General features: G+C 31.5%; 2 protein-coding genes across 2 annotated transcripts; one reads left to right on the top strand and one right to left on the bottom strand.

Annotated features, from left to right (window-relative positions):
• Positions 1-14054: 14054 nt before the first annotated feature.
• Positions 14055-27185, bottom strand: LOC139497943 (large ribosomal subunit protein uL10-like). Its single transcript, XM_071286195.1, has 10 exons — positions 27135-27185; positions 23609-23704; positions 22516-22615; positions 21466-21541; positions 20641-20728; positions 17757-17903; positions 17259-17367; positions 16785-16861; positions 15134-15274; positions 14055-14294 (listed from the first exon to the last, which is right to left on the bottom strand). Exons 2-10 carry the CDS (start codon positions 23660-23662, stop codon positions 14139-14141), a joined length of 948 nt encoding a protein of 315 aa, XP_071142296.1. The 5' UTR covers positions 23663-23704; positions 27135-27185; the 3' UTR covers positions 14055-14138.
• A 35-nt stretch (positions 27186-27220) lies between these two features.
• On the top strand, positions 27221-46948 carry LOC139497942 (probable hydrolase PNKD). Its single transcript, XM_071286193.1, has 10 exons — positions 27221-27330; positions 28062-28183; positions 28738-28844; positions 29903-29961; positions 32167-32259; positions 32788-32951; positions 34741-34827; positions 36222-36289; positions 39457-39504; positions 39986-46948. The coding sequence occupies exons 1-10, from the start codon at positions 27260-27262 to the stop codon at positions 40166-40168; spliced, it is 1002 nt and encodes a 333-aa protein (XP_071142294.1). The 5' UTR covers positions 27221-27259; the 3' UTR covers positions 40169-46948.
• Positions 46949-72089: the final 25141 nt, after the last annotated feature.

The following is a 72089-nucleotide window of genomic DNA, read 5'->3' as shown; positions in this document are numbered from 1 at the left end:
TAGAGGGGACACCTCCTAGTATATTTCGATCTTGTACCATGATCCTTTTAGATCTGTATCTGTAGGAGAACTTTTTGGATACAAATACCGGATTTAATACAACGGTAGAGAGAGAGCCGTCGATGTATTGACGATGCCCGAGAGTAGTTTCATAACGGCTGTCAACGCTCAGTGTACGCACTACGCTTCTTTAATGTGGTTCTATTCGAATACTGTTTAGGCAGCAACCATTTGATTTTCTGGGGGGGGGGGGGGGGGGGGGGGGGAGTTTGTTTCCAGTTTTTGGAGAAAAAATAATTTTTTTTGATTCTGAGAAAAAAAATTGTTTGTTTCACCCTCAGCTGCCACTATATGTAATGCTGAAATTGAAAGAAAAAAATTGTTTTCGACTTGTCATGAAAAAAAATAGATTGTTTTTAAATAGAAAAAAAATTTGTACAGAAAAAAAAACCATAGCCCCCCCCCCCCCCCCCCCCCCCCCAGAAAATCAAATGGTTGCTGCCTTATACGAAAAATGAGTTAGAATATTGTTGTATTTTACTCGCTGAGATCTCGAAACACTTCGTGTAGTTTTTTATCTGCATGTTTGTTTACAACATTTCTTGACTGATAATTGTCAAATCGGGCCCTTGACAGCAATTTAGTGTTCTTTTTGGACGAGCTTTTTTTGTTAAATTGTCTGGTTCTATAGCACTACGACCACCTCGTACAGAAATATTCTGACTTGAGCGTCTTGTCTGTATGTCCTGTAGTTTCAGTTTTGTGAGCGTGTTTGAGACGCAACCAACTTCTCTGGATTTGTACTCTCCTTTTATAAATCTCACAGCTTGTCGCTGTATTCTTTCAAGCTTATTGATGATTGTAGATGTGAACTGGTCCCATACTATTGACGATATGATATCCCATTATTGACCTGACCATTATAGTATATGCGGTTTTCTCGCATTCCGGTTGACAATATCTCAATTTGTAGGGCCTCGATTAGTTTTTCTAGTTCCTTTAGATTTTATTACACAATAGTGCATATTCAACACAGTTTTGATATATAGTATACATTAACTAAGTGGCTCATTTAAAAAAAAAATTTCATTCAGTTTGTTTTACAAAAAAACTTATTAAAAAAAGATATCATTAAACATTTTTTATAGATATAGGAAGATGTGGTATGAGCGCCAATGAGACAACTCTCCATCCAAATAACAATTTATAAAAGTAACCCATTATAGGTCAAGATACGGCCTTCAACACGGAGCCTTGGCTCACACCGAACAACAAGCTATAAAGGGCCCCAAAATTACTTGTGTAAAACCATTCAAACGGGAAAACCAACAGTCTTATCTATATTAAAAAAAAAACAAGAAACGAGAAACACGATTAAATTACATAAACAAACGACAACTACTGTACATCAGATTCCTGATTTATGTTCATTACTCAGGAGCCAAATAAATAAAGACTGTTCGCCCATTTGTTTCTTGTATTAAAACATATCATAAGATAATTACATTCTTTTCTGAAATTTTAATATTGAGATTATAATATTAATGAATGATGGTTGTCAAACCATTTCTGCCATTTACATTATACATTGAGTCCTAATTTGCGGGCCCAGGACAATATTAGTATTTTCCCAACACCGTCTTATATTTCATGTTTTTAGTCTTGTTTTGACCCGGTTAAATATTAAGTAGAAATTTCTTGCCAAGTGACAGTAATATATTTGCGAAGTTGATAAGGAAGCCCGTCCCAGCGACACATCTATATACCTTAATAAAGGAAGTGACACACCTCATTGCAGGTTTGGTGACCAGTACAGTAAACAAACATGTTTATATACGAGGTTACCTCAATATAAAACCGAGTCCCTTTTATACATGCCATATAAAACAAACAATGTATTTATCTATTTGTTATCTTTTATATGTATGCGCTGTACATACTCCTTTGGTATGTATTCAATATGGCGGTGCTCCTACTTACAGGAGGCTTATACACAGAAGAAGAAGCCGAGCGCCATCTGTCGTCATAATGATCGTTAGCATAATACAACGCAATCGTAACTACTCGGCCATTCTCGCTACGCAGTACAATAGTTATTTCTTCGTGCAACCAGAAAGGCCGAGTTGTTCCGATTGAATACAACGACGACATTTAACACTTCGACATTTCACACCTCGACAATTCACGAATCGACAAGTCACATGTTACAAGTTAGAAAACATCAATATACAAAAAGACAATTTACCAATAAAGAATTTTGAAATCTACAAGTTACAAATTGACAAGTAACAAATGAAGAATGTTGAATTTTGATACAAAGATACAAGTTACAAATCGACAATTTACGAATGAAGCATTATGAAATTGCACAGTTACAAGTAACAAACTGACAATTTACCGATTAAGAATGTTGAAACTACAAAGGTGCAAGTTACAAATTGACAATTTACGAATTAAGCATTATGAATTTCACAGTAACAAGTTACAAATTAACAATTTACAAATTAACAATTTAGAAATTGCACAGTTACAAGTTACGAATTGACAAGTTACGAATTAAGAATTTTGACCCCGTTGGCTTTCCATAAAAAATTACTATTGTTTTTCTATTGACTATAAACATTCCATTGTTCAAAAGAAATAAACCGATTTACTTTTTCGTTTAAATTTTGGAGAGAAAAAATTGCAAATGTAAAAAATGCTGACCCAAAAACAATAGAGTTGGTTGCCATATTATGCGAGACAAACGTTAACTTTATTGCCTTGAATTCCGTCGTCATTCACATTGCTAAAAAAAATGTACCAAATCTTCTTACTTGCTAAAAGCTGAAGCTTGTTTATGTTCAAAATATATTATCCTTATTTTTACCAATATTAAAATTAAATGTTCCTAACTGTAACGAAACTGAATAATATACCTCAACTACTCAACATTAATATAACAGGAGTTAGTATATATATGATTGCGACTGAGACAGCTATATCCAACACGTACCAAAACGACGCGGATGTGAGCAGCTATGTCACTGTACGGTCTTCAACAATGGGGAAAACGTGCACTATGTATAGTTGTAAGTAGTAAAGAGGAGACACATATTAAACAATATAACAATGTAAAAATCAGTTTTGAATTCGACATGATAAAACAAAACAAGCAACAAATAAATTTCATAAAGTATTGATCAAAACTTATGTAAATTACTGAAAGCTAGTTCAAAGAGAATCACAACTACAAAATACAGTTTTCAGCTTTATACCTCACTTTATACACGTCCAACAGATTATTCTACAGTCAGACAAACAGAGAAAGCATGACCTGTTTAATGCAAAACACGTATTAGTATCGACAAGATTTAGAGGTTTCTGATTAACATTATCATTTATTATTTTAAAGCGGCATAGTTCATAGGATTATGATGTCATCGAATCCCACATTTATCTTGAGCACTTTAATCACACTGCAATTCTTCTATATCTTGATAAGATAACAAAAGGAAGTTCATTTAAATTTGAACGTGATTTGTAAGTTCCAACGTTCTTTTAATATCGCCTAGCTGTCTCTCTCAAGAAGACAATAATTTGTCATCAAACGGATGATATCTGCTTACAAGAGTGGTCTCGGTCATGGTGCTTATATAGGAATTTGTCGTTTGGAAAATTGTTATCTGCTGCTTCTCCACTATTTTGTGGTTTTTCGTGAGGGTGAGGCAACACTGACTGGCCTCTCGGAATTAACGTTCCTATAGTTGTAATCCTAGCTGTTTAATGGTACACTGGAGCATCCAAGTTTAAAACCGACTAAGGCATGGACCATTTAACTTTTTTTGGCGGGAGGGGGAGTCTGGTCTTTTCATGAGGACCGGGATTTTTTTTCGAACGCTACGCGGGACAGATTATTGTTCAATGTAGAAAACTTATTTGGGATTTTTTTTTTATTGGAAAAATGTGGGCAACTTGGATTATTTTTTTTAATCCAAGTGCTGGACAGATAATTTGTTTTACCTAAATCAGGGCCAGGATATGTTTTCCCCTCCCCCAAATAAAGTCAAATGGTCCGTGTCTAATCGTGTCTGTCTAGTATAACATATATAGTTCATAATCAAATATTATATATTGTGTTTAAATTCCTAAACCAAAGCTTGTTAGGGAGCTACCATTTGATTTTTATGGGGGGGGGGGGGGGGGGGAGCTAGGATGAAATTTAAAAAGAAATAGGCAGGACAGGAATTTTGAGTAAAAAAAAAGGCAGGATGAGACACTTGCAAAAAAAAAAAGTCAGGAAGACAATTTAGGTAAAAAGAAAGTCAGGATAAACTAAAAAAAAAAAAATGCAGGACCAAATAGAGTGAAAAATGAAAAGGCAGGACAGAGATTACAACTAAAAAAAAAAAATGCAGGACAAAATTTTTCATCCTAGCCCCCCCATAAAAATCAAATGGTAGCTCCCTTAACGATTAGGCTGAATTTCACAGTTTTTTCCCCCAATTTTAAAACAAATTGTATCAAACTAGACTATACTATTTATAAATATAATCGGCTTTGTATTCAATTTGATTTAAATTTTATTCCTATTTCGTTTCGTTTCTTTTCTTTTCGTTGGTTCCTATTTCGTTTCGTTTCGTTTCTATTTCGTTTCGCACTTTACAGGCACCCAGTAAAAGCTGTTTCAAGCTTGTCCGTCGGGACAAGTTCAATTATTCTGCAGAAAATAAATTTAATCCAACTTTGATGAACAAAGTAATTATAAACAAAAAACAAGAAAAGAAATATCAATTTGACATGTTTCTGTATTCTGTGTTTATTCAAATGCAAAACCGTTTTATTCTCGACTCCTAGGAGTCGAGATTAAGAATTGAACGATGGACACTAAGGGCGTGAATTTTTCTTGCTACCTGATTGGAAGATATCACGAGACGTGAATAATTAAAATTTATTGATTGGTTAGGACAATCCAAACCAAGTAAATGTCCTTCAATCCCGTAGAGTATCGGATTTGTCGTCTCTATTTTAGCAATTAGATTTTACACAGGTAACTTTTATCTATAAATAGACGAATCTTCTGGAGTAAACAACAACGTTAAACGATACTACAAGTTCATAACGTGTGTGGTAAAATTTGTTGATTGATGCACGTGGCTATTCTAGTAAATAATTAATCTACAAAGCGAGAGCTCTTTCCATTTTCATCAGCTAAGAGTCGAATTTAGCACTTTTTGAAAGGCTATCGCTTGTTCAACATGTTTACTTGAAATCTATAATTTTTAACTGGTTCTTTGTTAAGTACGTTTTAAAGGGTTACACTAATGACTGGACCGAATGACAGGACCGAATGACAGGACCAAATGAAAAATGCTAATAACTTTTTCATTTCTCAAAGGATTGATCTCAAATTTGAAATATAATAAGATTTCATCATTTGATAAATAGATTTAAAAAAAAAATTTAAAAATTTTGTAAGAAACTTTAGAAAACGTGACATGACCAACTCTGATAATGACAGGACCAACATCGAGAATGACAGGACCAAATAAAAATGCTAATAACTTTTTTGTTTTTCAAAGGAATTATTTCAGATTTGAAATATAAAATGGTATGTCATATTTTTAAACCAAAATGTTGTAAAAAATATAGATTTATTTTCAAAAACTTTCGAAAACGTGACATGACCATCGCTGATTGACAGGACCAACCTCGACAATGACTGGACCAGATAAAATTGCTAATTTCTCTTTTATTTCTCAAAATATTTTTCTGAAATTTGATATATAATAAGATTTCATCATTTGATAAATAGATTTAAGAAAAAAAAATTAAAAAAATTGTAAGAAACTTTAGAAAACGTGACATGACCAACTCTGATAATGACATGACCAACATCGACAATGACAGGACCAAAGTAAAATGCTAATAACTTTTTTTATTTTTCAAAGGAATTCTCACAGATTTGAAATATAAAATAATATGTCATATTTTGAAAAATAAATGTTATAAAAAATATAGAAAGTTTAAACGTGACATAACCATCGCTGACTGACAGGACCAACCTCGACAATGACAGGACCAGATGAAATTGCTAATTACTTTTTATTTCTAAAAAATATTTTTCTGAAATTTGAGATATAGTCAGATTTAACCATTTTATACATAAAAATAGGAATGATATAGGAAAAAAAATACTAAAAGCTTGCTGTAATGTGACCTGACCAACACTAACAATGACAGGACAAACCTTGACAAGGACAGGACCAAATAAAAATGCTATTCACTTTTTAATTTTGAAAAGGAATTATGTCAGATTTAAAATAAAATGTGATCTCATCTTTTAAAATATCAATTAAAGAAAAGTTATTGCGAAAACGTGAAATGACCATAGTCCCTACTATAGAAATCCTGGTTGAAATTAATAATAATAATTAAAACACACACATTAAGATTGAATGATTTATAAGCTTTTAGAAAATAAGGGAAAAAGCTAACTTTATTTATCTTTGGTGTAAATATTTATCATATTAATTGATATTTCACACATGCTATATCTTAACTCTTTAACTATGTATTTGGGTTGAGAATAAAGATCATTCATTCATTCATTCATTCAGATTATTTTGTATATTAATTACCGGACATAATCTGACACGTCTGAAAACAATTATAAGGTAACAAACAAAAGGTGTGACATAAGCCATAAATAAGTTGATAAATCCAATAAAGATTGTGATGACAGTAATTAAAATCACATAATAGTTCAAGTCGTTGTTTTATTCAATATTTTTAGAACATTAAATAATTATTTCCATGTATGCTTGAGTATATGCAGGGTATATCTTGATAGTTTCCCCCCTCATAATAAATAAACAAATAAACATTTCTTGAAGTATGCCCGACCCTTGCATGCATGATTTCTTGGTAGTTTCAAATATTTTCATAAAATATACTGAATCAAACATTTTCACGGACTACTTTAAAAGGTTTGATAACTTTTCAAAGTGGCTTAAATTGGGCTTCATGATGTCAAGAAATATTATGATGACAATTCAATAAATCTGAATTTATCTATAGTTTAATGAACAATCTCTTAAACTATAAAATGATTATATGTAATTACATATAAATATTTCAAGATCTCTTTCTTAAATATAGTGATCATTCGTGTCTTTTTGTCCTGTGACTCTGCATGTCCTGTGACTCTCTGCCAACATACGTTTAGCATGTTTAGTAGCTAGGTCAAGAATTTTAACCACCATAGAATATATTTTCCTGAATTTATAAGATATATCTTACTAATTATGGATCAGAATTGAACAATTTCAGTAAAATCATTGGCCAGATCATAGCCGATGTTGGTCAGGTCACACAACCGCAAGCTTTCAATACGTTTTTTTTTCTATATTTTTCTTATATGATGTGCAAAATGGTCTTAATTGTCATTATTTCAAATTTCAGAGGAATATTCTGACAAATGTTATGCATAATTAGCATTTTTATTTGGTCCTGTCATTAATTGTCGAGGATTGTCCTGTTATTGACAACGTTAACCAGGTCACATTTCAGCAAGCTTTTTATACCTTTTCTTATATTTATGTATAAAATGGTATAATCTTCACATATTTTAATTTTCAGAGAAATATTCTGCGAAATAAAAGAATAATTAGCAATTTCATTTGTTCAGGTCTTTGTCGAGGTTGGTCATGTCAGTCAGCGATGGGATCATGTCACGATTTTGAAAGTTTTTGAAAATAAATTATTATTTTTTATAACATAAATGTTTCAAAATGTGACATATCATTTTATGATTCAAATCTGAGATAATTCTTTTGAAAAATAAAAAAGTTATTAGCATTTTTATTTGGTCCTGTTATTGTCGAAGTTGGTCCTGTCATTATCAGAGTTGGTCATGTCACGTTTTCTAAAGTTTCTTATATATTTTTTGTGTATTTTTTTTTTAATTTATTTGATAAATGATGAAATCTTAATTATTATATTTAAAATTTTAGAAAAATATTTTGAGAAATAAAAGAGAAATTAGCAATTTCATCTGGTCCGGTCATTGTCGATGTTGGTCCTGTCAATCAGCGATGGTCATGTCACGTTTTCGAAAGTTTTTGAAAATAAATCTATAATTTTTATAACATTTTGGTTTCAAAATATGACATACCATTTTATATTTCAAATCTGAAATAATTCCTTTGAAAAACAAAAAAGTTATTAGCAATTTGATTTGGTCCTGTCATTCTCGATGTTGGTCCTGTCATTATCAGAGTTGGTCAGGTCACGTTTTCTAAAGTTTCTTACAAAATTTTTAAATTTTTTTTTTAAATCTATTTATCAAATGATGAAATCTTATTATATTTCAAATTTGAGATCAATCCTTTGAGAAATGAAAAAGTTATTAGCATTTTTCATTTGGTCCTGTCATTCGGTCCTGTCATTCGGTCCAGTCATTAGTGTAACCCTTACACTAATGACTGGACCGAATGACAGGACCAAATGAAAAATGCTAATAACTTTTTCATTTCTCAAGGGATTGATCTCAAATTTGAAATATAATAAGATTTTATCATTTGATAAATAGATTTAAGAAAAAAATTAAAAAAATTTGTAAGAAACTTTAGAAAACGTGACCTGACCAACTCTGACAATGACAGGACCAACATCGAGAATGACAGGACCAAATACAAAAGCTAATAACTTTTTTTATTTTTCAAAGGAATTATTTCAGATTTGAAATATGAATTGATATGTCATATTTTGAAACCAAAATGTTATAAAAAATATAGACTTATTTTCAAAAACTTTCGAAAACGTGACATGACCATCGCTGATTGACATGACCAACCTCGACAATGACAGGACCAGATGAAATTGCTAATTTCTCTTTTATTTCTCATAATATTTTTCTGAAATTTGAAATATAATAAGATTTTATCATTTGATAAATAGATTTAAGAAAAAAAATTAAAAAATTTGTACAAAACTTTAGAAAACGTCACATGACCAACTCTGATAATGACAGAACCAACATCGAGAATGACAGGACCAAATACAAATGCTAATAACTTTTTTATTGTTCAAAGGAATTACTTCAGATTTGAAATATAAAATGAAATGTCATATTTTGAAACCAAAAATATAGATTTATTTTCAAAAACTTTCGAAAACATGACATGACCATCGCTGACTGACATGACCAACCTCAACAATGACAGGACCAGATGAAATTGCTAATTTCTCTTTTATTCCTCAAAATATTTCCTGAAATTATATTACATGTAATAAAAGATCTAAGAAAAGAATAATTGTAAGAAACTTTAGAAAATGTGACATGACCAACTCTGATAATGACAGAACCAAATAAAAATGTTAATAACTTTTTTTTATTTTTCAAAGAAATTCTCTCAGATTTGAAATATAAAATGATATGTAATATATTGAAACATTCTGTTATAAAAATATAGTTTTTTTTCAAACACTTTCTTAAGTTCAAACGTGACATGACCATCGCTGACAGACAGGACCAGATGAAATTGCTAATAACTTTTTATTTCTTACAAAATATTTTTTCTGAAATTTGAGATAAAATTATATTTAATACATGAAGATAGGAATAAAATAGAAAAAAAATATTAAAAGCTTGCTGTAATGTGACCTAGAGCTTGTGAAACTTAGTAGATTTATTAAATCTATTTCTGTGAAATTCTATCCTCCAAGTTAGTACAACTATATATTTCATGATTATTCTTTGGAGTAAATATTTATCATATTAATTGATTTTTCACACAAGCTATATCTTATATATGTTATATACATCATAGTAATATCTTCTCTGTAACTATGTATTTGGTTTATGGGAATAAAGATCATTCATTCAGAATATTTTGTATATTAATTAATGGTCATAATCTGACACGTCAGAAAACAATTAAAAGGTAAAAAAACAAAAGGTGTGACATAAGCCATAAATAAGTTGATAAATCCAATAAAGATTGTGATGACAGTAATTGAAATCACATAATAGTTCATGTCGTTGTTTTATTAACAGTTTCATAACCGTAAATAATTATTTCCATGTATGCTTGAGTATATGCAGGGTATATCTTCAACTTATAGTCCCCCTCAAAATAAACAAATAAACATTTCTTGAAGTTTGCCCGACCCTTGCATGCACGATTTCTTGGTAGTTTTAAATATTTTCATAAAATATACTGAATCAAACATTTTCACGAACTACTTAAAATGTTTGATACCTTTCCAAAGCGGCTTAAATCGGGCTTCATGATGACAAGAATTATGATGATAATTCAATAAATCTTAATTTATCTATAGTTTATTATGAACTAGATTATATGTAATAGCATATATAAATATTTCAAGATCTCTTTCTTAAATATACTGATCATTCGTGTCTTTTTGTCCTGTGACCCTCTGTCCGCCAACATACGTTTAGTAGCTAGGTCAAGATTTTAACCACCATAAAATATTTTTCCTGAATTTACTGAAATATAAAATGATATGTAATATATTGAAACATTCTGTTATAAAAAAAATTACTAATTATGGATCAGAATTGAACAATTTCAGTAAAATAAGTCGGAAAGAAATTATGATTTTTTCATCGGCCAGATCATAGCCGATGTTGGTCAGGTCACACAACCGCAAGCTTTGAATGCTTTTTTTCTATATTTATTTTTCTTATATATGATGTGTGTAATGGTCTAAATTGTCATTAATATTTCAAATTTGAGAGGAATATTCTGACAAATGTCATGCATAATTAGCATTTTTTTTTTTGGTCCTGTCATTAATTGTCTAGGATTGTCCTGTCATTGACAACATTGACCAGGTCACATTACAGCAAGCTTTTCATACCTTTTTCTTATATTTATGTATAAAATGGAATAATATTAATTCACATATTTTAAATTTCAGAGAAATTTTATGAGAAATAAGAGTAATTAGCAATTTCATTTGTTCCGGTCATTGTTGAGGTTGGTCATGTCAGTCAGCAATGGTATGTCACGTTTTTGAAAGTTTTTAAAATTTTTTTATATTTTTCATAACATTTAGGTTTCAAAACATGACATATCATTTTATGTTTCAAATTCTGAGATAATTCTTTTGAAAAATAAAAAAGTTATTAGCATTTGTATTTGGTCCTGTCATTGTCAAAGTTGGTCCTGTCATTATCAGAGTTGGTCATGTCACATTTTCTAAAGTTTCTTACAATTTTTTTTAATTTGTTTTCTTAAATCTATTTATCAAATGATGAAATCTTATTATATTTCAAATCTCAGAAAAATAATATGAGAAATAAAAGAGAAATTAGCAATTTCATCTGGTCCTGTCATTGTCGAGGTTGGTCATGTCAATCAGCGATGGTCATGTCACGTTTTCGAAAGTTTTTGAAAATAAGTCTATATTTTTTATAACATTTTGGTTTCAAAATATGACATATCAATTCATATTTCAAATCTGAGGTAATTCCTTTGAAAAATAAAAAAGTTATTAACATTTGTGTTTGGTCCTGTCATTCTCGATGTTGGTCCTGTCATTATCAGAGTTGGTCAGGTCACGTTTTCTAAAGTTTCTTACAAATTTTTTTAATTTTTTTTCTTAAATCTATTTATCAAATGATGAAATCTTATTATATTTCAAATCTCAGAAAAATATTATGAGAAATAAAAGAGAAATTAGCAATTTCATCTGGTCCTGTCATTGTCGAGGTTGGTCATGTCAATCAGCGATGGTCATGTCACGTTTTCGAAAGTTTTTGAAAATAAGTCTATATTTTTTATAACATTTTGGTTTCAAAATATGACATATCAATTCATATTTCAAATCTGAGGTAATTCCTTTGAAAAATAAAAAAGTTATTAACATTTGTGTTTGGTCCTGTCATTCTCGATGTTGGTCCTGTCATTATCAGAGTTGGTCAGGTCACGTTTTCTAAAGTTTCTTACAAATTTTTTTTATTTTTTTTCTTAAATCTATTTATCAAATGATACAATCTTATTATATTTCAAATTTGAGATCAATCCCTTGAGAAATGAAAAAGTTATTAGCATTTTTCATTTGGTCCTGTCATTCGGTCCAGTCATTAGTGTAACCCCGTTTTAAAAGGTAAATGGTATACTATTCTCGGAAACCAGTCTTACTGATCTGAATCAATGATGCGCTTTGTAGATGAGGTAACTCAACAGGACAGTTCGTCATCTCGACAGGTTTAGCTCCAAGTTTAGTAGACAGTTTGGCACCGTAGGAGACATATTTAGTACACAAGATAGACATTTCGGAACCAAGACAAATCAGTACCTGATTTTGCTACCTTCTGTTCCTCATAATAAATACCATACCGGTAATTTTTTCACAACATTTTTTTGTTTTATTATTTACCATAAATATTAACAAAATTATATTTGATCATAAGTAGAAAAAAACAATACTTGCAATATGGTGACCTACAGTAAGTTTCTGTGTCATTTGGTCTCTTGCAGAGAGTTGTCTCATTGGCAATCTTACTTTATCTTTTTTCAACTTAAAAATTCCAACGAGTGTACAGGCCTATCAGATGGTGCCTAATGTGCAGAGTCTGATGAGACTAGCATTGATGAAAACTAGAACCTAAGTCCTGCGACATGACTAGATTCAGTTGTACTTGACTCATATTTTTGAAAAGTAAATTCTTTTCTATTGTTTAAATTCGTTTTGTTCCTTTAATCAACTTAAGATGTAAAAAGATTATTTTTAATAAAAAAAAATTTGGACAAGTAACAATTTCATTCGCACAAGTAAGTTATCGTATGTACTTGTCCTATTGGACAAGTTGAAAAAAAGTTATTGTAGAGGCCTGATGAAATCAAACAAAGTTTAATTTTGGCCCATTTTGGCACCTAATTCGTTGAGACCAAAACTCCCGAAATCAATCCCAACCTTCCTTTTAAGGTTATAAACCTTGTGTTTAAATTCAAGATTTTTATTTACTTATACTAATGTTTTTGTGCGAAAACCAAGAAAAATGCTAATTTGGGACCTTTTTTTGGCCCCCAATTCCTAAACTGTTGGGACCAAAACTCCCACAATCAATCCCAACCTTCCTTTAGTGGTCATTAACCTTATGTTAAAATTTCGTAGATTTCTGTTTAGTTATACTCAAGTTATTGCGAGAAAACAGAGAAAATTGCTTATTTGGACCATTAATTCCTAAACTGTTTGGACCTCAACTCCCAACCTTCCTGTGTGGTCATAAACCTTGTGTTTAAATTTCATAGATTTCTATTTACTTACACTAAAGTTATTGTGTGAAAACCAAGAAAAATGCTTATTTGGGACCTTTTTTTGGCCCCCCAATTCCTAAACTGTTGGAACCAAAACTCCCACAATGAATCCCAACCTTCCTTTATTGGTCATAAACCTTATGTTAAAATTTCGTAGATTTCTGTTTACTTATACTAAAGTTATTGTGAGAAAACCAAGAAAAATGCTTATTTGGGTGCTTTTTGGCCCCTTATTCCTAAACTGTTGGAACCAAAACTCCCAAAATCTATCCCAACCTTCCTTTTATGGTCATTAACCTTGTGTTTAAATTTCATAGATTTCTATATTTACTTATACTAAAGTTATAGTGCGAAAACCAAATGTCTTCGGACGACGACGACGCCAACGTCATACCAATATACGACCAAAATTTTTTCTCAATTTTTGCGGTCTAATAAAAAGGTATGAATCATATATACACCACATATTGTCAATCTGCTTGTAGTATTTGATAAACTGACAAAACCATGAAAACTTGATGTTGTCCCAAGGATCCACAAGATCAGGGTGATACAAAACCTACCAGACAGATATACCATACCTTACACCAAATACAGATGATATTTCCTGGATAATATCTAAGCACCCAACTGTAAAATCTACTGAACCATCAACATGAGGTCATATCTGATAATCCTGACAGTCATTTTTTTTTGCGGTCCTATAAAAAGGGACTGGACCATGAAAAACTCAACCACGATCGCTGATCCCTGAAATCATTAAAACAGCTAAGGGAAAGCAAATTGCTATTATTTTTTATTTCATGAAAAGCACTGTTGTAACTTCTTTCGCATTTTGACTGTCTTAGAAAGTAAATTCCTAGACATTTAGTCAAAGAGTCCAAATCCCATGTCGTCATCAGATTCTTCTTCTGGCTCTGGCTTTTTCTCTTCCTTCTTGCCACCACCAGCGGCTGGGGCGGCGGCAGCAGCAGGTGTAGCTGCAGCAGCAAACTTAGATGGATCAGCCAGATACTCCTTAGTCTGAAGAAAGAAAAGAAAAAAATTGTTAATTTCTTAAAGACAACAATTCTGTTTTAGATTGATCCATTGGTGTTCAACCTCACATTTATCGTTAAGAAATATGTTGTTGTGACAAGTTTTTAACCCTTGGAGGAAGTGGTAGTGCCTAATGAACTTCTGACCATTTGTAGGAAAACTTAGTCCTAGTTATTAAGATTAGGTCAAACATTTTCATTTATAATATATAAATATTCATTTTTTTTCCAAGATTCTCCCCACTGCTGGAATTTCAATGAATATGAAATTACATCTGATTTAATACTATTATGTGACTGTACCTCACTGAGGTATATTTGTTGACATTATTTCTGTAATGGACAATTGACAAGTGTTGTCCTGATAAAGAAGGAAAAATGACTTGTACATAAAGCTTTTGAGAATATGTTCTTCAAGAAGATACACCAGTGGCATGAATATAAATTTTACTGGTAGCCCAAACCAGGAACATCATTATAAAATTTCAAAGCAAATATTCACAGTTACATTAATTAATCTCCTTGTAGTTTTTACTGGTTATAATTATTATGTAAATTAGGGCCAAATAAAAATATATTCATGTTTCCCATTTCCCTACCAACCTGATATTTTAATCTTAAGAAATACCTGAAAGTTTTTCGGTCATTTTTCAATAAGCACTGTTATAAAATCAGAATTTCTCTCCCATAGATTCAATGTAAAAAAATTATTGTAAAATAAAAAGAATTCTCTACCTGCCTACCATAATATTTTCAAAGATGTTATAGGAAACACACATATTATTTTATTTGTCCTAGGCTATTAAGATACTTGGATAACTTTACCTTCTCTGCTTGTTTGAATGTAAAGTCAGTTCCTACAGCAATGGCCAAGAGTCTCTTGAATCCATTGACCATAGAATGAGGAGCTGAAGCTACAGTTGGGTAACCAATCATCAGAGATAAGGCAGCAATATTCCTTACTCCCTGTAAAATAAAATCTATATTTTATCCAATCATCAGAGATAAGGCAGCAATATTCCTTACTCCCTGTAAAATAAAATCTATATTTTATCCAATCATCAGAGATAAGGCAGCAATATTCCTTACTCCCTGTAAAATAAAATCTATATTTTAACCAATGACCAGAGATATGGCAGCAATATTACATCTTAAGACCAGATAACGCAGCAATATTCCTTACTCCCTGTAAAATAAAATACATTTAACCAATCATCAGAGATAACGCAGCAATATTCCTTACTCCCTGTAAAATAAAATCTATATTTTATCCAATCATCAGAGATAAAGCAGCAATATTCCTAACTCCCTGTAAAATAAAATCTATATTTTACCAATCATCAGAGATAACACAGCAATATTCCTTACTCCCTGTAAAATAAAATCTATATTTTATCCAATCATCAGAGATAAGGCAGCAATATTCCTTACTCCCTGTAATATAAAATCTATATTTTATCCAATCATCAGAGATAAGGTAGCAATATTCTCTACTCACTGCAAAATAAAACATATATTGTATTTAACGACAAGAGATAAATCAGCAATATTCCTTACTCGCTGCAAAATAAAATCTATATTTTAACCAATGACAAGAGATAAGGCAGCAATATTCCTTACTCCCTGTAAAATAAAATCTATATTTTAACCAATGACCAGAGATATGGCAGCAATATTACATCTAAAGACCAGATAAAGCAGCAATATTCCTTACTCCCTGTAAAATAAAATCTATATTTAACCAATGACCAGATATAAGGCAGCAATATTCCTTACTTTCTGTAAAATAAAATGTGTAGTGTGGTACCTCCAGGTTAGGTGGTGCTGAAGCTTACACTATATTTTAGTTAGTACAGCAGCCAGGGGTCGAAATTAGCGCTAGTCCGGTAGTCCGGGACTAGTAAAATTTGCGTCGGACCAGTAGATTTTGTGAGCTGGTAGTCCGGCAGACCAGTAGAAATTTGTCGATGAAAATCACTGATTACATCGCAATCTCTGTTTGTTTACAAAACAATTTACCTTTGAAATCAATTACACAGTACTGGGGGATATTACAATTGATAAAGTTAATTAATATCTTGGGTGAGCGTCCTTCACAACAATACAAAATGTGGAAATTTCTTTGTTACTGTCTAACTTATGTAAACGAAAGCATCAAAATAAAATTAAACATCTGTCATTTATATTGGTGTTTGTCAAATTAATGTCATTTTTGCAGGACCAGTAGATTTGGAGCCTGACCAGTAGAGTTTTCAGTCCACTGATCTGGCTGGCTAGTACACAAAAAAGCTTAAATTCGATCCCTGACAGCAGCAAATAAAAATTTAGTTTAAATAAAAGACTGATAAAGTTTGACCACTCGTCAATGCTATATCTTTTTCTATGAATATTGATTAGATGTACCATTGATCTTAAAAATTGTGTTGTATCTTGTTGATTCCCCAACAAGTCTTCAGCAATAAATTATTACACATACCAGCATGAATCTTTCACGAAGATCTTCATCTTTAATGTCCAAAATTGCTGGTTCAAAAATTGTACCATTGTCATACACTACAAAAAAATTTAATCTCATTATAACAGAATGTTTAAAATATTATACCAAAAACAACAAAAAAAATATTATACCATAAAAAAAAAAAAAAAATTATATCTAATAAAACTGCTGACCATATGTGAAGAATCAACATTTCAAAATGTTGGTATGCTATGTTTGTATATGTTGATCTTGTGTGTTTTATTCTTGTTTGGGGTTGCTATCTCATTTTCAATTCAATATTCACGTTTACATGTTTTTATTCTAACAAGATTTCCAAGTGCTTCTAGTGGAATTTTGTTCAAGTTAGAGAAAATCTATCGGATGAAATAAATAACATATATCTGCTTTCCTTGTAGTTCTGATATTTGTATGTAAATTTATAAATTGAATAAGAAAACTAATTATACTTACCATTTTGAATCCCCAATCCATAATAGAAAGGAGAGATTTTCAACATGTTGAGTAAGGTGGATTCGGAAAGTCCGACTTTGTCTCCTTCTTTGATCAAGTTCACTTCATTCTACAACATTCAAAAATAATAACATTACACATATAATTCATTATTATAATTGGCTAACATCAATCTGGCGTCATTCTGAAATAAACCTTCATTTCACAAACAATGAAACTTTTATGACACAAGCTTCGACAATAAAGTGCACAGGTTATTTATAGAAAAACTTGATAGAAATCGTGTTTTTATGGTCCTAGCAAAATAATGTAATCATAAGTATTGAATGCTTATTTTTGTAATTTTAATGTGTTTAGAAGTGTTGAGTGTGTCCACATTTTTAGAATCTACTAAGTCATGGCTATTCCCATTAATCTTCAAATAAGACTTCCAACAACATTAGTCAGGATTTAATATTTAGAGTATAAATGCTTCCCGTGGAAGATAATGTAACTTACCAGAATTTCAATGGTTCCTCTGGTAATCTTGGTTGGAATCTGTAAAGCTTGGAAGAAAGAAGTCTTTTCTGGTCCCAACTGTGTAGCCTGTGCTGGGATCTTTACCTCACAGGGAGCAACAGCTCCTGCCTTAGCTGGGGCTTTTACCTAAAATTAAATAGTCCCTCCATATTAATCTACATATATATCTTAACTCTGCAAATATAATGACCTATATTGATTTCAAATTTGTTAAGCGACACAAATCTTGGTTGCATCAGCAAGACTATGGGCTGGTCTTGCATGCGACTTTAATAGTTTTATTCCCAATTGTAGTCATGTCGTTTAAAAGTCTGTCATTTGCCTTTCAGAACTTCTTAGAGGATAAACATCATAACTCAGACAGAAAATGTTCATCATTAATGGCATATGGCAACAAAGATCAAATAAAAAACCCTCCAAAATCATATTTCTGTGCATGTAAAAACTTTTGTTTTAAATATAACCTTCATCTGGGTCGTGTTCAATATGGTAACTTCTATCAATATCTATGTAGAAACTAGGCTAGCTTCACGTTCAGTAGTCATAATCTATGTAGCACTATGTAGCCGTAACGATATTGAACGTAACCTAGGTAAGCTTGATACCAAAAAAAGTTTTGAAATAAAAAATGTACAGCAGTGAACACGTGATTACAAACAGGCTTTAACATAACAGCTAAAATGTTCTCAAGTTATCTTTGACAGAGCATATTGCAACATCAGTAACGATTTTTTCTATTTTAATGAACTGGAAATTTAGTCCGACACCTATGTTATTTATAACAAAACAATATTAAAAGCATTAGCTACTGGAGAGAAGATAACCTTTAAAAGAGGCTGCTATTTATCATTTGAAAATCTTCCATTTGCCTTTCAGAACTTCTTAGAGGATAAAGTTATTAATACATCATAAGTCAGATACTACTGTTCATCATTAAAGGCATGTGGCAAGCAATATTTTCACTAACAAGACATTTTTACATTAAAACATGATGGCTTCCAACTCTGATTGACAAGAAATATAAAATATTTTGGACTCTACCAAAATATTTTTAAATTTAAGAATAATGCTCTCAAAGACTGATAACTGTTAGGTTTGAAAGATCAGCAAAATTATACATATAGATGCATGGTTTTACCCCGTTCTTCATTTCTTTAAAAAAAACAAAACAATGTAGACTTTTTTGAGGTGTTAAGTAATATGTTTTTGGAAAGTTTGCAACTTGCCTTTCAGAACTTCTTAGAGGATTCAGTAATGAAAACATCATAAGTCAGACAATCACTGTTCATCATTAATGGCATTGTGAAAATATGATATATCATGATACTTTAGTTATTTTTGCATCAGAGAATTTTGGGCAAGTGTATAACTGGCCATTATTAGAACATTATAACACATCCATTTTTAGTCAGAAAGCCCACAATTAATCTGACAACAACCCTTTGAAATGTCTGTGGGCAGACCAAGTCACCAATTGCAATTTTTGAATATCCACATCCATTCCAATAGATTAATTTGTTTTCTACCAGATATAAAATGGCTATATACTTAAATGTTATTTTGTGACCATAATCCCATTAGAAAGCAAAAACTCAGCTGATACGATTTCATAATTTCCAACATGTAGAAAGGCAGAAAGTATTCCGATTATCTAATATTGATCTTGGTTTTTAAAGAAATTTTGAATCTGGCAAAATAACAGGGATTCCCCTCCCTTATCATTGTTAGGCCGAGAAAAAAAAGATCGATGTTTCCGGTAACCCGACCGACCCTGTTTTTTAGCCCCGACCCTAACTTTTTTATTGGATCTTCAAAAAAAATTAAAAAAAATTGTATCAACCGACCCCGTTTTTGACACAGGCTTCTGATAGATGACATAATATTTTTCTCTCTTGCTTCTACTTGCATAGAAAGCCAGTAAAACATTTTATTAATGTCAAAAGGTATTCCAAATAGGTTAAAATCCAAGAAATTTGCACCGCAGGTGCTTCAAAAACATTGCAAATGGCATACTTTTGGTTTTTGAAACTAATTACGGATCCGGACTTGGAAAAACCATGATAATTTTCCGGATCTCATTTACGATGTCAAAAAAAAAAAAATTAAAAAAAAAAAATGATTTCCGACCTACCGACCCTATTTTTCAAAATGATGTTACCGGAAACACTTATCTTTTTTTTTTAGGCCTTATTCAAGAAAATCTGCTGCTTAACTAGTAACCCAATAGCAGGTTATAGAGTACGATAGTATCTCACTCAGACATCCCTATTGGGAGAGTTATTGTTCTAGGCATAATGTCAGTGTCAGTGGGTTCAACCATTGCTGGTTCTAACACTGTTGTACATTACACTCGCAACATGTTATGTCTTCATCATAGTGAGGATGTTAGAGAAGGGAGATCAATCCAGAATGATATATTGTCAGTTAAACAGTCTTTTTTTTTTAATCAGTTGTTTCCAAAAGTAAAAAGATACCAAAGGCAAACCATTTGTTTTTACACGATGCCTTAACCAAAAAAACATAAAGGAGGCAATCCATCACCAGTATATATGATCTTTGTTGGAACTCGTGTACATTTTAAAATGAAACAGACTTTGAGAATCAAAGAAGTAAAAGAAGCAAGATTGATATTTAAAAGAGTCAGATGTTTGAAGACAGAATTCAACGGTTTTAGTAAACCCTCATACAGGCACCATAATTTAATGTAAATTCATTCTTCTGTTGTTTTTTCACCCTGTTTTTACATGCAAATTTATTTTATCACCATAAAATCACAAAATGATCACATGCAAATTAATAAGTTAAGAATTTTCTCCATACTTTGCTTTATTTAAATATGAGTAATTGTGGTAAGTTTACAAACCTTGTTGGCCAGTAAGATGTCTCTCACTTCAATCAAATCACCTTTCAAGAAAACAATTCCTACATTCTGTTTGATACAGGGAAGTAATCTGAAAGAAGTACGATACATTTTATAATCAAAGTAATGCAAAGTCTTATCTAATACTGTAAACTTTCAACTTTAGAGTCAGACCCTTTTGAGTTCTGGTTACCGGTACCATCTTGGTTGATTTCTGAAAAAAATCTTTCATGTTCAGTCTTGCGCAAGAAACAACATATCAATAAATTGGACTAATGGACTACCTTTTCCCCCATTCTTTATCAAAAATGTTATAATGTGAATTACAGAAGAAAAATCAATATACCAATGAACGCAAATTGTTTTAACTTTTTTTCTCCAAACAGTTGCATCTACACATTACCCTGTTCCTGTTCAATTGAATGACAGACCTTGCCATATGTATTGTAAGTCACATGATTTCATACAAAGTTGTATATCCAAGTACCAGAAAAAAATATGGTTATACTGACTTCATCCTCTTTTTATATGTAACACTTGCCTCACATTAGCCTTCGCTTTCCGTCTATTAAACTTCAACTTTCTTGGGTTCAAACTTGCGAGGACTTACTTCTTTAAACAAAAACAAATATCATAATGCATCTTAAAGTTCTGTATTCAAATGTGATTAAATTTTTACTTAACTTTATCTATCTGATTGGATAATAAATTTTCCTTAAAAAAAACCTCTTGGACATCAAGTTTTTAATTAAACCTCTCATCATATATTCATTTATTGAAAAGTCAACAAAATAATGTTTTTTCTTCTTCAAATGCAAATAAAGTTACCTTTCTAAGTCTGGGTTCTTTTCAAGATGAGCTCTGATGGCTTTCCTCATCATGGTGTTCTTACCCATAAGTACAACTGAAAAAAGAAAATTAAATGATGTATGTTGACATCTTATTGGTTAATCTACTGAACACATAGTGCAACAGAAATATACCTTTGGTTTCATATCAATGAGATCCAAGTATTTATTCTTTTTATCTTCTGACCTAATTTCTTGCAAAACATTTTTCAAGACTTATAGTTCAAAATCTACCATGCATTCTTATTTTAACTAATCAATTAAGGAATTAATTTCATAATTATTATTATTATTACACTGGTTGCAACGAATTACATCGATTTCCTAGTGAAATAAAAACCGATGATTTCACATGTGAAATAAACATGGTTATTTCACTCCTCTGACATCAATAACAATAGGTGTTGTCGTCCAGACGTCGGATCAAAACAAATTGTGAAATTGAATGCGTAGCAAAAGATATACTTCCTTACATTTTCTACTTTAATTTCATAAAAAAAAGCCATTTACCAATGTGATAAAAAATAACTAAAGAATTCAAATATCGAAAAAATATTCTACTCGTGAGTGACCAAAAAACCACTGATAATTAACTCATGTGCATTCGTGAATTAGTGAGTTGTTCTGTCACTCGTTTAATATTTTTCTCTATTTGAATACTTCGATTAGTTATTCTATAATTATTTTTTATTATCCCACTCAGACATCCCTAATGGGAGAGTTGTTGTTCTTAGTGTAATGTCAGTGTCAGTGGGTTCAACCATTGCTGGTTCCAACACTGTGTACACTACACTTGCAACATGTTATATCTTCATCATAGTGGGAAGATTCAAGGATGATCAGATCTCTTGCAGGGGTTTTATCAACTTTGACTGGTTATGAGGCCCTTTCCCTCTTAAATGAATTGGTCCAACTTTGACAGACTATGCAGGGTTTTTATAATCTGTAACAGAATATAAAGCCATCGCATGGTCCGTGTTATTCTATCTTTGCTGGCTTCCCTCTTATATGAAATGATTCAGTAACCTACCTCCTTTTCCTCGGAGAGCTGCACGGATCAACTGCATCTGTTTGGAGCCGACATTATCTGCATTGACGATAAAGCATTTTGGATATTCATCCAAAAGTTGCTGAAAAATAACAGAAGAAATGTTACTAAGCAGAACTCAAACTAAAGTCAACTTTATTCTTTACATAATCAGATAAACACATTGTAAGCATTACTAAAGTCAACTTTATTCTTTACATAATCAGATAAACACATTGTAAGCATTACTTTTTTCTTTACATAATCAGATAAACACATTGTAAGCATTACTTTTTTTTTTACATAATCAGATAAACACATTGTAAGCATTACTTTTTTTATATAAGTATCTGGCATGTCTGGAAATAAATTGGAAACATGAACATTGTAGGTCAAATCAAATAAAATAAACTTAAAGTGTGTTCCATTTGAAATATTAAAAATCTGTAGAGAATAAAATTATGATATTAATCATGCACGGTGACATGTTTTAAGGCAGCGTTTTTTTGTCTTTATCCCTTCTGTATGAAAATTTAAACCTACATATTTCAAATACTCCGCCCTTGGATTCATTATTATTCGTTGGTCCTTGGATACCAATTTTTGTGGGAACAGGTTATTGTTCAGCATTACAAATTTTCTATTGGGTTATATGCAGACTTTGGCAAATCCATGAAGTCACATTTCCATAAAAAACGTTAGTTTTCTGCAAGTTGATACCCTCAAAAATAAATGATGAAATCTCCTTGTAATTTGTTAAGTATGTATATGTTAATCATGCTCAGAACTGTTAAAAGATAGGACATTAATTGATCACCTGGAAGTAATTGGGACGGAATCTTGACGACTCAACATCAACAATTATTCTATCAGAACGGACGTTATTTCATCACAGCATGGAAAACTAATACAGAACTAGTTACGGACTCCTTCTCAAGTCTAGACCAGAGAAATTAGGTTACACTTGAACCTTGCGACTACAGATTCAACTGAATAAGATCCAGATTTTACATCAGCTCCCTTTGCAGCCTTGTATTCACTGCTCTGGACTTCAATTGGGATACCAGGTGTGATTACTGTACAAATTTATACTTACTGCTATTTTCAAAAAGTAGTTGGACTTCCATGTTGATCTATCTTCCTTGACCATCTTGTGGTTCAGGGATTGTACCGATTACAGTTTAAAGACGGACTAAAAAGAGAAGTAATCATAGACTATAGCTATAGTTTAAAAGGATTGCCATGATATCTATCCAACCATACATGTATTTACTAGTTGTACATTGCAATGGCCAATGAAGGACAACAGTTGCATTTATATGTTTTGTAGATTGTTTTTAAGTGCACAGATTGTTTTCCAAAGCTTACTGCATTGCTTAATGAGTAAATGTGTGGTACTAGTTTAGTAGTTACATCCTGAAATAAAATAGCGTTGGTACACTTGGCATTTTTTATATCTTCAATATCTAAAAAAACGTAATCATTGGTAATGTGTTTTTCCTACAGTGTTGGTTATAAAATCAACAGATGGCAGAAGTCTGAATTAAATTGTTGATATGCACATTCCACAAAATAGGACTTAACCCTTTCACCGATTGCTGCCCAGACAGAAGCTACTCTGAGACGATGGCTTCCCTGGCTACTATTGCTCAAGTGGGAGATCTTCATAATAAATGTCAATAAAAACTTGTTTGTAGTTAATTGTGTATTTATTTCATTCACTAACACCATGTTCACAGTTTTATTCATGTTTTGATAATTTTTTCCTCATAAAATATTCAAATTTTCAAATTTTCGGCATTATCTAGGTGAAATTCTCAAAATTCTGCTCTTTGACCCCAAATCGTAATTTTTTAACCCAAAACGGCAAACTTTTGAAAAATTTTCTGAGGCTGTACAAATTCCTCACACTGAACGATGTCCATTCCAAGTGTTTTGTACATAAAACTACATTTTATGTCAAAAAAGTATACTAGCTTGGCATCAATTCTTCCATATTCTTTCAAAAAAATGTTCCCTCATTTCAAATTCTCGTAAATTCCGTAAATTTCGTCTGATTTTGACACGGTTTTCAACAAACGGAAGCGCCATGTTTATACTTTCATATGGGTATTCATCAAAGAAAGATAACTCATGTTTGCACTGTTTTGAGCGGGAAACATAAAAGATGTATTCCGATCCCGGTAAAACGGGACTCATCGTCAGTTGTCTGAAGCGTGAATCCCGGTAAACCGGGACTCATCGGCGAAAGGGTTAATTTTTATTTATATTTCAGAAATTGAAAAAAAAAAAATTGAATATTCGGGTCTGTCTGGCAACTGTTCTGGCATATACATGTATGCAATATATCCGTCACAACTTTCGCATTGACACCACAATAATTCTTGAAGACCAATACTACAATGCAAAGGTGGATTCAGAGGGTTTTTCAAGGAGCCCTGGCCCCCCCATTTTCTGGGAAAAAATTGTTTAATAGGGCTCTTCACATTAGTTCGGCCATATTGGATAGGGGGCAGATTTTCAACATTGAGGTAAAAATGTTGTGAAAAATATAGGAAAACATTATTAAAACAGAGCAGTTGCATGGAAACATAGGATTTCCCATACTTTCATACTATTTCCACCTCTTTTTAAGAAATCTGCCCCCTATCCAATATGGCCGCACTAACCATGAAGCCTATTATATTATTATATGGGGAATCACTTAAGCATGACGGGAGTGGGCCCCCTCTTTGGCAGTCAATCGGTCCCCACTTTTGAAAATTTAGGATCCCCCACTGCAATGGGAGCTACTTTTTGATTTTGAGGGGTTGGAGGATAGGAAGAAATTAAAAAAAAAATCAGAATGAGAAGCTGCAAAAAAAGTCGGGATGACCCCACTAAAACTTGTTATATCGTAAATCTAAATTGATTTATCTTTACAATGGTGTATAACATGCCTACATTTGTTGTCGGAATCATCCGTACTTTGGTAGGATTGCTACGGATGATTCCGAAAACAACAGTAGGCGTGTTATACACCATTGGCATTGTGAAGATATGAATCAATTTTGATTTACGGCATAACAAGTTTTAGTCGGATTGACAACTGAGACGCAGAATTTTTAATGGAATTTTGTCACTGTATGACATTTTTCAAAATCGTGAGTTAAGTACCTTGTGTTATATAAAGGTAAATAGGGGGAAAATTCTGAGACGAGTGCCTGTGATAAGGACCTAAAAAGAGTGGAAAATATAAAAATGCATGATACAATTACAATTACAACAAAAGAGATTCAAGGCAAAATTTTCATCTCTCCGATCAGCGATATTGTTGGTTTTTTTCAAAACTACCTGTACCCTTTTTATTGGGAAAATATGCGTAATTTTCATAGAATAAACCATGAATTTGACTGAAACTTAAATTTAGACCTCATTTCAAGAGTCAAATCTTGCTTTGAAATAAGACCCCCTTTTGTCAGTGATGATACATAAATAGACCCTCAATTCTGCACTTAGTAATTTTAGGCATGAAAAAAATATAAATGAGTGTTTTTAAGTTTGAATTCATGCAGTTACTACTGAAACTGCACCGTTTCAGGAAGAAGTTGTCTTTTTTGGGAATAATTTTAAGCCATTTTTTTTCAAATTGGGATTTTTCTCCACCAGTTGGAGAAAAAGCCCTTTATCTGTTTATTCTCCATTTATTTAAGGCAAACACTATCACTGATTGTTGTATTAGAATGGCAGTCTCTTTAAATAGGATGAACTGCTAATTTTGAGTTTTAAGTGGTTTCTTTAAGGTTCATCATAACCTTTTGGCTAAAATGGCCGTATTTACACCCCAAATTTTACTCTGAGTACAGACTAATCTATACACCTGCATCAGTTTTAAGGGATGGCAGGAACTAGATATATAAATTTTAAATGCATTTTATGTTTCAGAAAGTTATAAACTTTTCTAGATTTTGCTATCCATTTTTTTTCGTTCCTGCAGAAGGTGCAAAAATTAACTAAGTAGTGAAAACGATTGAGAAGCTCCCCTCATATAATCAATGTTGTGAGTAGTATTGATTTAAATGGACAATAGATGGACAATAGACACCTGTAAACAATAGGTGATTTAACAGGTTTAAACTGTGTAACTGAGTGGACCGTATCAAATGAAACTCGGGTGTTTGTTTATTTTGCTATCTTCTGCAGACTGGAAAAAAATGAACATCAAAATTCAGGTTAGTTTTTAATTTTCTGAAACGTAGACTTCATATAACTTTTATATATCTAGTTCCTGCCATGCCTTAAAACTTTGCTGGATGTACCAGTTTGTCTGTACTCATAGTAATTTTGGAGGTGTAAACACGGCCATATTTTTCAATTCCTTATGATGAACCTTAAGCGTAATACCATTTATAAATATGACTATTACGCCTCACGTCCCCCCTTTTTTTTTAAGTGTTACTAACACGTGGTTTCTAAGTCTAAATAAAATACCCCAATTTTCAATGAAATTTTGTACTCGTTAACATAGTGAAGAAGATAGACTGTTAGTCAATAGCAAATGGGAACTTCTTAACAACTTTTTGACATAAGTTGTATTTGATAAATAATTATTTAATCAGAGCTGTAATTTCTAACGTCCGTACCCTGATATAAATGGCGAGTAAGAGAAAAACACGTGGTTTGCAGCGCACCACTCCTAGATCAATACAAGGGAAATAATTCTAGAAATAAAAAGCGGAATTTTCATGACATACCGTCTCAGTTTCGAATGTTACATTTTCAAGACAAAATTCTCACAAAAATGACAACACAAGAAGGCGGTTGTTTATTTCAAATAGGGTAAACGGAATATATATACCTTAGATACGTATTGTCATTTCAAATCTGAAAAGAAACTGTAATCTCAGTGTCTTGTTTCTGTCAGATAAAATTGAGAATTGAGGAGTGTGTCAAAGAGACAACATTGAGTTGATAATGATAATTTCCTGCAGTCTATTTATCTGTTTATTTCATGATTGCATAATATACAAATCCTTGATAAATAATGAGGGTATTAACAGATGCCCTTTACCGTCATTTTCAGCATCAATTTGGTAAAATTTTTACCGTCATTTTCCAAATAATAACCATTACTCAATACACCTTATCGCTATCTGTCCGGCATTACAGGATATCACACAGGTTCTTGTAAAATTATGACATCATAAAACAAAATATCTGACGCCACTATGGAAAAGTGAATGTTATACATTGTATCACGTCAAAAGTTCAAGAGGCTGGGTCAGCCTGTTACAGCAATAAGGTGTATACTGACACTGTCAATGATTGATGTTTTTGGGAAAGAATCAGTCATTTTTTTTATCGTCTTTTAGAATGAGTAACTTTCTAAGAGTTTGAAATACATGTAACATACATGTAGGTTATCTGTTGATAACTGCTTTCCAAAAATATTAAGATGCATGTATTTATAGACAAACACATATACATTTGTAACTTGTGTTTTCAGTCATTTGATTTAAGTTTATTGTTATTCATATTTCCTACTTACATTTTTAATATTTGATTGACAGGTATTGGTTCTACACTAGGACTTGTCTTGGTTATATTTATCACAGGAGAGATGTTAACAAAGCTAGGGAAAAATATGGAGAAGGAGAAAGTCATTCTGTCATACAAACAAAAACATATAATGGTATGTAAATACATGTATAAAAAGAAGATATGGTACATTTTTATGATTGCCAATGAGACAACTCTTCACAAGAGACCAAAATGACACAGACATTAACAAGGGAGACGACTAGTAAATAATTAATTGTGCAGATATTTTGTTGTCTTCTTTTTCTGATTGTGAGACAATGATTATGCCATAAAGGTAAAGATTTTATGACTACATTTTTTGTACATGTAAGGCCAAAAAAAAAAGTATGTGTGTTTACTGTCACATGCTGAAAAAAAGGGTAGGTACTAAGATAGGTAGGGAATTTTATTTATATTTTAAATTAAGTCTTAGTATGTGAGAAACATTGTGACTTTAACAGTGCTTAATCAAAAATGGCCAAAATAACTTTAGAGTAGGGGTACAGTAAACACACATACTTTTTTTTGCCTAATATATATATAAACTTTATGGTTATGCCATTTTGCCATTTGACTTGTAAACTTCAGTTGTGATAGTGGTACATTTATACTGATATACATGTATACTGTAAGAGTTCTTTCCTAATTATTCACTTTGTTTTGCAGATTTGAAGATAACACCTGTCCCTATGTCTTTAGACAACCTGGCATATGTAATAACAGATGGCAAAACAACAGTAGTTATAGACCCTGGAGATCCAGAACCTGTTATTGTAAGTAACCACCAGGTGGAGCTGTTCATTAGATTATTTCACTCTCTCTGTTTGAACTAGTACTGTTTAAAGTGGTAGTACCGTGGTACCTAACACTACAGGGAGATAACTCTGTAAAATCAGCTTAACTTTTTAATCACATTGTATTGTTAAGGAAATATTAAGCTTCTCCATGATCAAATTTAGTGCTTTCCAAATTGATATATATATATCCAATGAAATTTTTCTTTATATTTTTGTAAAATGGTCAAAGTAAATATTTTGTCAAAATTTTAGGAAAATTAAGCGCGCCAAAAAAAATTTAGTCAAGGTGTTAGGTACCACATGCACCTTAAGAGGGGATGTCATCAGTTGCCAAACATCTTGTCACAATAAGTTATCCTTGTGGTATTAAGGGCTGGAGGATGCACTTTACCAATATGTTGAAACTATGAACAACTGTCAAAATTACAAGCGAGAGGTTTAGCTAGCTATAAAACCAGGTTTAACCTACCATTTTCTCTTGTTTCTATTTTTCTACCTCATAATAGGATTTACTTTTCAACAAGAGTTAACAGTTGAAGAAAAAAAATATATATATTAGGATCCTTTACTATAGATAATTTAGCTGATCTGTAACAATAACATCTTCATGCCTTATATATCATGTTCTGCAGTACGCCGCTAGATTAAAACTGACGTGGAAAGGTAATACGCAGCCAGCGAAAGCTCTTATTTTGAGAGCCCAGGTGGTCGTGTGGTCTAGCGGGACGGCTGCAGTGCAGGCGATTTGGTGTCACGATATCACAGTAGCATGGGTTCGAATCCCGGCGAGGGAAGAACCAAAAATTTGCGAAAGCAAATTTACAGATCTAACATTGTTGGGTTGATGTTTAGACGAGTTGTATATATATATATATATATATGATGATATTCGTCTATTTTATTTGTAAAATATAAACTTCTTTTGAAATGTGTGAAAAAAAATTCAAGGAAAAAGTAAAAACTATCTTCATTTTGAAAATAAATAACATAATGAAGCTTTTCTAAACTTAATATTAATGTTATTTTTCATTTAGGAATACCTTGAGAAGAATAACATAATACCAGATGCTGTTTTGGTGACACATAAACATTGGTAAGTCTGTATAGAGTGATCAATAGAAATGAAAATTTCTCAGTTTACATCTTTTAATGCACAAATATTAATAATGTGGAACATTTTCTTTTTATGCCCCACCTACGATAGTAGAGGGGCATTATGTTTTCTGGTCTGTGCCTCTGTTCGTCCGTTTGTCCGTCCGTTCGTCCGTCAGTTCGTCCGTCCGTCTGTCCCGCTTCAGGTTAAAGTTTTTGGTCAAGGTAGTTTTTGATGAAGTTGAAGTCCAATTGACTTCAAACTAAGTATACATGTTCCCTATGATATGATCTTTTTAATTTTAATGCCAAATTAGAGGGTTTACCCCAATTTCACGGTCCACTGAACATAGAAAATGATAGTGCGAGTGGGGCATTCGTGTACTGGGGACACATTCTTGTTTTATTAGAATATAATATATTTTATTTTATTTTCCTTTCATTTAAGGTTGGTCCTAACACTGAACTCTGTAGTATCAGCAGTGTTCTCCCCAGGCCTTTTAAGCATACGCTACACTATATTATTTCCCTGTGATGCTATTATAATTTATTTGAAGGTGCTATATTTTTGTTTCAATATATCACAAATCCATGTCCTAAATTTTGAACTTTCAACAAATAACGCTTATGATCATAAAAGTTATATTACCTTTAATTGTAATCCCTTCAAGTCGGACAATAGAGGCAATAAGAGTAATTAAATAGGTTTTAATTGCCCTTTGGGTGATTTGGATGTGAATACCCCAAGCTGACACTTGTGAAATGACTTATACCATGGGTTTGCAATCGTCAATTTTGACATGAAAAGAATGCATCATAAAATCATTAAACAATTTGAAATCTATTTTTTTTTAATACTGAATTTCAAAAATTGAAACAACTTTTCTTTCATAAAAAAGGTTTGGTCATTAAGTTTTTGCAACTTTGAAAAAAAACTTTCTGTCTCTTCCACCGGTTCTAGTACTATTGAGAGCGAAAATTTAGATTTTGAGCTAAATAAGTTTTAAACTTCTTTAGAAAATGATCATAATTGGCTTTAGTTTATGTTTAATCCATTTAATGCATTAATAGCGTCATATTCATTCCCAATCTATTGCCAATCATTGTTTATTACCAGACTCATTTTTGTAAACTTTTTCTTTGGCCGCCATTGCACATTTTTGTGTAAACTACGGGTCTGAACCGGACAGGATATGATAAAATTACGCATTTTCACGATAGCATCTACAGATGCACAAATGGTACAGTAGACAGAAAAAATATACCAATAGAGAAAACTACGCAAACAGACTATTTGTTAGATAACTTTGTTAAAAATATATATAACAATGAATTTCATAGACTTGATAAAGAAAAAAGTTTTTAAATTGAAATTTTATTTTTATTTTTATGATACTTTCCCTTCGATTTTGTCTTCACTTTTAATATAAAAAAAACAGTTCTTTTTTGTACTAGATATATAGTATTGTATATATACAGGTTACACTATAATAAACCATTCATTCATTTTATAATTATAGTTGGGTATAGGTAGGGTAACTGAAACCGCATATTTTTTTATTTGGCACAAGAGGAAAAAAATAATTCTGTAACTATAAATGAATAAAGAAAACATTAACTGAAACAACTGTTTTCCTGGTTATAGTTTAATTGTATTCTCAGTAATGAATTGAACAATATAAACATATATAACATAAAGGAAATAGAGCATCACCATGATGTGACAAATAGACAAATTACCGTAATGTTAAAATTTTTTTACGCCAAATGTGATACTATTCAAAATTTCTGGGGAGAGCACTGATCAGCTTAACATTTTAATCACACTGTATTGTTATAGGGATTTTAAGCTTCTCAACGATCAAAACTAGTGTTTGTCAAACTGCTATGTAACCAGTGTAAATTTTGATAAAATGGTTGGTTCAAATTTAAAATTTTTATATTTTTGTCAAAAGGTCAAAGTAAAAAATTTTGTTAAAATTTTATGTGAAAATTAAAAGAGCCAAATTAATTTTAGTGAAGGTGTTGGGTACCACCTTAGACAATTATTTATTTATTATTTATAAAGTTTGTTGCATTTTTTTTTCTACTATTGAGGTACAAACCAAACAGTATTTATTAATTATATATATTGTATTTCTTTATTTATAAATTCCTCATGCAATATTTTTTTTAATTTATCTTGTGTTTATTTTATCTTTAATAGGGATCACAGTGGAGGAAACTCAGAGATGAAAAAGAAATACAGAAAAATTAAAATATATGGCAGTGCTTCAGATAATATAAATAATGTTACCAAGTAAGTCATTTAAGGTACAAAAACAAAATAGATATAGAAGATTGTAATCCATCATAGTCTTTGGCAGATTGATGCAATATACCCATAAAATTTCAGCTTATAAATTTATGTTGGGACTTTTAAGTTGGACTGTATTTAAATTTTTTAAATGGTTGATAAAGGCTTTTAAATGGGGGAGGGAAAGTTGGCACCTGCTTCTAGATTTTTGTTTTGTAAGACAGGACTCCCTGCTAGCTGGTTTCAGGGGGGACTGAAAAGATAGATAAATGTTGCAAATGTAATTAAAATATTCAATCATGGGAAGATGCCACCTGCAGAATTCTTACAACAATTATTGCAATGACAACAAAAACAGCATACACATAGCAAATTTCAGAAATTAAGTTTTTTTTATTATTGTAATACTCATCTAGTCACATTATTTGCAATAATAAAACCTGGCATTAATTTCTGAATTTACAGTATTTTTCTTTGTTTTGCAGGATTTTTCCGGATATTCTGTATTTTCTTTTTGTTTTTTCTTTTCAGTGGTGTAACACATGGTGAAGAACTTATATTTGAAACAATGAAGTTTACCTGTCACTTGTCACCAGGTCATACAACAGGTCACATGTACTTTGTTTTAGATGGTTCCCCATACAGAGCCCCAGATTCTGTGTTTTCAGGGGATCATTTGTTCCTAGGTGGTTGTGGTAAGTACACTAAGATTGATGTAGACCTCTCTTGTTTTTAGCTCACCTGGCCTAAAAGGCCAAGTGAGCTTTTCTCATCACTTGGCGTCCGGCGTCGGCGTCGTTAACTTTTACAAAAATCTTCTCCTCTGAAACTACTGGGCCAAATTAAACCAAACTTGGCCACAATCATCATTGGGGTATCTAGTTTGAAAAATGTGTCTAGTGACCCCGCCATCCAACCAAGATGGCCACCATGGCTAAAAATAGAACATGGGGTAAAATGCAGTTTTTGGCTTATAACTCAAAACCCAAAGCATTTAGAGCAAATCTGACATGGGGTAAAATTGTTTATCAGGTCAACATTTATCTGCTCTGAAATTTTTAGATGAATCGGACAACCCGTTGTTGGGTTGCTGACCCTGAATTGTTAGTTTTAAGGAAATTTTGCTGTTTTTGGTCATTATCTTGAATATTATTATTGATAGAGATAAACTGTAAACAACAATAATGTTTAGCAAAGTAAGATTTACAAATAAGTCAACATGACCGAAATGGTCAATTGACCCCCTTAGGAGTTATTGTTCGTTATAGTCAATTTTTAACAATTTTCATAAAATTTGTAAATTTTTACTAACATTTTCCACTGAAACTAATGGGCCAAGTTCATTATAGATAGAGATAATTTTAAGCAGCAAGAATGTTCAGTAAAGTAAGATGTACAAACACATCACCATCACCAAAACACAATTTTGTCATTAATCCATCTGCTTCCTTTAATATTCACATAGACCAAGGTGAGCGACACAGGCTCTTTAGAGCCTCTAGTTATAGATTAGACCATTGGTTTTCCTGTTTGAATGGTTTTACACATGTCATTTTTGGGACCCTTTATAGTTTGCTGTCCAATGTGAGCCAAGGCTCTGTGTTTAAGACCGTACTTGACCTACATGTATAATGGTTTACTTTTATAAATTGGGACTTGGATGAGAGAGTTGTCTCATTGGCACTAGTACCACATCTTCTTATATCTATATTATGATTTTATCATTAGGCAAGGTATTAGTATTTGTGGTTACTAATATTTGTGGTTTTAATAGGTGTAGGTGAGTGTCCAATAATAAAATTTCATATAGGCATGTACAAGGTTCCAAAAAAAATTTTGCACACAATATCAGAACTAATTTTTAGGACGTTAAAGCTAGAATTTAGAATTTCAAACTCCAAATCATACCAGATATATATTAAACCAATCTTTATCAAAGCCTAAATCATACTGGTAAAGGTGTTAGATTATGTCAAATAACAATCATTTTCATCATTACCATAATTACTGTTATTTAAATACGCATTACACTATTGTACCCTTAAAAAGAGGGAAACACTAACCTTTAATTTCTTATTTTACCAAATGACACACTGAAATTCATTTCAGAGACCTTTAACAACAATATGGCACATCCGTAAAAAATGACCATTTCTGAATTCTGGGGCATCTATGAAGATTATCTCTCAAAATTTTATTGAATTTTAGTTTTGTTGAACAAAACTATCTTATAAGTGAAAAATTCATATATGATTAATAAAATTGTGAACAAGGTTTAACAGTAAGATTTATGGACTAATGTAAATCATTAAACTATGATATGATATAGTGTCTGACAGATGAAATAGCACACTGTATATACATGGTATATGAAAGTTTGTTTATTTTATGATTTACTTTGTCATATGAGAGGAATACGTTTTTTGAAGTCATTGATTAACACCCATCAGCTTTATATTGTATTGCATATTTTCTATTTTATAGGGAGGATGTTTGAGAAACCAGCATTTTCAATGTTAAAGTCCCTTGATGAGATTTCAGATTTACCTCCAGACACACTGGTCTGGCCAGGTGAGGCATGCTGTACACAATACAAATAATAACATCATAAAAGTTACCTTGTTATATCAAATTGGTTATTCTAGCTGTTGACAAAAGTTACAATAATTCAAAATTGAGACTACACTCATTTTAAATACTGTAAGTCTTACATAGAAATTCAATATTAAATTAAATAGAAAAATAAAACTTTCAAGCTTTTTTTTGAAGAAAAACAGTGTTATTTTAGCATTTTTAGTGTGAATTGTTGATATTTATAGATAATCGCTGATCATCTCAACAAGTTTGATTGTCTCCCCACAGCCGTTACCGCGACAGTGAGAAAGGCAATCAAGTTGATATGACCAATGATAATCTGTTTATCTCCATTTTACCTATGACGACATTGTCACATTCATGTCAATTTCATTGACAAGGCCACATGATCCCTTAATTTGTAGTGATCATTTTTCATATCACTTGACTCTTGAAAGGAAATTATCAGTTAGCAAGATCAAAAGAAAATCTCGTAATATAGCGATAATACTACAAGTCAGTAACTTTTATAGCTAACTATTGGGACATGCTCATTTTTGAAGACTGTAATTGTTTGTCATTTGAAATCTGTGGGATAGTTGTCTCATTGGGCCATTCCAGTTAATATCTGCTAACGGGGGATGGATGGTCCTTTCTGAGTGGTGTAAAATTTATACATCTTAGGGGTGAAATTTTGGGTTTTTTCATCTGACACATACACTTATACGCAAACATTTCTGAGGGTCTTGCAGGCTTTTTGCAGCAGTAAATAATTAAAAATAATAACACCTTAGGGGTTACAAAAAATACCTATTTCAGATCTTAGGGGTGCTTTGGAATGAAGACAGTTTCGTATCATGCATTATCTGGTATTGTATTTAAAATTCTGATGGGTACAATCATTGCAGTAAAAAATTCTGATAGGTAAATTTTTCCCATGAAAGCCCATCCACCCAATATGAACAGAAACTCTACATCTGATAGGTCTTAATTTATAGATCTGATAGGTAGTTTTTCATGATGTTTTTTTCTGATAGGTATGAAAAAAAATCTCCCCATCCATCCCCACCTGTCAGAAATTAACTGGAATGGTCCATTTTTATCAAGCCACCTCTCCTTCAGACCTGATATTTATATTAACATGAATTTTGGAAGTCAGTATACTGTTCAGGTCAGAAATTATTGCAATCTTTTAAGAAAAGATAAAAATGTAAGATTAATTAATGCCCTTTCAAGAAAATCTGAAAACAGATATTTGTATAAAATAAAAACTTGCCAATAGTTTCAGAATTTACAGTATTAAAAATATCAACAGATTAGTTTGGCATAGTTGAATAAATTAAGTAAAATGTATAAACACGTGGTAAACATTCCCTGTATTTCCTTTACAGGTCATGAATATGCATCAGATAACCTTGAATTTGCCTGCCATGTGGAACCCAGCAATGAAAAAGCAAAGGTAAATGCTATACCACACTAAACATATGAGCTGCGTCGGATAGAAATCGACCTTATGCAAATAAATATCCAAACCTCTGTTAACTTATTTTGGGTTGACAAAAAATTTTATGCAAAGTCTGTAACTGTTTGAAAATTGACGCAATATACAAATACCCTCAAATCAGACCAAAATACATCTTTAATTCCGCATTTAAATGTCACAAAATCAATCAAAGTGTTAACAATGAACATGTATACGTGCACTTGCATTAGGTCAATTTCTATCCGACGCAGCTCATATATTAATCTTTATTCAATTGATTGTTGGTTGATGATTATAAATATGAGAAGTATATAAGTCGTCATGTCATATGTTTTCGTATGTCATATGTTTTTGTATCATCAATATTTCATCGGATTTGATTGCACACGTGTATATTGTGACAGGTTTTTCGGTTTCTATATTTGAACCAACAACAACACTACAACTTGACAAATTTAAATCATATTCAAAGTCACTTTAACATGTTTAAAAGACAATAGAACAAATTTAATAAAACTGACCAGATTAGCCATTTTTATTTAATGTCAAAAATATGCATCACTAGAATAGTTGTTGAGAAAAATTCTGAAGGGTTACATGAAGAACAGATATGTCATTTGCCTGTCAGACACCTTGAAGGCATAAAACTTTGCTCAGTGCTCGGAGCACAAAAATCATGCTAGAAAACATGAAATCAAGCAATTTGATTGGTTGATTTTCGAGTCTGAGTACAAAAATCATGTTCGAAAGTTCTATGACCGTGAGGCCAGATCTTCAAGACATGAGACTGTCATTTGGTTTGTGTGTCGATTTTATTACAAACCAGCGAGTTAAAATTAACAGAGTTCTAATATATAAATGGTTGTTCAAACTCAATTCCTTCAATAATTTATTGACAGGTCTTTTTATACATCCTTAATACATACATATAGATGAAAACAATCTTAGCTTTTTACATTTAATCACAAATTTTGAAAAAATTGAAATTAAAAAAAGTAATGTCTTTTGTAAAAACCCAGTGCCAATCTGAAAAAAAATGACAATGTTAATATTTCACACATGAAACATCAACCAAAAACTATTTACAATTTAGTTTTAGTACCAGAACCATGACTTTAGAAAATACTAATTTCCTGATTTTATAGTCATTTCCTGTCCTTGCACTGATCGAGTTTTTACTTCATACAAAAACATATGAAGTGTTTTTTTGATGAAAATCGCAAAATAATTGGACACAGTAAAAAATTGTAGTAAGTCTTGACCAAAAATCTAAATACCTAAAATCATTCGACAGAACATGCTTTTAAAATTTGAGTGTACAAGTGAATAAAAACTCAACAAAACTGTAAAGAATGGAAATTGTAATTAGTATGAAAACACATCATTAGAGGATATACCTATATATATATATATCACTAAAGATTCCACAACTGCAACAAGTGTGTTATAATGTTTCTCAGACATTTAAATTTTAATATTTATAGCCCAAGGTTTGCAGAGTTTTTTTTTAAATTAAGCAAAATTTAACTGTTGAGAGTGGAGTTATGTCGTAATACACGAGTTATAGCTGTGGAATCTATTTCTCTAATGATTTTTATCCCTTTTTTTTTTCGATCATTGGCAGAAAGATGTGACGTCATCAGACAAAGTCGCCTTTTTTTCAGGACGTCACAATAGGAAATTTAGAAGAAATTAAGAAAATCTTCCTTCATAATCAAATTTCGACAGATCATTTGCTAAGAACAGATTTTGCACTAGCGATGAGAAATATTTTTCTCACACCACCCAGGGAATGTGTAAATAGCACAAAAATTAGAGAAAGTTATTTCTCAAGATTATGATATGAGTTTGTGTGAAAACTTGACAAACAGTACTGATTGAAAAACAAATAAAGGTCCACTTCAGAGTCTCATCAACCATGTTGAACTCACAAATCTGGCTTCTAAACACAGGATTCATATGTCACATTCATTCTTAAAAGAAAACCAATTTAGTCTCCTTCATTCTTAAAAAAAAACCTTTTAGAAAAGAAGTTGAGTGGAAATTATTGCATGCATTTATTATTTTGATTTTGTCAGCTGAGAGTTAAAAATTTGGATATTGAGAAAAATCCTGTTTAATTCATATAAAAAAAATCAAAATGCTAGTTTAAATCATTGCGATTATAACCTTGTCGCATTTTTCTCAATAATAAAAACATTGCAATAATTCCTTAAATTACAGTAGTATACCCCCCCTTTTTCTTTGAACGATCAATTCATTTGAATGGGAGCACTAGTTGGAACCCCCCTTTTTTTTGGACGATCAATGTATTTGAATGGGAGCATATAGTTGAAACCCCCCCTTTACTCTTGGTTGGGAATCCCCCTTTTTAAAATGGCTGAATCTGCCCCTGCATGTTATGGAACACCTTTTTAAATGGTTCATTAATGCCATTCTGTTATCAATTGTAAAAAAAAACCTTCAGAATTTACAGTAATCATAATATGAAATGAAATCAAGTTATTTATGCAGTTGTTAGAGTGTGGGGCCCATATTCGCCGGGGGCACAATTTCGCCGTTTTATGATTTTGAGGTGTAAACACTTCAAAGGATGGATGAAATGGAAGAAATATGCCGATAAATTATAATTTTATAACAAATATGGTTATTTTTTAAACTTAAACAAAATGACGGCACTTACTGCAAAAGATCGAAAAATGGACAACAATTTTCGGTCAATTTCCTGAATGAAAAACAGGATTTTCAAAGATTTTTTTCTTAGTAATTTTTTGACTGATTGGCCTAAATTTCTGTTTTTTTACACATTTGAAATGTCAGCTGTTCATCTATATTGAAATTTTTTTGATAAATATTATATAAAGCTGCAGTTATTTGGTTTTAAATAGATGTGTAAAAACGGCAAATATGTGTCCTCCATTGACAAAACTTCAGGAAATTTCAAACACCTTTTAATCTAATTTTACAGATGATTATTTTCAAACAAACATGTTTTCAAGCTTAGGAATGTTTTGCATTTGAAGTTATCTTCATATAGAAATATCAGTATACTTCAAAAACATATAGACCTGAACATAAACTGTAGAAAACATGGAAAGATATGGCGAAAATGAGCACCCCACTGTATATGTTGTTTTTTTTAGGAAAAATTATCATGGGTGAAAGAACAAAGACAAAAGAAAATGTGTACTGTAAGTAAATTTTCACTTATTTATCAATAAGCTTGTATTTATAATCTTTTTCCTATTTGAGTTTGAAAATGCATTGTGCCATTTCAAATTTTCAATCTTATGTGTTTCTCAGCATAAGGAGAAGGTTTACTTGTATTTTGAAACATATAATTGAAATAACTGCTTTTTGAAAATCATGTTTCTGAGAAAAATTATCTCTAAAAACTAAGAATGCACATGTCTGTTGTCAATGAAATAAACAACGGGGTCATTAGTAAAAAAGTGATGAACAGATTATCATAGGTCATCTCAACCCGTACAGGCTCAAGTTAGGAAATCAATCTTGTTAAGATCACTAACTATAATCTGTAATTATCGCAATTTTATAAAAATAATTTACATCCAAAAAACTTCAATTTTCAAACATACATGACATATATCTCCTAACTAGTAAAGGTCAACAAAGGTAACTTTCAACTATCACAATGCTCTTATATTTCAGTGTCCATCAACAATGGGAGAAGAATTAACGTATAATCCATTCCTGCGAACAAAAGAGAAGACAATAATGGTTGCTGCTGGTGCCCTGTTTGAAGGAGAATATAAAGTACCAGATGATGAAGCCAGAGCACAAGCTTTGTTTGAACTAAGACAAATGAAAGACAAGTACAAATACAAATTATGATAAAGTTTCATGTATATATTGTATCTATGTGTAGATTAGAGGGTTGTAAGGTATATTTAACATGCATGATGAACAATTTTCAAAAGTACAGATGTACTGTTATGTTCAGCTGCAAAGTGGTCGATAAATACCGGTGTCAAATTATCGTGCATGTGATTTTTTTCAATCCAAACACTTTCGTTATTTTTTTTGTGTTTTAATTTATTTAAGATACCTTTTATGCCCCTGGGGCAGTTATAACCCCTAATGAAATTATATGCCAGCGGCATTATCTGTGTCTCATGGAGGCGTTCACCAATTATTCTCAAATATTTTGTTTTACTCTGGAATATTGTAAGAAATAATGGTGCATTGTGGGAATGCTACTGTTCTGAACATTTTAATTGATTTAAGTGCCATTTACAGGATTGAAGGAACTAATGTCAAATTGACCAAGTTGAGTTTCTGTATAAGTGTATTGTCTATAACCTGCTTTCTGTGATGTATATGTATATGTAAACTTTTCACAGAATTTACAGGTATAATACAAGAAATATAAGTATGACCATGTTGAGTTTCTGTATAAATAAACTCATCATAAATCCAGGACTAAATTTTGTATATAAGCCAGATGCACGTTTCGTCTACAAAAGACTCATCAGTGATGCTTGAATCCAAAAAAGTTAAAAAGGCCAAATAAAGTACGAAGTTGAAGAGCATTGAGGACCAAAATTCCTAAAAGTTTTGCCAAATTCAGCTAAGGTAATCTATGCCTGAGGTAGAAAAGCATTAGTATTTCAAAAATTCAATATTTTGTAAACAGTTAATTTATAAATGTAACCATATCAATGATGATTCATGTCAGCACAAAAAGTGCTAGTATTGTCTATATCCTGCTTTCTGTGATGTATATGTATATGTTAACTTTTCACAGAATTTACAGGTATAGTAAAAATCATATTAATGGTAAAGTGCTTTTGTTATCTTATTTTGTAACTTTAAGTATCTTATAATCAATATGCATTGTTGTATTATATTAGGACTGCAAGACTACTTAATAGCAGAAATATCTAAAAACTGATCATGATCTTAAATTATACCAATATATTCATGTCATTACAATATTTGTACTGTAACATTTTTATCTGTTGCCTTAAGCTTGGATGCATCAAATCAGGTCACATGCATCAGTTATCATTTTTTTTGTTAATTTTAAAAACACATTTGATTATAAATAGCTTGCTGTTATGAGCAAGAGACTTACACGATGGGTGTCATATGTGGGGCAGGATCCAGAGCACTCAAGAAAACCCCTTGTTTTTGGTTGGGTTTGTGTTGCTCTGTCTTTAGTTTTGTATGTTGTGTTTTGTATACAATTTTTGTATGTTTTTTTTTTCTATATTGGCCATGGCGTTTTCAGTTTATTTTCGACTTATGAGATTGACAATTTCTCTTGTATCTACGCTTTTCTTTTATGTTGATATTATTGCTTTATTCGAATAGTCATCCAGTCGCATAAATAAAATATCACAATAATATCTAAATTTACAGATTTGTTTTTTTATACTTGTAACTGATGATAATGTATCCCTTTGCTAGAGAAAAGTTAATGAGAATTAACCAACGATCAGATTTATTTTCTGTTTAAAAAAAAATTGAAAAAAAATACATAACTATTAAGGATTGATTAATTTCAATAGAAAACTCATTGTGACATTTTAAAAGTAAAAAATAATAGTTCAGCTATCTCACTCTTAAATCAAATATACCGATAGGGCCAACCTTAAAAATATGTTTGTTTGCAGTTTTCCGACTGTACCTTCAGACTGAAGGGTCGGTAGGTAGGAAAAATATTTTATTTTATCAGACAAAATACAGTTTAAACAAGCAGTTACACTAAACCAAGTTTCTTGTGAAGAAAAAAAAACATTTTAAAACAACAAACACTGGACATGCTGAAAACCAACATCAAATGAACAGGCATTTTCAGATAAAAAAACTTTTTAACAAAAACTAAAACTTTAATATAGTGTCATTATCCAATTTATGACATAAAATATGGTATAATTATTAAATACTGGAACACTTATAAACAAGGAATGTCATTATGACTAGAACTGTTTTAAAGAAATATATTCAGACATGTATGCTTCTTGACCAGAGTGTTTTCATGAGTAGAGTATTTTCATCAGAAAAATGTAGATATTAAAGATTTATAAGACAATGCATTAAAGAGTGTATTTTTAATAAAAAAAAAAAAAAATAACCATTGAATCTTCCTCAATTGAAAAAAAGGCAACTTGAAAAAAAAGTATTAAGACATTCGACTGTTTTCATATTTCTAACAATATTTAATTATATATGATAAGGTTATATTTTTGCCAGGCTTTAATGAAAACCAAAGAAATCTAAAGCTTGGGGTGAAATCCATAGCACCCCATTAAAAGTAAATGGTCTGTACTGAAATGTTTTTAATGCATAAAAAAATTGGCAGCATAGCTCCTAAGGACATGTTTTAATTGAATTCACACAGGCCACACAGTTTGGGTATATTGAATATTGTAAGAAAGAGAATAATTGCAATGAGTGGGGCAGCCCCCCTTATCCTAAAGGAGCATACTCATTGCAATCGAAGATAGATTTAATATAGAGAGAGTATATTTATTTTCCAAGCTAACCATTCATTTTCTCTACATCTTTGTGTAGTTAGGGTTGCTTCTTATTGATTTGGCATGATCTATATCTATTAACATTTCAAATGAGCCCTTCCTCCGTACAGGCGTGTTTACAGATATCCATGAAGATTTAAGTCACGGAGGAGTGGTTTCATCTTTGTCGTCTTTACAACAATTTGTAGAAAATATGCCATACTTCAAGCTGCTGTCGAAATTATTTAACCACTGAAATTGGTTCCATAAAGTCAGGCTCCACAGATTCTGTACACGATTTGTTTGAGACAGAATGGTTATCGTGTCAGTTATGAATATCCGCAGCATCATCGTCAATGATATCATCACACATCATTACATGTGCCTGAATCTGTATAAACAGTTTACTAATAAACTTTTTTGTTTGTTATTTGTCTTAAAATTGACACGAGACGACAGCGTAAAGTACTCCTCCGTGACTTCATGGATACCTGTAAACAATTTCCATGTGCTTTATCATTAAATGGTCACATGAACGCTTGACGGGAAGCTAAGAAAAACCGAACTTGAAATGCGTAATTGACCCAGACTTTAAATCATTTCCGGAAAGGACCCAAAGTTACGGATCGGATCTATAGAAGTATTAAAAAAATTTCTTCAAATTTAAAGCAATAAAATTTTCACAGTCGGGAGGATTGTCAAGGGTCGGTCGGTAAACTGCAAACAAACAATATTTTAATTTAAGCCTAGGTCATCTAGACTTAGAGATGAACAATTGTTTATTATTCATATTTTTTATTTCTTGCCATATCTCCTTTGTTTAAAAATTAAAATTGTTTATTATTTTGTTTATTTTGTTATAAAATTATATGATATTACCCCTGATATGTTTTTGAAACTGTTCTTTTAACAGACAAGAATCAAATTGAAGATATTTACTTAATGATGTTCTATAAAAACAGGCATAGAACCCAGGGAAGGCATTTCCAAATCTCAACTATGGCTCATAATGGCTGGGTGTCATCTGTACCTTTATATAAAAAAGAGAGGTTCAGCGCTATCAAACAAGGTTCAATCCACCATTTTCTACATAAAAAATGCTTGTACCATGTCAGGAATGTGACAGTTGTAAACCAATTGTTTGATGTGTTTGAGCATTTGATAACAGACTTTCGGTTTTGAATTTTCCTTGGAGATCATTTTTTTTGTAGTTTTACGTGTTTTTTTGCACAGTTGAAATGTAAATGAAATTATAAGTGGTTACCTATTTTCAAAGTTCCTTCCATGGGTACCATGTATGTTTAAATGGACCAGCCATTTTTTCTTATAATGAATGTAAATATTTATACATGTATTAAAATCATTCGTTAATCAGTATAGATATTTTGGTATCAGTTAGTTTTAGATTAATTAGTTAGAGTAATTGATCCATCTCAAATTTGATGTAAGAGTGCTAATAACCTTTTCATATATTATTTTTTAAAGATTTTGTTTGTTTTGCATTATAAAATTTGAAATTTAAAAGCAATTGATATGATTATTTGTTCAATTATATTTATGATTTGTATCTATATCTTTGATGTATTTACTTTTAGCTTTTTTGTACACTTTGTGAGCCAAGGCTCTGTGTTGAAGACAGTACTTTGACCTATAATTGTTTACTTTTACAAATTAAGACTTGGATGGAGAGTTGTCTCATAAGCACTAATACCACATCTTATTGTATCTATTGTCTGTCTTCAAGGCTAATTTCCTTTTTAGCTCACTTGGCCCGAATTTTGCAGTTTTTGGTTATAATCTTGAATATAATTATAGATAGCGATGAACTGTAAACAGCAATAATGTTCAACAAAGAAACGTCTACAATTAAGTCAACATAACCAAAATTTTCAAATGACCCTTTAAGGAGTTATCGCCCTTTATAGTCAATTTTTAACAATTGAGAGCCTCTAGTTTATTTTTGCCATGTCATTGTCAGTTTATTTTTTCCACTTATGAAATTGAATACTCTTTTTTTTTGGCTAATCAATCCTTTTGCCTTCTTTCAGCTAACCTAGAAAAATGACAATGTATAACTCTTGTTATTACTTAGTGTGTGTTATTGTCTGTTCTTGAATGAGTCACAAAATGAGAAACAAGAGGTCATCCTTACAACCCTTAATGTTAAGTATTTTATTATGTTAAGAAACAAAGTTCCATAATAACATTAACGGTACCAATTTTCCTGCACCAAATGCGCATTTTGACAATATATGTCTCTTCAGTGATGCTGGTGGCCAAAATATTTGAAATCCAAAGCTTATATAAAAGATGAAGAGCTATAATCCAAAAGGTCCTAAAAGTATAGCCAAATCCGCGAAAGGAATCAGAGCTTTGCACGACGGAGATACATTCCTTAATTTATAATACTTTTTAGCATTTTGTAACAGCAAATTTTAATAACAGAAAAAAATCCGTATTGGTATAATGTTTTTGACCTTGTCCATCTGTCTGTCAGTCAGTCCATCAGTTAATCAGTCCTGAACTTGTAATCGCAACTTCGTAAAAACCACGCAACCTTATTTCCTGTAACTAAGATAACAATGACTTCATTACCAACCCCATCCGTATCTTTAGTTTTTAATTGAATATACACAGTTTTTAATTGAGTATACAAACAAAACAAAGAGATGTGATATGATTATCCCTAAGCCTGAGTACACTACCCATGGCAGATAAAATGATGTGGATGTAAACAATTTTTAAGTACTAATGATATTCAGATAGGTTGAAAATTATTATAGCTTCCATGAATGTTATTCTTTCACTGTATATGAAGCCCTATTCCTTCAGTTATGCTCGAGTGACTTTGTTGTATAGCAAATACCAAGTTTAATAAAGTCTTCTGTTTGATCTGAGAAGAGATTGAATATAAAAAAGATGTGCCATCATGTGGTATGATAGCTAATGAGACAACTGTCCACAAGAGACCAAAATGACACAGAAATTGACAATTATAGGTCTTCAACAATGAGCAAAACCCATACCGCATAGTCAGCTATAAAAGTCCCCGAAATGACAGTGTAAAACAATTCAAATGAGAAAACTGACATCCTTATTTATATATAAAAAAAAATGAACAAAAAGCAAATGTGTAAACAAACAATAACCACTGAATTACAGGCTTCTGATTTTGGACAGGCACATACATACATAATGTGGCGGGGTTAAACCCTAGATCTCCCACATATGAGGCACACAGGATTATGGATACCAGTATAAAGCCTAGACCTCCCACACATGAGGCACACAGGATACCAGTACAATAACGATACAGTCTGTTACTGTTGAATAACTTGATTTTGGAATTAAAGCATTGTTGAAAAAACAATTTTCTGATTCAGTGTGGTGATGGTGAAGTATTTAAGATATACCGTTGTCATATTTTAAACTGTTGTATAAGCATCCGTGCACTTCAGGGGTACTTTATAGCTAAATGATCTGAGACTTCATTTACAGTGAGCACTATCACACCAATGCTGTTTTTTTGAAGTTGAACCAGCTGCATCAGGCAGGTGTATAAGAATCCAATCTTTATAATTAATTGTGAAGAAAACCGACGTGTTGTGGATAGTGCATCGGACTACTAAAACAAAGGTTCCTGGTTCGATTCCCATTTCGCGATGAAAATTTAAGGAACTGAATTTTCGGCCCTCCCTTGACACCATTTGCGAGTATGGTCTTGAGGAAACGATGATAGTCCGTCGGAAGCGGACGATACATGGCTGACCCATGTTAAGAGAGAGCCATATCTTTTGCACGTAAAAGACACCCTTGTAGATTTCAAAAAACAGCAGACTAAAGCCGCTACAAGGCAGCACCCGCAAAGTGGAAAGGGATTTATTTAAGTTGTAAAACTTGTTTCCCAATCCACTATAAATAAATATGTTTAAACTAAACTAATTGTGAAGGAATTGCCGATTTTCCTGTCGAATGGTTGATGTTTCTTCTGTGGTACTCAGGTTTCCTAGGCCAATCAAAACTAAGCTTCATTTGAAAAAAAATGTTAACTATTTATTTCATATTGCATATTTACATGTATATTGTAATTTATTTGAATGGTATTTATGATATTTTTATGTCTTTTGAATATTAAATATATTTTGGAACTTAACATTTTATTTTATTATATGAATAATGAGTGGAATACTTTTGAGTTAAACATGTTAGCGTCAATAAAACTTATTCCTTACAATATAAAACTAACTAGTAAATAACTGCCTCATACAGATACAATGGATAGGTAATTGCAGCATAGCCTCTATTCCTACATCACAGGTATAATTCAACATATGCCATCATGACACTTACAAAATAGGAATTCCTGGATAATCTGACATACGTCTGTTCTTTGTTCATTTAGAATTTCAACCAAAGATTAAGGACTAGAACTTCCATCACTGTATTGGATACATAATTTTCAAGAGTCCTTACAAACAATGGTATATTGTTGGGTCTTACAAGTACTCCACGAAACCTCTTATTAAATTATTAACATCTATTTTATCAGAAAGCCAATCCGGGCTTTTAACTTATTGTGAAGCTTCCTATTCTAGAAGTGACGTGAATCAGATGTGGATACAAAAAAAATCTAAATATCTTGGAGTACATATAGTGGGCGGCTTAATGTCGAAATTTGACAAAATCATGCAAATGGTGATACAATCATAGGATTTAGCACAGACGTTCTTTAGGGTGTCATATTAGAGTGGTAGTCAACATGTTTTTGATGTTTTTAACGGCGCCCATCTTGAAATACAAGACTCTTTTATCTTGCAATAGTATCAAAACGTTTGACTTTCTACACTTTACACTAGGATTCCCCATTCCAAACTAAAAGACAAATTGAAGACTTGGTATTGCTTTGTTTTCTAAAAACTAATGGTCAACTTAGATACAAGTATTTTGTATTAGGAAGGGATAAATCCTACTTTATAAAAAATCACTCTGATTCAAACAAAAAATTATCTGAAACTGACATTATCAAGATACTTGATTTCTTGATTGACAACATATTTGTTACGTTTGGAGGACGTGTTTTCAACAGACTGTCGTCATTCCAATGGGAACCAATTTTGCTCCTCTTGTCGACTTGTGTCTTTATTAGTATGGGGCTGATTTTATACAGGAACTTTTAAGGAAGAAAGATAAGAAGTTAGCAATATCCTTCAACTTTATTTTCCGCTATAAAGATGATGTTCTCTCACTGAATAATTCAAAATTAGGTGACTATGTTGAACGTATCTATTCCATAGAACTAAAGATAAAGGATACAATAAATACGGTTAAGTCGGCCACATATATTGACTGACCTCTACAAATTGACAATGAAGCTCGTTTGAACAAAAGAGATGATTTCAGCTTTCAAATTGTGAACTTTCCTTTTCTATGTAGCAACATTCCAGTAGCGCATGTCATATCACGAGTTCCTCTATAGATGGTTACTGCTAATAAGGAAGTTATTAAACCAAGAGTTCCAAATGGTAAAGTTGAAATCATCCCTTCTTAAATTATATGGTGTCACCATCACGAGTTGGTTGACTGTTATGGAATAATCGTTTCACATATGATATTGGATACGTTCCTGATGTCGTAACTACAATCCACTTTTCTTTTCATGAATATGACCTACCGCATTAGACTATTACGGTGTTTGTATTAACATGAGCAACATGAGGGCTGTCACATGCGAAGCAGAATCTGCTTACCCTTCGGGAGCACCTGAGATAGCTCAAGTTTTTGGTGGGGTTTGTCTTCAGTTTTCCATGTTGTGTGTTGTATTTTATTATTAGCCTTTTCCTTTTTAACCATGTTGTGGCAGTTTATATTTATAGTTTTACTCGATCTACGAGTTTGACTGTCCCTCTGGTATCTTTCGCTCATCTTTAAGAACTCTAATAAACGAAATTAATTACTAAACGTATACTTTGTTTCACATTGTTAATTTAATAACGACGCGTTCATCCATTCGAATTTTAGCTGAAGTTTAACACTTGACACTTACTGGTATTTGATCACTTCTAACGCTTAATTTTGCTTGTTTTTTTTTGTTTTTTTTAATTGTCATCTTTTTGAATTTACCTTGTATATCGATATTTTTGATAAACTTTTACACCCCAATAGGTTTAATCATTCACACTTACACTTTACATAGTATACCTCGCTGCAATTTGCGTGTTTATAATAACCTATATATCAAATTTTAAAGGCAATCTCATAAGAATGACATGTACTGGATGTGTCTATCAGCAAATATTTGTCCTTGAATTAATCCGTGTTTATATTGTTTTGTTATTATGAGTTTTTCTTATGTTGAGGTCATAAGAAACCTCAAATTAAAAAACATTATGCATGTGTTTTTTATAACTAAATGGCTAGTTTTCATTATACAACTTATGTACATATACTTTTTTCTGAGGAACATTCTTTAATTAGTCCACATTTAGAAGAAGTTTACTTATTTTTAATTGCTTGCTTCCAGGAAGCAATTCGCCGACATATTTTCCATTTGCATAGTGACCTGAGCGTAACCCTTCTCGTAAAAAATCCGGTGATCGTAATACGCATTAAAATAAACAATTATATGATTCTACATGTTAAATAGGTGCTCAATACCCATGCTTTTTGTTATTTGTTTACTATAAGGTGACAATCGGTAAACTTCGGCTTCAAAAGACGGCATTTAATGAGCAGCCATATTTGTTAAATCATAACAGGCAGAGAGAAAACAAATTGACTATTAAACGATATATTTGCTTAAAAAATGATAAAATTGTGCAGAGGACTAAGTTTATGATATATACATGCATTGGTTCAAGAATTAGATAAACATTATTTTTCACCACTCACTCGTGTCATATGACTTTAATGATAGATAAGCGTGTCTGACGTACAAAATTATAAGCTTTGGTGAGTCTTGTTATCAATTCTTGGAACCAGTTGGTTTGAATTCAGAACTGTCTGTATATTTTAGTACATAAGGAAATACTTGTATACGGTTCTTTTGATTATTACTTTTCTATGTTTTTAAAATATTGATTTACATAGACATTTTTTTATCTGAAACAAAATATACTCAATTACGAAACCCAATCATGATAATTATTTAGTAAGTTGTGATTAAACTTCGAGCTGTTTGTTAAGACAAAAAAAATAAAATTGCTAGACACTACTTTAAAATACAAGAAAAAAAGGTGAACGATTCTATGGGCAATGAAACTCATTAATTAATAAAACATTAACTAAAAACATCATATCATATGCTCCATGCAAAAGAATAAGCAGATCAGTATATACAAATTGATATTAATAATAAAGTTTTATTTTTCAGGTATGACTGTATTTTAACTAGAATGCCGTATAGCGGGTTACTTTGGCGGGTGTAAAATTTCGCGATTTTCATCGAAATAAGTATACGAAATAAGTATACGAAATATTTCGTCGGTTATTTTTTTGGTGAATTAAAAACTTTATCAATACCTTTGCATGCACACTTTTAAATTGGCGGAACTTATTTTGGCGATTTTGTGCTATCCGTGAAAATAAGCGAAAATGTACATCCCGCGAAAATAACTCGCTATGCGGTAAAATTCATCATGTGCATTTAGAATTTGTTAAAAAATTTATGAAAATCTAGCAACATACCACTTTCGAATTTTGTCCCTTAAATATATGCGCCATTTTGACGTCATTTACCAGTTACATTGTCATGTTTGTATATTTGCGCTATTAAAAATTACCAAGCATCGTCGTGGTCGACATTATGCAGGTTACACCAGAAATAATGTTTGTTCAGTGGGTGATTACTCACAATTCTTTAATGATATATGTCCGGATTATCAATTATTAGAAATTTACTTGCCAAAATAATCTTGCAATATAGCATCATTTTTTTTTTCTACTAAAGGAACGAATGATGTTCACTAAAACCAAATTTATAGTCGGCTATAAAATGCAAGGACATAAATAGTTGAAAAATGTTAACTGCTGAATTAATAATAAAACTGTTTACGAAAAACTAATAAAACAGACATGAACAGAAGACAACCAGTACATAACAGGCGCCTGATTTTTTAAAGTCACATACACAATGCAATATGGAGGGGCTAAACATTTTTGTAAAACACTGTTTGCGTACCTTGTCTTCATTTTTAATATTTATTACCAGTGGCGGATCTAGAAATTTTTATAAGTGGGCCCACAGGCTGCTTAAGAGGAGGCCCGATTTTGTCACGCTTCAATGATTCCCTATATAAGCAACCACATTTGTTCTCAAAAGGGGGGGGGGGGGTGGCTTAAACCCGCCTCTGATTACCTGATTTGATCATTAAAGATGTCATTGGGAAGGCTTATTACATATAAACCAATCTGTAATTATATATTGATTGATTGATTGTTGGTTGCGTAACGTCCAGTGGCAAATATTTCATGCATATTCAGGACAAAAACAAGTTCACAATAAATACAATAGGTAGGTTGTTGTAATAGAGGCCATCTAGGATGATGGTCGGGGAAATTTGGACGGCCACTGCAAAATGAGGGTATATTGGATAGGGACAGAAATGTTGCCTTTCAACAGGCCACCTACGGACCCCTCAAAGAGTTGTTACAAGGGTTCTTAACGTTCAAAGAGCGTGGCACTCTCTTTATACGAGGCATCGGATTTAACGTCCCCCTTCTGTCCGGACGTGACTGCGAACTTGATACATCCCGCACAGCCAAAACGGACGCCCCACTTCAGCAAGCGTTTTACTGCCGGTCGGGAAAAGACCAAGTGACCATATTTCTATACCCCAGTCACCCTTGGGGTTTGTAATTATATAACTTTATACCTATTGGTTGAATTTTGTTCTATTGATTTTTTTATTTTAATACTTATATCATGTATATAATATTAATACTACAAATATTGAAGCAGTTTTTTGGCGATTCTGCATGCTTGTATTATTGCGTTTTCATTTTTGTTTCAAAAGCAAAAGCTATTGATAAGATTTTTTACTGGGAGCAGATACATCATATTGTGTTATAACAATGTTTCACTGACTTGAGTAGTAGTAGTCATCAGTATACAAATTCATCTACATATGAAAACACAACAAAAGTGGAATCTCTTGATCAGTATGCTAGAGTTTCTTATTGACATAGATAAAAGACGATGTGGTATGGGTGAAAATGAGACAACATATTTGATGAATTTGAAGGTAGACTATTGCGACAAATTGCCGGCATTCCTATGGGAACGAACTGTGCGCCTTTCCTTGCCGACCTCTTCTAATTGTGTATGAGTCGGAGTTCTTGTCAAAGACAAAAAGTTTCCATTCATTTGATGTGTTTTGGCTTTTGATTTTGCCAATTGTTAGTGGACTTTCCTTTTTTAATTACGGTATTTTTGTTATTTAAATTTTTAAAACACCACATACTGAAGTCTTTTCACATGAAAGATTAAATTTTGTTAATGTACAAAAGAGAAAGGCAAACTTCCACGAATTTAACACCAATTGGAAATGCCAGCTTATATATGGACATTTACTAAAGATAGTGCATCAGCTAAAAAGAAAAAAAAAATTATTTTCCGTAGGGTTTTGATATAACAGTATTCGAGATCACAAATGCAATAAATACCATCAATCATTAATAGAAAACAAATCATTTAGGTATAACATGGAAATTCTACAAGGTTCCTGACTATGGAAATGCACGTGAACACCTTCTGGGGCTAAACAGTGCTTCTTTTATAATTCAACGCCATTTAATTTGCGAAGAGGATAACAAAACTCGCGTTGAATAATGTACACTAAACGTACAGTTAAAAGCCGTACTAGATAGCATTTAATCAAATCAGTATAATAGATCTGTTTTATTTCAAAAAGAAGAAAAAAGACAGTTGAATATATAGTATGAACGACAATTTTTCTTAAAAGTTATTCAGAAAACATAACCAGTTTCAGAAAAAAAAACAATTAAACTATGTCATGTATGTATGTAGATAAAGGCAACAGTAGTATACCGATGTTCAAAACTCATAAATCAATAGAAAAAAACAAATCCGGGTCACAAACCAAAACCGAGAGAAACGCATTAAATATAAGAAAAGAATGACAACACAACATTAAAATGTAACACACACAGAAACGAACTAAGCATTAGACAAAATCCGATGAGAATAACAAATATAACATCAAAACTAAATACATGAATTTGGGATAAAAAGTACCATGACACGTCTTATAATAATGTGAATTCACACACAAATATAAGAGGAAACAAACGACACAAACAAAAAAAACACAACGTTAAAATGTAACACACACAGAAACGAACTATAATATAACAATGACCATTTTCCTGACTTGGTACAGGATATCTAAAAAAAAAAAAGAAGAAAGAAATGGTGGGTTGAACTTGGTTTTGTGGCATGCCAAACCTCCCGCTTTAATAGTCATGTTAAATATAACATTAAAATGACAACTCAACATTACAGGACTACAAAACAAATAAATAGGAGACATATTTCATGTATGTAACAAAGAAACACACGAATAATAGTTAACATAAGGCACCAGGTTTAAAATTTAATACGCCAGAAGTGCGTTTCGTCCAAACAAGACTTACTACTGACGCCCAGATACAAAAGTGTGAAAGCCAAAACAAGTACAAAGTTGAACAGCATCGAGGACCAAAAGTTCAAAAAAATTGTGCAAAAAACGGCCAGGGTTTTCTTTTTGGGACAAGAACATCCCTATTGTTTAAAATAATTTATACTTTTGCAAACAGGGAATTTTATAAGATGACAAAACAAAAGATGTACATGATAAAACTGAAGTATTAACTAGTTACAGAAAACAACCAGATACATTACATAAAGCGATAAAATCCAACACAAAAAATAGACATACCCGACTTATTCAAGACCTCAACGCAAAGTGACGTCACATTTGAAATTGTAAAAAAGGACACAACAATGACGTCACATTTGAATTTGCAAAACAGCACACAAAATGACGTCACATTTGAATTAATAAAACTATCTATCAAAAATAAGATAGAATTAGGATTGATTTAAGATTATATTTGTATTAAGTACTGATATTATATTAAATAACAATGAAAATTGCAATACTTATTAATATCAAACTGAGGTAGCAATTAGACATTTAACTCTATTCTTTTTCCGGTTAAACGAAAATAGAAATTCATCCTTCAAATTATGCAGCTTCAAAAATTGTGTTACTGTTTAATTTGAAGTTAAATTAACCTATTTAAATATTCACCGATATTCCGGTCCAATTTCAGAAAATGACAAATCTGCTACAGATTGTCTTCGGATAAACCTATTCGGTCATCAGTGAACGGAAAGCTTGTTTGTCTTCGTTTGTCATCATTTGCCTTTGGCATTTCTCCAAAACGTCCTACTGTACAGTTTGTGACTGATGAACTTAATACTGAAAACGCCATGGTTATAAATCTAATTCGGTAGGTCACATTCGAAGAACAGGGGCCGGAATTGTAGTAAAATGAACTAGAACATATCCGTCGTCTTCAGTAAAACAGATATTCCATAACGGTATACCAACTTGTGATGGCGTCCGTTAAATTTACGAAGGAATTATTTCAACTCCACCACTTGGAATTTTTGGTTTGATAGATTCCTTGTGAGCAGAAAGGACATCATGATAGTCTATACAATCCTTATATCGTATCAATTTGGAGACGATTACTCCGTATGCAGGCACTGATGGAGTTTTACAGCTCACAATTGGGAAGCAAACATCATTTCTTTCTTTTGTCGTATTTTTTTGTTTCAATGGACCCTTGTTGTCGATTTCTAAATGTAAGTCAAGATATGATGCAGATTTTACATATATTTGGTATGAACATAGTCACCAAATTTTGATTATTTAGTGAGAGATTGCTGTATGAAGTCAGCTCATTTGAATGGAAGAACAAGTCGACCAGAAGAGGAGCACACTTGGTTCAAATGTCGAACGTAACAAATACAAGTCAACAAATCAAGCATCTGAATAATTGCAGTTTCAGAGAAAAAGTTTGTTTGAATCACAGTTATTTTTGACAAAATACGATTTATCACTCCCTTAGACAAATTACGTGTATCTACGATGTCCATTCTCTTATCTATTGAAACAATGCAGGACTTTCAGTTTGTTTTTTAATTCACATGTAGAATGGGGAATGCATGAGTAAAGTGTAGATAAGTCAAATGTTTTGATACTATTGCAAGATCAAGAGGTCTTAGATTGAAAGGAATGTTTGAGTTTCCGTTTCTAATCACGCTTCCTCTAAAATAGGTATTTTTATAATAACTTTGAAGCCCTGCTTCGATTGCTGATAAAATTTATGTTAAAAAATAAATAAGACAAAGGTTTTGTTGAGCGCTTGAAAGATAAGCAATATAACGTAGCTTGTATGGACACTTATGTAGTTTAGGTGTTCAATACAGTGAAGGGAGATCTAGTTCTTCATCTTTGGTTGAAATTCAAAAATAAATAAAATACAATAGACCTTTTTGAGAGGTCAGGTATATGTTGAATTTCTAAGTGAATTGTCAATAGCTAATTAATTAATGAAGCAGCTTATGTAATGTGATTTACAAACAAATGATGTAGTTTGGGGCTTCATCTTCATCTTCGGGAACAATAGCATATTTGTCATGGAGGTAGGACAGGATTTGGCACCATTTAAGTCTTAAAAGATTGATGTAGCATGGATGTTGTTAGACTCATTCAGTTTTTAAACTCTGATTTACATTAACAACCTCACTGCCTTAATTTGTAAAGAAAAAATATCTACGTCTTCTTTCTCGCGTTAAACCAATTGTCTGGCATACTCCTCGACTGAATCCATAGTTATTTATTAGTTGTTTTTCCAATTCATGAATTAAGGCTCACTTTGTTTTGGCCTTTGGATAACACATTCTGCAGGGATGTGCTATTGACAATATTAAAATCATCAGTAATAACGTGGCCAGCTAATTGTCATGGCTGACATATTTGCACCGTAAAGGTTTCCCTTATACTCAAATGACAAGGAATCGACTGCAGAAAAAAATAACATTATAAACCCTACAGTTTAAACCGCATAATTGCCAAAACAAAGTGTAATGAGTGGGACAGAGGTCATATAAGAATGTACAAAACAGAATTTAAAACATGCCCAACAGAACTGGTTGACCATTTAATTAATCATTTAATAGGCGTTAGTTACACATGTTACAGACAGTCGTTGTCTTTGATTGTGACACATCCATTAATGGAAAACCAGACTTGCAGTGTATACCACATTAAACATGACATAATCAATATAACATTCGAACTAAAAACCATATTGAGACAATGTATTGATGAATGCAATTTTTGTTTACATATCTTTTCTTCAAGAATTACATATGTTGATTAATGGGAATTCAATCTAGTGTCGCGTTGTAAAAAGTCCGTCAGTTTATATCAACCAAAAGACCGAAATTCCGTGAGTCTGAGTCTTAAGATTGAAAAATACTTTAAAATACTAATGCATAGTGTCGATGATTATGCCAGGCAATCACTGGCAAACCAATATTGATATGAAACAGTTATTTTGATATGAAAAGGTCTTAAAAGACAACAATAAATCCTTCAGACATTTTCAAAGAGAGGCGAAGATACCAAAAGGGATATCCACACATTGTTCACAATCATAAGTCGAAAATAAACTGACAAACAAAACAACACATAGAAAACGAAAGCCGAAACAACTAAAAGTCCGACAAAAAACCGGTGATGATCCCATGTGCTCCAGAGGGGTAAGCAGATCCAGCTCTATATATCAAAAAGGAACTGTTCAGTCTATGTTCAGACTGATATCTAGATATTATGCACCTGTACACATCATTATCCTACCTATAAATTTCTAGGAATATGGTTGGTTAAAAGTAACCGCGTGGAGGCCGTGTATATTTCATATTGAATTAGTAGGCGGGGTTTATTTCAATATACGGTTATTAGTGGTGTTACATTCCTTTATAAATACCACACGCTGTTGAGGAAAAGGTTTTACATGTAACAGTCGAAGAAATTGATCATGAAATTGATGATGAACGATTGAAACAAATTCAGAAAACACATTTATTAGCATGAACAGAAGAGATTACTAATAGTGTTAACTACAAGTTGTTTCAAGACATATTACAACAAAAAACATATTTCAGGAAATTTCAATAACGAAAAAATATTTAGCGTCTTTTTGAATTAAACGAAATCATTTAAATACTCCCTTGCATGAAGCAAAAATGTTAATCCCATATGGCAATTAAAGAATATTTGTGTATAGAACTTTAATTTGAATTATACATTAAAAACATAAAGTTTTCATTTGGACTAAGTCTTAATCATAGTATAAATATTGATATAAAAAAGAAGATGTAGTATGATTGCCAATGAGACAACTATCCACAAAAGACCAAATTGACACAGACATTAACAACTATAGGTCACCGTACGGCCTTCAACAATGAGCAAAGCCCATACCGTATAGTTAGCTATAAAAGGCCCCGATAAGACAATGTAAAACAATTCAAACGAGAAAACAAACGGCCTTATTTATGTAAAAAAAGAAGAAGACATGAACGAAAAATTTTGATTGTTGAAGACAAATGATAAAATGTATTTTTGTATGTTAAGCATGGCCGGTCGTCAGGTTTCTAATTTTTTTCTTTTAATTTTTATAATCTTGTTTGTTTTCTTTTATTTTGTAAGACATTGCTAGATTGTCTGGGGATTAATTATTACTTCATTAATTGATCGATCACAGTAAACTTATTTATCAGACAAAAGATTATTTGCTTTTCTCAAGCATATATATTCACTAACCTCCTGTTTTTGACAATTCTTTTTAAATCTTTCTAAGAAACAATGTCAATTTTTATTTCCTTTCCTTTTTCATTTTAAGATAGAGCTTAAAAAGGTATCCTCCTGGAGTATACGAGTGTACATCACCATGGAAATGAGAATGAAACCTTAAAAATCTATACGACACAAGTGTTAGAAAATTTCAAATCCGTCTTATCTATCGCAGGACGATGCAAATGTTCCTCCTTTAAATTGGATGAAAAAAAAACCTTCACAGACACCTAAAAGGTAGAATATTGAAAGCTTGGCTAGATTTTTCAAAAATAAAGGATGGTTTTCAAAGATATTTTGATAAGGTATAATCTACTCGTGGCGCTAATCAAATGTGGGTAAATACAGATATATTCTTAAATATTGAATAATAATCAGTGTAATTTTTCAATACTTTCAAAACATTTTTCACATTATACATAACATACCCCATTCCTAAATGTAAACATATCTCTTCATTTACCATTGATTTTCCTGAAATAAATAAAATCGTAAATAGAGTTTTTGTTTGTTTTGGACACAAACTGTCTAACTTTGTTAAGAACCGCACTAGTTACAAATACAAAAACATCGAAGACGATATTCTTAAAAGCTGATATATGTTGTCAACAACATATTGTTTTAGTTTAGTGTATTGCTATTACAACAAGCAGTCTGTATCCAACTGGGTATTCATAGTGCACCCCTATTGCCGTCATGTTTGCGTTATCGTATTAAGTACAATTTCAACAAATCTTTCCTAAAACGGAAAAGCTTTTTGCACATCTCCTTTAATGCTTCAATAACTTCTTTATACTTAAAGTCATTTTCTCAATTTTGCTCACATACTGACTCAAATGGGTGTTTTTTTATATCATTATTAAAAGGCATATTTGAATATAGTTCATTACAATGTTGGAAGATTCCTCTGAAAAAATATTAAAAAAGTAGAATAACTAGTTCAGCTTATTTCAAAGATGGAAATTTATAATTTAAAATTACAATCACTTAATTATACATATGTTTGGATAACCTCCCTAATTATAGAATATAAAACTGCCAATGGGGTACACTCAATAACCATGGGCAATATAATGTAAATCTCTCACTTAATTATACATAATTGAAATCAAAACAAAGTCTGTATCGCATTGATTAGAAGTATTTAAATATTTTATTAGTAAAGATAAGAAGGTTGTTGAGAATTTTTATTCTCTTTTCAAATAAATATTTTAAGTGTCAAAGTGGGATACATGTATCTATTATTTAACTAGAATTTCAATACATTGGTTCCTTGTGAAAAGGATTTTAAAATTGAGAATTGAAACGAGGAATGTGTCAAAGAGACCACAACCTGACCGAAGAGAAGAAAACAGCAGAAGGCCAATGGGTCTTCAACACAGCGAGAAAATCCCTCATCCTGAGGCGGGTTTCAGCTGGCCCCTTAAAACAATGTATACTAGTTCAGCGAAACCTCACACGAATGAATCAAAATAAAACATACCTATATACAAGACTAACAAAGGCCAAAGGTTCCTGACTTGAGAAAAATGCGGTGGGGTTAGACATGTTTTGTGAGATCTCAACCCTCCCCTATACCTCTAGCCAATGTGGCTATATTGTATATTTTCTTAATTATTATATCATTTAGTTATGACGAATCAACAGTTTAAAACTCCAAATTTAAACACTTTTCTTATTTTTAATCTATTTTCTTATTTTCAATACAGTAAAAATTTGATAGGAGATTTGGTTGATCATAATGCAGCTTGAGGCAACAGATCTGAATAAAGCATTTGATAAACTCTCAAGTCATATCAATATATTCTATTTGATCTGTGCTATAAACTATTGAATACATGCAGCTGTCTTTTTTCATTTCGAATAGGTTATATTTCATCAAACTATTTTACTAAAGTAATCGAAATGTAATCGAAAAGTAATCGCTGATTATATCATTTTTTTTTTTGCTGAAATCGATTAAATTACGATAACAGATGACTGTCGACTGCTTGAAAACTGTAATCAATTACAATCGATTACAATTACAGATTACGATTACCACATCCCTTAAGTATACAAATAAAATAAGCTAGAACTGTATGTGTTTTTAATACGATATTATAGAATAAGATTTGAAAAAACAAATATGTATAGCATTATTATTCAATCATGAAATATAAGTAAGATCTATATCTATCTGTTAAACTGATAAATTGATCAACATTTTGAATGAAAAAAAGAAATGTTATTCCATGCGATTGACAAGTGTATCTGAATAGCGTGTAAGAAAGGATATTATACGAGAAAATTAGTTGCAGTTTGAATTCAAGAGAGAAAAATATCCAACAATCTATATGTATCCATTTCATGTGATAACGTATAACCCAATATAATAGTTGTTTATCATATCTTTCATCCTTCTTCTGTCCAGGTTAAAACTCTTGAAGATTACTATATTGTTTTACATTGTTACTTTTCCTTAACGATCTTTATTTATTCAAAACTCCGCTGTAGGTTTATCATTGGCATTCAGTGGTATTTGGTGAAGTCTAACGGTTGATTTAGTTAGTTTTTATTAACTTTCACCTTTTTGAATTTACCTTGGAGTTCGTCATGTTTGTTATACTTTTACACCCCCAAACAGTTGAAGCACTTTAATAAATAAGTGTAATATATGTCGCTGCATTTGGCGTGTCTACAAATACTGAATAGCAAAGGCAATCCTAGATTAAAGACATGCACTGTATGTTTCTGTTACCAGATGATATTCCGGATCCTCGAATTAATCTTTGTTCATATCTTTTATATTATGAGTTTTATGTTGCTGAAAAGATTTGATGAGACTTGTTTCCAGTTATTGGCACCAGTAGTTTTGAATTGAGAACTGTTTGCTAATTTGATTATGTATTGAAATAATTTTATCCGGAACTTTGATTTTATTAAATATTACTTTGTTATGTTTTTAAGATATTGATTTACTTAAATATCTTTTATCTGACACAAAAGATACTTAATTAACTACATACACGTAAAAATTAAGCAGTCGGTTGGGATTGAATTTTAAGCTATTTGTAAAGATAAAGGTCATATTTAAGTATAACATTAAGAAACCGTTAGACACTACTTTAAAAGACATGACAAACAGATACAAAGGATACCATAGGAATAATCAAACTCATTAGTCGAAAACGAACTGACAATACCATTGAAAAAATGGAAAAACGACCACAAAACAAACAAAACTATACAATTTATAACATAAAAACTAAACACTGAGCAACACGAACCCAACCAAAAATCCGACGGTGATATTATGTGCACCGGAAGTGTATCGATATATATACCTTTTTTTTAATTTCAGGCACTGATTGCTTACATTTAAACAGATTAGATGTCGAAGCAACTAGTAGTGTCAGTCTACACATCATTTTACTATTTAAAACAAATTTACAGACATTGCTTATGAGCATGAATAAAAAGAGAAATGGGGTATTTTTCAACTGTAAACAAAAAAAGTCCATGCAGTTTGCGCAAGACATTGAGAACTCAACATGCTATTAACTTAACTTAATGTGCATTTCTCAATCCGATTTCTATATTAACGTATTACTAGTAACAAAAAAAGCAAACTCGCTTATGGTTGATACTGATATTTATCTGATAAAATTGACAACAGAAGTATAAACTGAACGGACACTGAAACATTACCATGACCAAAAATGAAATTCAAATGCGAAAAAAAATGCGAATTCAAAATATCCTCCTTGATTTAGAGATCTCGGCATTAGTTATAACAGTTAACAGCTTAGATAATCGTTACTTAAAAATACAGTATGCCCAAGGTTATCAACTGGAAGAAGAAATTGAATTAACTAATGGATACAATTGTAGAATATGCCAGAAAATGGCTAAAGTGCGAGCTAGATGAATAAAAATGTAGAATATATCAAAGTAGAGCAAAATCTCTTTTGTCATTGGTTTTAAACCGAATTTTAAATCTACGACAAACAATGTGTACACGGATTTCTTAGCCTTTGAAAATTTAGCAGATATATCAGCATTTTGTTTTCTACGCTTGAACTACAATTACCAGTGAATTGGTTGACTGATACGATAGGTATGTATATGTCTCAATTTAATAGCGACGTGTTCTTGTAGTTTTAGATATCATGAATATGTAGATATCTGATTAAATATCAAATATGAACAATTAGTTGTATTTTATGTATATCTAAAAAAATATTTCTTCATGAACAATTGGCGTCCAGCTACTTTACTTTTATATGTTATATTTATATTCCATTATCCTATAAAATGCTATAAATTTCTAATAAACAACCCTTAAATGAACATTAGTTTATCAAAGTTTGACTACTTTTACTATTCAGTAGGTCTAAAAATACCAATTTGTTTCAATTTCTGAGTAATAACCAATTAGTATACAACAAATACAAGATATATATATAATTAAAAAGCAATACACAAAAGTCTTTGACAGAAATCGTGAAAAAATAACATATGTAGTCCGGTTTCAACGGATCTTTCAATTAAAGAACATATTGGGAATAAAAGGCACAACTTATATAATGACAAAGGTCAGTTGCTACCGATCTAAGACTACTTTACGCACAGCCTAATTCATGAGAGTATTGTTACAACATTTATAAGAGCTACCATAGACCACTCCATTCGCCTCAGTGATTCATTAGCATATCGTGCCATGGAATAAATATGTGTTCACAGGATTCTCGGCACATATGGAGAGTCATGGAAACATTAATATAAATATCAATGATATTTTATTTTTATTTTTTAAATTCATATTCAGTCTTTGGTTGTACTGTGTGTTCAATCCAAAGAAATGTATACCATTGATTTAAATTCTGACCAAAACGGACCATTCAGTGGAAGGCTTTTTGACAAACATGTATTTTAATTTTGGTTTAATGGGACTGCAACCTTATGATTTCCTTTGCAACGCCAGTTGTCTACGTATATATTTATATATTAAATAAAAGTAGGCCAGCGACTTTTAAACATAATGAGATGTGGTATGATAGCCACAGAAACAACTCTCCACCAAAGATCAAATGACATAGAAGTTAACAACAATAGGTCACCGTGCGGCCTTCAATAATGAGCAAAACCCATAGTCAGCTATAAAATGCTCCGAATTGAAAAATGTAAAACCATTCAAACGAGAAAACTAACGGCCTGGTTCATGTACAAAACAATGAACACAAAAAAAAACCCACTGAATAATGAAATGTGTCGGGTTTAATCATGTTAGCTGGCGCCAAATCCTGTTCTTACCTGGAACAATGGTGTAACAGTACAACATAAGAACTAATAATAAAAAATAGTTGAAAAGGGAATTTTGCATCAGATCGATACATCTCAGAAAAACAAAAACCGGACGTGGAAGATAATGTATACATCCCAACAACAAAAAAGACACCAAGTATAGATTTGAGAGTACTCGCAGTTACTGACAGCAAGTTCAAAGCCAATAAAAACTAATAAAAACATCATGTATCTAAGACTAAAAATAACAATCAATACACATCCAACATTCAATGGATTTAGTGTAACGAAGTCTTTAACATTAAAACACGATCTTGTGCAATGCCAAGTCCCAGGTAACGACACATTGTAGAACCATGAATGTACATAACAATATAACACTACTTTTTAGTTTGGTTTTGATCTACTGATAAACAAATCAATATTTATACCAAATAAAAACAAATATCACAGATTTAATTCATTGTGAATTGTTAACCTTTTATATCAAATTTTATTCAAAGGATCGATAAGTTTACCCGGATCATATCTAAATTTCCGAGCTTGGTAAACAACGTTTCCGATTAAAAATTAGGATGTGCTATCCCGTTTGAAATAATTTTTCTACAGAAACAGCCAAACTGCCAAGCAAATTCTTTGTTTCTATGAAATGATTAAGTAAGTTTTTAAATAATCGTCCCTTATTACAGTTTATTTGCATTGCTCAAATGTTGTATCTTAATCATGTTAATGTTTTATATTTATTTACAGAAACGATTTCTCTGCCAGCAAAATATGTGTTTATATATTTATCATTTTATGTTTTTGACGTATATCTTTAAACACGTGACGTTGGTCATATATAATGGACACAAATATATTAACTCGGGTATTTAATCAACGCCTTTGTGATCTGAATAGACGATATATTTTCTTAATGATATATTTATTCTAATTTTATAGCATCAAAAATAATTTCGTCTAGAAAAAGTTCATGGCATTGTTCATCAGTAATGTAACTGTTTCGACGTCTAGTCAAAACCTAACAAATGTAACTGTAAATGTGACGAAATCGGAATACAATAACGCCACAGCTAGAGACACCATTCAAAACCCTGACAATACTTATTTACTTGAAGCAAATGGATACATTTCATTCATTCTAACATCAACTAGCATTTTCATATGTTTACTTGTAATCATTTTTGCATTTAAGAAAAACGGAAAAGAATATGTCAAATGGAAAAATTATCAGCGCTTTATTGTTGTCACGGCAGCTTGCGATATCATGTTTTACGGAGTACAGCTTGCATTTGCAACAGACGTAACGATATCTGGATTTGTGCCTTCACCCAGTGTTTGTTCAATTTATGCTGTTGTTTTACTGGAGGCTGCATGCGCTCAGTGTAATTTGAGCATGATCATTGCAACTACAGCTTGCTTTTGTATTCTACAACGAGGGAATTTAAATTTTGGGAAATACGATTGGAAGATGTTTTTTGGCATGTTTTCATACCAAGCTATATTATTAGTTATAGCTGCTTTCAATGGAGGAACTGATTTTAATGGTAGATAGTAAGTGGATTAAATATCAAACTATTATTTACCTCTTAAATAATTACACATTATGAAACAATGATTTACAATCTAACATATGAAGTTAGGTATTATATCTTAATTCTGTCTATTTTTTCCTGTTTTTACTATATTGTTGTCGTGTCCACATGCATTTATAAATATTCCTCAATTGAAAAAACATGGTTCTACTTATTCGACTGATAAAATTTGAATAGATGTGTGTTTGTTACACATCTTTACATATATTGTTACCCGTCAGGAGAACCTGAGATCAGCCCCAGATTTTGATGGGGTTCGTGTTGATCAGTCTTTGGTTTTCTATGTTTTTTTGTGTACTGTTGATTGTTTGTTTGTCATTTTCTTTTTTAGCCACGGCGTTGTCAGTTTATTTTCGACTTATGAGTTTGAATGTTCCTCTTGGTATCATTTGCTTCTCTTTATGTATCGGTACAAATGCCGTCTGCAACAAAAACTGTAAACTGTTTACAACAAAATAGTCAAATCAATATTTTCGTCATACGGGTGCATGACTATGAAGTAACAATTACAGCAGCACTGCTTTAGGTTGTCCGAGATTACTGAAATTGTATTTGTCACTTCAATATTTACCTTTAGGGAACCTTTACGTTTAGTGACATACCAGAATGGGAAAATTTACAAGTACAGAAAAAGCTGAAAGGTGAATTATTTTGTCACAGATTTGAATGAGTGTGCAATATTCCTTTATTGAGATGACACAACCATACCAAGTCTTTTGATATGAAAGTAGTACTGCATGGCGATCAGTACTTAATATTTAAAGTAGTGCATGTTGTGTTTTTCGAAAGCGAGTCTGATGGCTGATTTTGATAGTCGTATGATAATGAACTGTCAATAGATCTGTTGAACGAGGCTATCTTATGTACAAATTCCTACAATATATTGCAAATCACTGACTTGAAAACTATAAGCGAAACACAACGTAGCCTAGTACAAACTCTTACCATGGTCGGTAACATTTTGAATATTTGGTTGATATTTGTTTGTTGATTAGATTGTAGACTTTAGCGCAAATTGAAATACTCGAGGATGACCATTTTGTAAAGTTTTTTTTCTTTCGGGAGAAAATAACGAAACAACGATTGTTTGCAATTCTTACTGATTTCAGCAAAAAAAAAAAGGATTTAATAACACATGTTGTTTAAGTTTTGTTTATTGAGTATCACCCCCAGTTTTTGGTAGGTTTCGTGTTGCTTAGTCTTTAGTTTTCTATGCTGTGTCATCTGTACTATTATTTGTCTGTTTGTCTTTTTAATTTTGGCCATGGTGTTGTCAGTTTGTTTTCGATCTATGAGTTTTACTGTCCTTCTGGTATCTTTCGTCCCTCATCAAAATGCTTGTTAGAGAAGAAAAATCCGTCGAAATCTCGTTGTAGTCTTTGACACATATACATGAAAAGATTTACGTCACAGTCGAGTGATGGCCTTTCAACATATGTAAATTCGTTAATTTAAATTTCGTATATCAATAAACGAGGAGCAGAATATAGCAAAGTGATAGTAAAGCACCTAAGTTGAAAACAAACTGACAATGTCATGGCATAAAACGAAAAATAGCTAAATGATAAGCCTCGTCATAGGTTCAAAGGCACACAATGTAGTACGCCATACGTATAATTGTCTGAGTGAGACAGAATTTGAAGGCTTTTAGAAATTGTATTAAATAACAAATACAAAATTTTAAAAGAATTTTTTTTAATTCTTTGAACCTTCATTTGTTCCATACACATGACGAAAAGCACTAACAAGAACTATTATCATACATTTGTCATATTTGTTGTTACTTAACCTTAAGATTTAAAAATGTTGTAATACAATGGTAAGTTTCCCCGAATGACCCAAATACCTAATGGTATTGTCAATTAAAGTTAAATAATCACTTTCAAAACTCGATTGGAATTTTACGTCCTCGATGTTCTTTTTTGCATTTTTAATAGTTATGACACTAGCGTCAATGATGAGTCTTTTGTAGACAAAAAGTTCGTCTTGCGTAGAAATATTTAGGCCTGGTATCTATGAGGAATCTATTCTTTACATTATTTTCTTTTAATTTTGTCTTTTTTAATCCTAATGTATCATTCAATTACAAACTATTTTTTGTAATTTACATTACAGCTGTGGACTAAAAGAAGGTACGGGAGTACTGTGGAACTTTGTGTTGATCTTCGTTTTTCTTGCCATTACTCTTATAGTACTATCTGTTTTGTACTTCCTGATCTGGTACAAAATTTATACAGAAGGCAACAAAATAAAGAAAACCTTAGGAAACCAAAGCATGTCATCAAAAAATATTATTGTCGCTACTAGAAATATGTCCTTTTTCATTCTTGCGTTCATTTTGCGCTTTACAGCACCTGCCGTTCATGGATTATGGGTATTTATCGACGAACAAACAACAAAACTAATGTATCAGATCGTCACTTTTGCTACCTGTATTGGTGGAATTTTCAACGGAATTATTTATCTGACGATTCGTCGGGAACATTTATAACTATCAAGATATACAGCGAGGGGATCACAGTGTCATCCCAACTTATCATTCCTGTTTTAAGTACACTTTACATATATCTTGGTCGTAAATGCGAACATCTATATAAAAAATGGATGTCAATCGTACTTTTATAAACATATTGAACAAAACAATCGCATAGCCTCATCATTTAAGGTAGATTCATGGTATACCGCCTTCTTGGATTGTACAATCCCAGTACAAAATTATTCTAGTTTTTTGCCCAAATCTGCAAATTTGGGGACATATTTGCAATTTATTGGTTAGACTGTTTATTTATATAAAGAAAACTTTGTGATTTATTGTATAACGCAAAATATTTAAACAAATATCAAATTATAATTTTTTAGAATCAATTTTTTCAAATAAGCCATTTAAGGGGAGATAACTCTTTTAGTAAAAAAATATATACTGGACTGATAGGCTTCACAATAATAAAGCTTTCTGTGGCCGGGTATTACATTTCCGCGTCAGTTTTAATCTAGCGTCGTAATATAGTACATGATATATAATGCATGAAGATGGAATTGTTACAGATCAGCTGAAATATCTGTTGTAAAGGATCCTTCAAATTTATGCAAGATAAAGTCACAGATATAATTGATAAACAAATTATAAGTACGTCTGAACCAGAAACAGCTCCTCAGCAGATTTATCCATCGGATCACCAACAGTGATGGAGATACAAGGCTGTGTTCATTCTGTATATATAATTCGTCTAAACATCAGCCCAACAATATTAGATCTGTAATTTAACTTTCGCAATTATTTTGTTCTTCCCTCGCCGGGATTCGAACTCATGCGATATCATGACGACAAACCGCCTTGCACTGTATTCGACACCCTAGACATATATAATAAGTTATATGGTGTGTTAGTGACATAATAAGATATATATTCAACACTTGGTATTAAGATCCTACTTCCATTTGTCTTTACAGAAAACAAATGCCAACCATAACAACGTTTTAGCTTTAAATTTGTTTTATGAATTTATTTCAATCGTACATTACATGTATCAATCTCTTTCAATAGTTCGTACATGCCTGTGTCAAGTCTAGATTCGGTCTCCCCATAAATCTAATGACAAAGGTTGATCCTAAGTTATTTACAACTCAGTATACTTACGATCAATGTTAGTCATAACTATTTTTTTAAACTGACTCTAGGAGCATGCAGTTCAGTGGTTGTTGTTTGTTGCTGTGTTTCATATTTGTTTTTTGTTTACAATTGTGTACATAAATTATGCCGTTAGTTTTACTCATTTGAATTGCTTAATATTACTTTTGTCATTGCGGTGCCTTTAATAGCTGAATATACGGATTTTGCTAATTTTGGATGCACGTTCGGCGACCTATATTTGTTTATTTCTGTGTCGTTTGCTCTTTTGTAGAAAGTTATCTAATAGGCAATCATACTACATCTTTTTAATGTACAGTAATTAACCAGTGGTAAAACATTTTGTAAGGAATCATTGGAGTAATTTTCTTCAACATCGTCATAATCGTTTTGGTTCGTGTTGCTAAGTCTTTAGTTTTTCAATGTTGTGTCCTGTGTACTACTATTGATCTGTTTGTATTTTTATTTTTTAACGACATGACGTTTCCAATTGGGTTCGATCTATCAGTGTATCTTTCGCCCCCTCTTTTGGATTAATTTCTTCACAATCGGATCAATAATAATCGCTGACTGATGGCGGGACACTAGATAGAGACAACTATTTGATGTTGATAGATAGCTGACGAAATACAAGACAATAAGTAATACATTCTCTTTTATATTATATTAATTCATTATCTTGCTCTATGGTCGGGTTGTTGTCGCTTTGACACATTCCTTATTTCCTTTCTCAATTTTATTATCTTTATTATCAATCTTTTTTTATTTAGTTCTTTTATATACAAAATAAAATCATTATAAATGGGTTTTTTTAACTCCGAGACTGAACTATCGAAAATTGAATAAATCCGATAATACACAAGTAACTATGTAAGAATCTGTTTCACTAGTTATTAACCAGTTGGTTCGAATTCAGAACTGTCTGCAAATTTGAGTATGCAAGGGAATAATTGTATACGGTCCTTTGGTGATAACATATTACTTTCCTATGTTTTTAAAATATTTATTTACATTAAGACATTATACAATTTTTATTTATTAACTGAAAACATCATATCATGTGCTCCAAAAGGATAAGCAGATCAGTATATACAAATTGAGATATATTAATAATAAATTAATATTTATTTTATTTTAGTGTCACATCAATTGACAAAATATTTTCTATATTCAATAAAACAATCCATACCCGGTCATTAATTTGATTAATGAGACACTTAACACATGCTTTGTACATATCACTATAGTTTCACAGTTAAATTCACATAATATTTAAAAAACATAATAATTATATCATGTTTATGCATATATATTTTGAGTAAAAAACAAAAATCTGAAAAGAATGTTGTTTAAAAAGTATAACCTGAAATAGTTAACAAAGAATGAAATATGTATTTTCAGTTTTATTTAATTTTATCATGTTGAATTTATAAATAGTAGGTATAAAATCTTAATGCTTTAAGTTATATAAGTAGTTGACATTACTTTCGGACAAACTAGGTTGTAAACTATTTATCTATTTACAATTACTTTGAAAAAAAATTAAAATATTGTCTAATATTGTATTCTGTATGAAACAACTCGAATTCTTATTGTTTGTTATACTTTCCTGTTGCGGAATCCAGCCTTTCTACAATGATTGTGAGGTCCCCCCTCCTCCCACACCCCTTTATTGTTGGATAAGTCAATACGATAATTAGGGGTACATGCAACAATGCGTATTGCCACATTAGAATAATGGAGGACCCGGGCCAACTACCTTATAATAATCCTAGTACATATATTCCTGATGTATCTTCTGACATTTGCTCACACATTGTTTATTTTCATGAATAAAAACAATTATACATTTCAAATTCAAATTAATATTTCCATTTATCAAATGGAAATCAGCTGTTAATTTAAAAACAGTATAATACTTTTAATTTTATGAGGATGATAAATTTATTAACTTATCTGAATATTTCAAAGCTTTGGAGCACTTCAACGAGGAAAAGTAGAATTATCTTTATTTGATGTTTGTGCCTTTCAATTCGTAGAAAAAAGGTATTACAAAATTTTTTATATTCATTGTTTAAGAATATCATTTTTTTTTATATAATATCATTTATTACTCATGTTGTTAGCTCGTGTTTATATCATAGGATTTATATTATTTGCATTATAGCATTTTATCATCATATATGGAAAAAAAAATTAATAAATAAAAAAAAAACCCTCATATTATTACTAATTATTGTTATATTATATGTCTATTTCCTTTACTGTTATTTGATGTAAGTATATAAACGCTATGTGAAAATACATGATTGATGAAACACTAATCTCATTGAAGGGAGAGCAACTACTGTAATGTAAAATTGTGCTTTATTTTGTTAAATGTTAAATTTATAAATATTTGGTGTAAATTCTTGATGCTTTAAGTTATATAAGTAGATTTGACATGGTTTCCGAACAAACTAAGATGTAAACTATTCATCTATCTATTTCTGATATAATTATAGATTATTGGTATCAATATGCTGTTATTAAGGATGGAAATTGAGTTGCACAATTCCACAAAGTCTGTTATATAATTTCTTTGTCTGTACAAGTTAAAGATAATTGAATTCTTGACAATTTCTATAAAAATGAAAATCTCTAAAGTCTTCTGGGTCAAATTCCAAATGCAGCATGGTCAAAATGTATGTCAACTGTATGATCATAAATAGTACACAGGTGGGACTAATGTTAATTAATAAATTATCGTAGGCAGATGGTTGCTATGTCCATACTTTAAGATTCTATCATTAGTGGGTAAGACATCCAAGATAGTTTGGTAATCACTATTACAGTCAAGTCTATAAAAGCCTATGTTTATCATTTGTGTTCAATTAGAACACTTATTGTATTCTAGATAAGATTAAAATCATTTCAAACATACTGTGTATCTTCAAAATAATTTTTATATATAGTTAAAATAATTTATTTCATAGTAATGGAAGATTTAGAGCATAAGTATTGTTATTATTATAACTGTTTGATTATATAGGGAATAATTAGAAATGTATATTTCATTTTTATTAATGTTTTCAGTTTTCAATTACTTTGAAAAAAAACAACGTATCAAATATTATCTAATATTGTTATGACTTAACTTTATTCTGTATTAAACAATTCGAACACTTACTGTATTCTAGATTTTCCTGTTGCTAATTCCGGCCTTTCTACAATCGATTGTGAGTTTTTGTTCCCCTTTAATTGTGGCATAGGTAAATACGATAATTCGGGTTACATGCAACAATAAGTATTGTCACCATACATATATCTTTTTAGGAATGTATGTTAACGGTTAACTCTCCTGGTATTTTGTTTGTACAAACATGAAGCATTCTATACTCCAAAGCATACAACAGACTGCATACTTCTACCAGTGAATTTATCTGATACAACATCAGAGGTAGCATATATGAATATCAACCAGGATCAGTACAAAGAAAAAACCCTTGACCATCAATCCCAGAGTAATATTAAGGGTCTCTTAGAATATGAAATATTGGACATATTAAATTTTGGAATACAAAAATAAAACATATTTACCTGGATGGATGTCTTTGCAATAACAGGTCTGACAAATAACCTCTATGTTTTTGGTGTTTATTGGGTGAACAATTAAAAATGGTCATATTTTTAAAATTGTAATACATGTTGTAAAGACTTAATATCATATGCTTCAATATTTGTCAACAATTTTACATATTATGATTTAAAAATAATACATATGTTGCTGTTGAATGGAGTTTGATAAATACAATTTGGTTTTGTTAAACATTTTTTTTTTTTTTTAATTTTTTTTTTTATACATTTGGGGTTTGA

This window comes from Mytilus edulis, chromosome 12 (assembly GCF_963676685.1).
Source record: "Mytilus edulis chromosome 12, xbMytEdul2.2, whole genome shotgun sequence".
NCBI lineage: Eukaryota > Metazoa > Mollusca > Bivalvia > Mytilida > Mytilidae > Mytilus > Mytilus edulis.
This window is presented reverse-complemented; position numbering and strand designations above follow the sequence as displayed.

What these genes read in the sequence shown, in the direction of transcription:
- LOC139497942 (XM_071286193.1), top strand. Translation starts at nt 27,260, where the DNA reads ATGTTACATTTTCAAGACAAAATTCTCACAAAAATGACAACACAAGAA. An exon ending in GGTTGTTTATTTCAAATAGG is followed by an intron (nt 27,331 to 28,061) that starts GTAAACGGAATA and finishes TTTGATTGACAG; the next exon opens with GTATTGGTTCTACACTAGGA. An exon ending in GACAAAAGAAAATGTGTACT is followed by an intron (nt 39,505 to 39,985) that starts GTAAGTAAATTT and finishes CTTATATTTCAG; the next exon opens with TGTCCATCAACAATGGGAGA.
- LOC139497943 (XM_071286195.1), bottom strand. Translation starts at nt 23,662, where the DNA reads ATGGTCAAGGAAGATAGATCAACATGGAAGTCCAACTACTTTTTGAAA. An exon ending in AGCTCTCCGAGGAAAAGGAG is followed by an intron (nt 21,542 to 22,515) that starts GTAGGTTACTGA and finishes TTCTTTTTTCAG; the next exon opens with TTGTACTTATGGGTAAGAAC. An exon ending in TGGATTGGGGATTCAAAATG is followed by an intron (nt 16,862 to 17,258) that starts GTAAGTATAATT and finishes ATTTTTTTGTAG; the next exon opens with TGTATGACAATGGTACAATT.